At 36.0% G+C, this 72,089-nt stretch overlaps 2 protein-coding genes across 4 annotated transcripts; both read right to left on the bottom strand.

Annotated features, from left to right (window-relative positions):
- Positions 1 to 31,838: 31,838 nt before the first annotated feature.
- On the bottom strand, positions 31,839 to 63,938 carry LOC131164625 (uncharacterized). 3 transcript variants are annotated; one of them, XM_058121952.1, is made up of 7 exons: positions 63,708 to 63,938; positions 48,158 to 48,291; positions 47,846 to 48,090; positions 47,511 to 47,769; positions 39,063 to 39,242; positions 32,245 to 32,400; positions 31,839 to 32,169 (listed from the first exon to the last, which is right to left on the bottom strand). In XM_058121952.1, the coding sequence occupies exons 2-7, from the start codon at positions 48,167 to 48,169 to the stop codon at positions 31,993 to 31,995; spliced, it is 1,029 nt and encodes a 342-aa protein (XP_057977935.1). In that variant the 5' UTR covers positions 48,170 to 48,291; positions 63,708 to 63,938; the 3' UTR covers positions 31,839 to 31,992. The 3 variants fall into 3 exon arrangements, with proteins under 3 accessions (XP_057977935.1, XP_057977936.1, XP_057977937.1); XM_058121953.1 differs by lacking the exon at positions 63,708 to 63,938 and adding an exon at positions 58,105 to 58,204; XM_058121954.1 differs by lacking the exon at positions 48,158 to 48,291 and having other exon boundaries at positions 63,708 to 63,840.
- LOC131164624 (pentatricopeptide repeat-containing protein At5g61370, mitochondrial) lies at positions 59,455 to 63,938 on the bottom strand. The gene is made up of 3 exons (XM_058121951.1): positions 63,708 to 63,938; positions 60,022 to 61,534; positions 59,455 to 59,897 (listed from the first exon to the last, which is right to left on the bottom strand). Exon 2 carries the CDS (start codon positions 61,501 to 61,503, stop codon positions 60,043 to 60,045), a length of 1,461 nt encoding a protein of 486 aa, XP_057977934.1. The 5' UTR covers positions 61,504 to 61,534; positions 63,708 to 63,938; the 3' UTR covers positions 59,455 to 59,897; positions 60,022 to 60,042.
- Positions 63,939 to 72,089: the final 8,151 nt, after the last annotated feature.

Raw genomic sequence — 72,089 nt, 5'->3', positions numbered from 1 at the left:
GTAGTTAGAGTACAAAAGTGATCGGTTGACCGGGAGGTCAAAATGTTGACTCCCAGGTGGTTCGGTCGACCGGGGTCAAATGAACTGTAAGGGCTCGATTGACTGGACTCTGGTCAACATGTTGATCCGGACCGATTTCGGTCGACCAGGAGAAAATGACCTGTGGGTCGGTCGACCTAAAGTACAAGATATGCACATTTTTGTCCTTTTTCAAGCATGCAATCACCTAAGTCAAATATTCAAACATATGTATGCATGAGTGAGTGTCCTAGGGTCATTTTGTGTCCTAATCTAAGACATCGAAAAAATCCGATGTTGGTCGACCGAAGGGTATACCCTAAGTTCTTTCTAAGGTCCGTATTTGGTTTGAGCTTACAGATTAAACCATACATGTGTTGTGTGTGTTTATTACAAACCGAATGCCCTAATTACTATTACAGACAAATTTCACTATAAAAATATTACAATCAAGAGTATGAATTTGTCTTCAAGCTTTGATCTTTCACGTGTTATTAATGATCTGCTAATATGGACCTGCACATGAACTAGATATTCATTAAATGCAAGAGTATTTGTCATTATCAAAACCAGGGCGTGACCTATAAGGTCAACACGGTGTCATCATACTCACCACCGTTATCAGTTCTCAACTTCATGATTTTCAAACCAGTTTCATTTTCAACCATTGCTTTCCAAATTTTAAAAGCATCAAATACATCAGATTTGTGTTTCAGGAAGTGTTAGCTTTGGTGTATTCCCAAGAGGGGGGTGAATTGGAATTTTAAAACTTTCTCCTAGGTTTGACCTAAATCAATAGCAGTATATTCACAACCTAGGGTCTATCTATACAGTTCCAAATGCTCCAATAATATAATGTGCAGAAATTTAAATCAAGCGCATCATTCACACCAAAACATACATGTGCAATAAAAGTAAAGAGCAAAACATAAACATTGCACATGATATGTTATCGAGGTTCGGCTAACTGTGCCTATGTCCCCGCCTCTAGCTCGCAAGCCCGAGAATTTCACTAAAGGCTCATTTAAAGGGTGGAGTGGCACTGATTAGACTTAGGTCAATTCAAGGGGCTGACCTCAATCGACACGCCTTACCAGGATGACGCACCTAGATTTCCTAACCGGGTCTAAGCCAATCCGGCACTATTTCAAAGGGCTAGTCTCCCTCTTCAGGCCCGTGCTTGGAATACAACAAATGTTTATTTTTCTCAATCAAGTTGGTACAGTGATTGTGCTTTCATGTAAAGCGGATATGTACCCAATTATGTGCAAGTAATAATCAATCCACACCAAACATGTAAGAACTATAAGCTCGGTGGTATATATGTGCAATCTACACTTAATATAATGACTTTATCTAATCAAGCACAAGAGTGTTCTAAACAAGTTGTATCTTTGAAACAAGCTAAATGAAATCTCAATAGAAAATCAGGGTTTCAAAGATGTTAATCAAATATTCAAATTGACTCAAAAGATTTCCTTCAATGAAATAGGTACACAAGTAGTTTGAAAAATATTTTAGCTTGTAGAAAATATTTCGCACAACAAAATCAAAGCTAAGGGATACTTGAAATAACAATGTAAATATCCTAAACTTGCTAATTTATCCCAACACAAGATTTATTATATTCAAATATGCGGGATAAACTTTGCTAACTCCCCTAAAAATAAACAAATCAATCAGATAAGAACAATGGGAGTATTAGCAATACCTAATAAGTATTAGCACACAAAGTATACTCACAATGCTAAGATGTATCAAGGGAATGAATATACGTGAATATTTGGAGTGGAATAAGTTAAAATAGGTTTTTAAGATTGAGAGGATTTTTGCTAATTATTTTTGGCTAATCTCACTTAATCCTCACAAATGAACCCATATTTATAAGTTAGGGTAAAATTATAACCGTTTGGAACTTGATGGGAATTATTAGAAAAGATTCAAAATGTTTAAACACACTTAACCCCACTTAACCCAAATTTACCGCAGTTAAAATAATTTTAACCCGCCGAGGTTCAGGTGACTGAACCGTGGTTCGATCGCCCGAAGAGGCACAGTAATAAAAGTATTTTAAATGAGTTCGGTCGCCCGTGGCATGGTTCGGCAGCCCGAATCAAATTCAATAGCATTGCTTCGTGACTTCGGGTGCCCGGTCCTATATTCGGTGGCCCAAAACCCTGTGTCTGGTCGCCCGGGGTTATTTTGAACTATACAGTTCGGTAGCCCGAGTTGGTGAGGAGTCCCTTACAACGGGTTCGGGCGCCTGAGGACAATGCGTGCAATATGATTCGGTCACCTGAGAGCCTAAGTCAACTATTGACTTCTCAATAGTTCGAGCACCCAAGGAGTTTTGAACTCCAGGGGTTCGGTCGCCCGAGCTCTCACAAAACCCCTAATAATATTCATTTTAAGCACAAATTTAACACTTATATTTATTATATGATATGTGTGTGAGTGTTGGGACCTGAGGTCATACTAGGGTCTTACTAAGGCCATTTTGAGATAGTTCCAAAAATCCGGCGTCGGTCGACAGAAGACCAACCGAAGGGTGCCCTAAAGTCATTCGGTATCCTAAGGTCAGTCTATGGTCATGTTGAGCTTACAAACACTTACATGCATAACATGCAGAAATTATAACCTAGTTACTATTACAGACCCATATTACAATCATTGATTTGACAATACAAATTAAAGTCTCCAGGGTCTTCATTTCTCTTTAGGTTGTCGCATGCCATTATGTGAACTTGTCAATGAGAACCTGCACACAATGTAAGAACTCGACATGTGATATTTGGATTCAATAAATAAAAGAAGGGAAAAAGAGTAATTGAGCAGGCTTCGTCGACGAAGCTAGAGATTCATCGACGAAGGCCTTTCCACACCTCATCGACGAAATTCGGAGGTATGTCGATGAGGAGAAGCCGCAAGGTTTTGGGAATTTGAAATATCAGGTTTCGTCGACGAGGCCACCGTCATGTCGACAAAATGTCTGACTGTTTTCGTCAATGAAGGCATCATTTCTTCGACGAATCTGCCCGAGTCAAAGGCTTTATAAAATATATTGGGGTTTCTTAATGGTTAAGAAAACACTTTTTTTTTCTCTCTCTCTCTCTCTCTCTAGAATTCAAAGCTCTCTCTTTCTCTTCAATTTCTTCGCCGTTTGTCACCTGATTCGTTAATCTGACGTAACTGCGTAGATCAGAGGAGGATTCTCTTCAGGAATAGTGGTTCAGAATTCCATTTCGAGCATTTTTGAGTTTCGGTTCAAAATCGAGGAAAGACTCGATTTTCATTTTTGTTGTAGAATATGTGTAGTAGTAGAAATCGTAAGAAAGTATTGTATTATGGTTTGTAGGTTTCAGAGTCTCGGTTCGTAGTTTTGAGGACCATAGAGTTTGAAGTTAGAATTCGGGTTAAGGTAAGGGGATTCTATTCATATCAGTTTATTTTTGAAATCGTGATCAGTAAACCTGTAGGTTACGATCGTATGTATGTTTTGGCTACTTATTTGGGGAAATCTATCGGGTGAAACTACGGAATTTTCGAGTTACAGTTTTTAGGAAAATTGGGAATTTCGAGTATCATCTCTACTTTTGTTTGGAAACTATTGATTATGTTTAAATTGTATTATTGAGATGAACATTTTTCATATTTGTATAAACTGTATACTTGAATTGGAAAAACGATATGATTTGCCGTAAACCAAATGAGTGTGGAATGCATGGTTGTTTGTATTTGTTCCAGGTATTTTGTAAAACAGTTAGGGGTGGCTAATTATCGTACGCTGAGATGCATAGGAACGTGAATTCCAAAATGATTCCAGGTTTTGTGAAATTGGCTAGGGGCAGCTAATTACTGTGGGCGAGAGTGTCCGGCTCTATATTCGAGGGTGTGAAATATCACCAGTCTATTATGGTTGGTCACCGATGGATGTATGCTACATCGTATTGGCAATGTAATCTCTGTGTGGCTTTGGGCTTTATGGGGTAGTTGTGTATTTAGTGTGACAACACGGACCATATGTTTGGGTATCGTATGTACTAGAATGTTTTTGTGAAAATACTGGAATTGTATGGAACTGTATGAAACTGTATGGAAATGTTTCAAAATGTATCGTATTGTATGCTGTTACGTTTTACGTAAAATAACACTAGTATGCCACACACTAATATAACCTGTGTTCTTCCTTACTGAGAGGTGTCTCACCCCAAATGTACGTATAAATGTTTTCAGGCTATTCGGGTAGCCGTAACTAGCATCCTAGCGTCCAAAAGCGAGGGGTGTCGTTTAGCTGCTGTTAGACTTGATTAGGTATGAATTTTGTAATTGGATTGTCGTGATGGTTTTTATAGATACCCGGCGTATGTATTGTAAATTTGGGAATGTATATCCTAGCTTGTATAGACTCTAGTATGGCTTACTGTATGTATAGAATGAAACATTTTCCACTGCGTAGCCAATGTGTATGTGTATAGGGCATTCGTTTACCCCATGGGGTCGGACCCTCTTATGGTGTTGTATCATTTATGTTTAATTGATACAGGGACAGGTTAAGTTACTTTCATTCACCTCTGGATCCATTTCCGGGTTCGGGGCGTAACACACAAACTTGGCAACCATTAAATACCTGAGTATTTGTTATCATCAAAATAGGGTGTGACCATAAGGTCAACAGGAAGTAAACCCATACCTTCCAAGAATGATTGTCAATAAACGTCACAAAGTAATTCCTTCCACCTAGGGATGAGACGGTCGTCGGTCCCCATACACTTGAATGGACTTGTAACGCTCCGAACCCTTAAACCCGAGTCCGGTGCGTTATACCTGAACATATCTTGATAAATCATAATCCATAACATACGCAACAAGCAAAAAAATATAATCATAATCTCCATATAACATAACACCAGAGTTTACTAATTCTAACTATAATCCATATTAAATTATCTATCAACTACATTTCCATAAATACATAACTCCTAAAACAATTCAATATTTTCACAATTATTCCTTACTCAATAGAACATAAATATTTACATTCCCAAAAATTAACATAGAAATATACTATTTTCTTTTTCTATTTCCCAATAATACTATAAAAACCTCGAGCTCTCAAAGCTCGACCTCGAGGATGACCTGAAAAAGAATAAATTCATATTCAGGTGAGACACATTTTAGTAAGGGAAGAAATAATATATTAAAGCAGTGTGTGGTCAACATGAGGTAAAAAGATATCATTTTTATTTCATTTGAAAATCATCATATAACATTGAAATCGTTTTCTAAACCTAAACAATCGCACGCTATTATTTAACCCACGAGATTACCCAAGGATAGGGGTGATTACCCGCCCATACAAGTAGCACCCCTCTGCTCTGATACCTAGGCAACCCAAAGGTCACAATTCAAGCATACCGGGGCACTCACCTTACTTAGTAAGCCCTCAAGTGATAAATTGATCTCGTACTCACACAGTTCATACAAAATTTTACCGGCAAAGGCCCTAAGGATAGGAAAATCTACCCGTCCATACAAGTAGGTTCCCTCTGCCCTAGTACGTTATGCAGCTACTGCCACATTTCTAGCTACTAGTGCACTTGCCTTACTCAACAAGCCCTCAGGCAAAAGGTATGCCTCGCCTAATCGTAACATGTTCTACGTACATACATACTTCTAATATCATAATACATCATTCTTTCTATCATTATTCAATCATACACATCTGTTTATATTCATAGCTTAACATTGCATTGCATTTTACTTTAAGTAACTCTTTCCCATTCGTATCATTCACGTTTCACATTTCATATCATTGCATTGTCATTTCATTACATAACGTTTTCATTTCATTCCTTTGTACTAGAGCCGCTCTTTAGCCGTCATCAATTAGTTCACATAGAAATGCGCTAGAATCTGCTAACAGTTAGTCCACATAGAAATTATCTAGATCTACTAACAGTTAGTCCACATAGAAATGCGTTAGAATCTGCTAACCCGGCTTTCAGCTATCATACATTTATCCAGCATCTTTCAGCTGTTTTACCCAACATCTTTTAGCTGTTTACATAGTTCATTAACACACACAAGCAACATAGTCCATGTCATGTTTTATTCACAATGTATTACTTACTTAACCTGCATCTCATACATTTAACATATATTTCCACACATCATTCTATTTACTCATGCCACACAATTTAGCAATAAAATTCATACACTACCTGTAAAATAAGCCAACCAACATTTAATGTTTATATACTGAAAATACCTTTCATTTCTTACATAATTATCCTAAAAATATTTTTCACTTTCATCAGTTCATTTTCGCATATACATATCTAATAAACAGCCCTAAACTCGAAAAAAATATAATTTAAATAGTTGGCATTTTACCCATACCGAAACATATACACGTACATATAACACAATTTATTTTTTCATTAAATTCATAAAAATTCTGATTTAATATGTATTTTTTCCCTTACCTAGTTTCTTGAACTACGCCAACAGGGACTCCAAAAAATACCTACGGCGCTCACCTGGACCCTAAAATTAAATTCCTAATTCCAATGATTTATTCTTGAATAAAATATTATTTAAATATTTCCTATGGCCATAATTCCTAAATAAATAATAATATCCTTAAATATAGCCAAATTTCTCAAATCCCACTTCGCTTTGGAGTAGGGCCTAAAAAACCCCAATTGAAAAATTATCTACCCCAAAATGACGACGACGACGACTAAGACCTCGTGGTCATGTCCGATCGTCGATTTAACCACATATTAACAGCAAAATTGAGAAAATGGAGAAAAATTATATTTCCCCAGGAGCAGTGCCTAAACCGTTCCCATGAAAGAAAAATTATATTTTTCTTTCTTCTTCCTTCTTCTTTTTTTCTTTTAACTTTAACTTTATATATATATATATATATATATATAATAACTTACTTATATTTATCATTCTAATTAGTTTTTTTTTAAATCCAATGTAAAAATATTTAATTTAATAACTAATAATTTAATTTATCTTAATTTAATTTAATTAATTTTTAAAAAAAATTCTTCTTTTTCCCACGCCATTCCTTTTATTTATTTATCTGTTATTTTATTTATTTTTTTTCTAATTATTTTAATTATTTTAATTTTTCGGGTCTTTACAGGACTAGTTCAAGTCTCTCCTTCTTTGAGGTACTAGTGAATGTCTAGAAACTAACCCTATTCTGTTTCCCGAGTATACAATCCTCGCACATATCAATTTCTACTGACCGTAGGTCACTCAACTTTCCCTTTGAGTGCATCACCTTGAGTCTCTTCTCACTGATGTGACCAAGTCGTTAATGTCAAATGTTGTTATCGACATTTGCTGTAGCAACTGAGATAGACATACATGCATTAGAAATCACATAAACCGTTCCACTTTTCTTACCTCGTGCAATCGTCAATGTATACTTTGAAATCTTCCATTCATCACCAATGAATGTTGTGATGTATCCCTCATATGCCAGTTGACCAACTAAAATCAAGTTCTTTCTCAGGTTTGAAATATATCTGACATCTTTTAGCTTCCATACTGACCCGTTCATCTTGATCTTCACAATTCTCTTGCCAGTTATGTTGTAAGGTTGATCATTGTCAAGGTATACTTTACCGAAGTCACCTGGCATATACCCCCCTAGGAAATCTTTACTGCAAGTGGTATGAAATGAGGCTCTAGAGTCTAAGACCCAAGACTCCTTCTTGCTCTCAAAAGAGCATATCAACATATCACCTTCTTCTGAAATAACATTTGCTTTTGTCTTTGCCTCATATTCCTTTCTTTAACCTTTGCACCGGTTTCTAAAATGACCGAACTTTCCACATTTCCAACACTCAATGTTCTTTGTGCCCTAAGAACCTTTGGGATTTTTGGATTTGGATTGCCTAGACCTAGATCTTCCACGATTGTTTGATCGACCATACCCACTTCCTTTCCATGAATCTCTCCTTCGGTTTTCCACATACAATGCTGAACTTGAAGTAGAAGCAGTATTTGACATCCTGATCTCTTCCGTCAAAATCATGCTGACGACTTCAATCAAAATTCATCTTTGATTTTCCTATGGAACTACTGATCACGGTAACAATACCTTTCCAACTTTCATACAATTGACTAAGAATTAGTAAGATACAAATCTCATTATCAAACTTGATTTCAACTAAGGCGAGTTGATTTAACAGCTCGTTGAAATTATTTAGATGTCTACCAAAGCTTTCACCTTCGGACATGTTCATGGTAAATAACTTCTTCATTACGTGTACCTTATTAGCAGCTGATGGCTGCTCATAGCGCATCCATAAGAGATTTGGTGGTTGTCATGTGCTTGATATTAAAACAACAAACTTTGCTAGCGTCATCCTGATAGCTCCGAGAGCTTTTCGATCAAGCAACTCTCACTCATCCTCCTTCATGGAATCTGGCTTTCCATTCAATGGTAAGTGCAACTCCTTATCAAACAAGTAGTCTTTGATCTGCATCTTCCAAAAATCGAAGTTAGTACCATTAAACATCTTGATCTTTGAGCTATTTTCATTCAACATCTTGATTCATCAATCTTGAGATGGAATCAACTCAAATGGATAGGACAATTGGATTCGAAACGGCTAAAAACCTTAGAAATGGTTCAAGTCGTTCAAAGAAAATCTGGTCAAATCTTCTGGTCAAAATCGGTCAACTTCCCGTTAAACTTAACGGAATATACTTCCACTTAACAGAATATTTTGACGTCATTACTAATGACGTTAATTAACACTGTTAACAAACTGCTAACAAGACAAGCGATGATGACATTGCAAGTGGGGCCAATGATGACGTGGCAGTGGGGCCTAGTGTTGACGTGTCTATTGACGTGGCAGTGGAGCCTAGTGCTGACGTGATAGTGAAGCCTAGTGCTGACATGTCTACTGACATGGCAGTGGACCCCAATGATGATTGTGCTAGATTGCACCAGGTAAATTCCCAGGGAAGTGCGGGATCACAATGTACTGCTTAAGTCCCACTTTCCTAGACAGAATTTTCCTTAGACACATAATTAGTACAATATAGCTCGTGGACCTCCAATCTGCTCTGATCTGGAAATTTTGCTTTGATTTGGAAAATTTGCTCCAACTTGGCTCTGATACCACTTGTTAGGGATTTAGGAACAATAACCACACACACAAGCAAAATAATCACATAAAATAAGAACACTAGATTTACGTGGTTCGATCTAATCTAACCTACGTCCACGGAGCACATCGAATATACTATAATCTGGGAGAAAAACAAGAGGAGGATACACACACTCAACTCAACTCTTCTCACACTTTTCTCTCTCTCAGCTTCAGCACTCTCACACTCCTTGCTCACTCACTTCACTTGCACTCTTCACACAATACAAATGTTCTTATTTATAGATACATAGGATAGGAGTTATTGCATTCTAATGGATAATGAGCACATGATTTTTAATGGATTATTTGAGCACGTGATAATTGTGTTTTTTGATGGAATGAACATGGCACGCTCATTCTCCTCCGCTGTAGCTCATCCTCTTCAAGGCGTTTCCATTTTCTTCGTTTCCATATTTTCTCCGTTTCCATTTCAGCTTAACAATTTGTGCCTCTTTAGCAAATCTTAGGGGAGGTCCCTATAATTCTTGAAATCTCATAAGAGGTGTTTGCAATTTTTGAAATCTCAATAAAGGTCATTGTCTTTTTACCAAATCTTAGAAGAGGTTAGTACCATTGACCCTAGTTTTTATCATTACGTGCTTTTATAATTGAATTGCTCTTCAACATTTACTCTCTATCATACCCTAAATCATTGTAAGTTGCTAAATAAAATTGGAAAATAATAACAATTTTTTATTTTTTTGTGGCTCATATACTTGAATGAGTGCAGAAACAAGGAAGAAAACATAGTTGAAATCACTTGTGTTGATGGAGCAACAGCAATCAGCCGACGAATTGGACCAATTCGTCGGCTGAAAGATACCAAGTTCGAAACAATTAGATTCTATTGGCCCAATTCGTCGACTAATTTGCTTGGGGCAGCGAGGATGATTTCAATATTTGAATTTGAACGTTAATACGGTTGGGTGTTTGGAGGGAAGCCTCCGTGGTGTTTATAAATATACATTCTGAGTATATTATAAGAGAGGAAGATCATTGTATTGTTTTTTCTATTGTATTGTTTACTTTGTGATTCTCATAGTGTAAACCTTTGCCGATTTCTCCCGTGCATGTAGGCTTTACCGAACCATATAAATCTTTGTGTGGATTGTTATTGCTTTCAGATATACTGTGTGTGTGTTCTATTTTGGTTCTTCATTGTTTGTTGCATTTAAATTTCGTTGTGCAATCCCATTTTTCACACCAATTGGTATCAAGACATTGTTGTTATGACATCGGGTACTTCATCTGCAAAGTTTGACATTGTCAAATTTGATGGAACCGAAAACTTTGGTTTGTGGCAAAGGAGAGTTAAAGATTTTCTTGTGCATTAAGGGATGGTGAAGGACTTATATGGTGTTCAACAGGAAGATATGGATGAGGCTAATTTGACAGAATTAGAGGCAAAGGTTATTGCTACAATATGATTGTGTCTAGCTGACGAAGTACTCTATCATGTCATGGACAAAGATTCTCCAGTGGTTGTTTGGAAAAAGTTTGAAAGCTGGTACATGTCCATATCCCTTAATAAGCAACATATTTATTGGCTTAAGATGGTTGATGGTTCGAACTTAAATCAACATATCAGCGTATTTAATCAAATCATAAGTGATTTAATGCTTGTTGATGTAAAATTTGAAGAGGATGATAAGACATTGATGCCACTGAATTCCTTGCCAGCGACTCACACATATGAAAATCTAGTTACCACTCTTACATGGGATGAAAGAGACCCTAAACTTAGAAGAGGTGACAAGTGTCTTGTTGGGATTTTATCAAAGGCTAAAAATCTGTGATGAAAATTCACACAGAGATGGACTTGTGGTGAAATGTAACTATGATCGTGGGAAAGGAAAATTTAGAAATGGATCGAGTCAAAAATCTCGTACTCAATCCAAGAAGAAAAAGGATATCCGGTGTTATAAGTACGGTAAAAGGGGGCACGTTAAACCGGAGTGTCCAGATTGGAAGAAAGAAAATGCTAAAAAGCATGAAGGGACTTCAAAATCAGCAAATGTAGTTTAAGAAGAAAATTTAGTTTACAGTGATGGTGATGTACTTTCAGTTTCGTCGGAGTTGGATCACCTCACAGACTCATGGATTCTAGACTCGGCATGTTCTTACCATATGACTCCAAACAAGGAATGGTTCATAACTTATAGGTTGGTAAATTTAGGTTCGGTTTTTATGGGCAATGATGTCTCTTGTAAAATCATTGGCATTGGAAGTGTTAGAATTAAAATATTCGATGGTGTTGTGAGAACCTTGAGTAATGTAAGACACATACTGGACCTACAGAAGAGTCTCAGCTCACTTGGTACTTTGGATTGTAATGGATTTAATTACAAGTCCAAAAGTGAGATTATGAAAGTGTGGAAAGGTAATCTGATGATGATGAAAGGGTAAAAGTTAGATGGAAATATTTATACGCTGTAGGGAACTATTGTTGTAGGTGGAGCTGCAGTTGTAGATACTAAATTTGAGGAAATTGTTTTGTGGCACATGCGGCTTGAGCATATAGGTGAACATGGTATGAAAGAACTTCACAAGAGGAAACTCTTGAAAGGTATGAAAACATGTAAGCTAATTTTTTGCAAGATTTGTATTCTTAGGAAACAAAATTGGGCAAAATTCAAATCAGCTATTCATAAGACGTAAGGTATTCTTAATTATATACATTCTAATGTTTGGGGTTTGGTTAGTGTAGCATCAAGAGGTGGACATGTTTACTTTGTGAATTTTGTTGACGACTACTCATGGAAATTTTGGGTATACTTCATGCGGCACAAGTCTGATACATTTGTCAGGTTTAAGTTGTGGAAAGCTGAAGTGGAACATGAGAAGGGGAGGAGAATCAAATGTCTCAAGTCAGACAGTGGGACCGAGTACGTTGATTCTAAGTTCATGGAGTTTTGTGAGCAGCAGAGCATTAAGAGACATTTCACTGTTCATCGGATACCTCAACAAAATAGTGTGGCTAAAAGGATGAATCGAACTCTAATTGAAAGAGTTCGGTGTCTCAGGCTTAATGATGGGCTACCGAAGAAATTTTGGACCAAGACAATTAGTATGCCTTGTTTCTTGGTAAACCGATCGCCAAGGGCATCACTAGAGGGGAAAGTGCCAGAAAAGGTATGGACGGGAAATGCAGTAGACTATTCCGGATTGAATGTATTCGGTTGTCCAGCCTATGTTTACGTGTCTAGTGAGGAGAGATCAAATCTTGATGCAAAGTCTAGACGTTACATCTTTTTGGGATATCAAAAGGGTGTGAAGGAGTTCAAGTTGAGGGATCCAATGGCAAACAAGGTGGTGATCAGTAGAGATGTAGTTTTCGATGAGAAAGTTATGGTGAAGCATACTCAAGAATTTGATGAAGAGAAACAGGAGTAGAAACGAACATGTTATGCAGATGGAGTTAAAAGTCAAGGCAATGACAATGATCTTGGTCCTTTGGTTGCAAAGAGTTCTAGCTCGAAAAACCAGCAAGTCGACAATATTCCTATAAGAAGATCCAGACACATTAGCAGACCACTGCCAAGGTATGGGTTTGAAGAGTTAGTATCCTATGTTTTCATTACCAGCTGCAATGATCCAACTACATTTCAAAAGGCAATGCACGACTAGGAGAAAATTAGGTGGATGGGTGCAATGATTGAGGAAATGGAATTGCTACATAATAATCAAAGTTGGGAGTTAGTAGAACTTCCAAATGGGAAGAAAATGATAGGTTGCAAATGGGTATATAGGATGTAATGACCCCGAAAATATATATACGATTAAAACATAATAATAATAAAATAAAAATGATCATTAAGTTAATATCAATACGAATGTGTTTCTCTATTAGGATCCTTGATTCCATGTTTGATGCCTAAGAAAGACCTTATCTTAGCAAGTGCTCATAGACCATTGCAGCTCAGTCGCTCCCTAGAGGTTGACCTAGTCAAAATAAAATTTCATAAGATAAATATGATAGACACTGTTTGTACACGTAAATAAGTACATATACATAAAATAATATTTTGACTGACATAATTTTTAGAAATATATGATAATAATAATAATAATAATAATAATAATAATAATAATAATAATAATAATAATAATATAGGCATCCTATGCAGAGCCCACAAGACCGTGTGAGACTCACATGAGTCCCAAAGCCATGTGGGGGTCCACATGAGTTCCAAAGCTATGTAGGGCCCATAAAATCGTACGAGAATTATTGAAGTTACGTAGGACCCACTTGGGTCTCGAAGTTGTATAGGGGCCCACATGAGTTTTCAAAATTTGAACTTAATTCTTTTTCATAAAAAAAAAAACTAAAACATAGCTTAAAAATAATAACAATGATAATAATGATGATTGCAAAAAAAGTAATAAGATAATTACTTAATTAATTAAGCAAATTAATTAAATGGGAGTGCCGGCAAGCACTCCCATTTCCCCCACATGATCCTCATCCCCATCTCATACCTAGCCCATCTCATGCCCATTCCTTAATTTTAAAAAAAAAAATTATAATTTCACCTCTCTTCCTACACTTTTACAAAATTCATTTCTTCCCAAAAATTTTCCTATAAATAGAAAACTCTCAACCTTCATTTTTCACCAAAAAAAAAAAAAATTCAAAGGAAGAGAAGGATTAGTGAGTGAAAGAATTAGTGGTGGAGGGAGAGTTTTTATTATAATTAAATTTTCACTTACCCACTCTTTCCAATCTCATTTTTTAGAGATATTTGTTGTGTTCGTAGCACAAGGTTAAGTAAGAGGTAAGTAAATTTGATTATGTTAGATTTTTATTTAAAATTTATACTCGATTTTATTTGTAAGTAAATTTGATTATATTAACTTTTTATTTAAAATTTATACCCGAGTTTATTTGTAAGTAAATTTTGATTATGTTAGTTATTTTCATAAAATTCTCCTGAGTTTATTTTTTATGCATATTTAATTATACCAATTTTATCTTTAATATACTTGCGTTTATTTTTTAGTTAAGAAATGTTCTAAACCCTTGAGTATTTTACAGCATTAATATTTTTTCAAGAAAATATCTTTAACACGAAAATTGTGTGACATGAGTTTATTTTTACATTACATATTTCACGAAAATATGAGTAAAGATGATATAAGTTGATTTTTACGTTACATATTTCACGAAAATATGAGTAAAAATGAGATTTTCATGATATTATTTTTATTATATAAATTATATAATAAGATGTTTTCAAAACCGCTTATAACTTAGATGATATAGAAAATTACGAATGCTCGGTACCACAGCTTAAAATTTAAACGGATCAAAGTGCACTCACACTATTTACAAAGTGGTTTTATATGGTAGTGGATTTCTCCTGAATGTACACCTAGGTCGGACCCGTGTTTAATAGGGAATATCTCACTTAATGATGATGTACGTTGATTTAGTTTGGCCGGTTAGCCAGATAAGTCCAGTTTTCGGACCGCACAACCTAATCATGGGAGAAAACATGACTTACAGCTAATAGGTCTAAAGGTAATTTTTACAATATACGTATATACATATTTAATTACGTGTGCAAAGTTATTGATGATTTGAAGGAAAAGTATATGTTTATATGAACATGGTCATTCTTGTACCTAAATGATGATCTAAATGAAACGTATTAGGAAAAGTATATATATGTATATAATTAAATATTATAGTTACAGTTTTAAAGTTAAAAGTTTAATTTAATAGTTACAGTATATGATTATAAAATTTTACTGTTGTAATTGATGGTAAAAGTTTTATGCAAAAAGTATTAAATTTACATTTATTTTAAAAACAGTTTTGAAGTTATAGTATTAAATATTATTTTACGAAATTATAAAAGCTCATTTTGACTACACACTAATAATAATCTTATTTACTTACTGAGCGTCATCTCACCCTAATCATTATTTAACATTTCAAATAATTTTGAAGAGGGTACTTGATATATAGCGTAGCAAGTGCATGGGCGAGAGTAGAAAGAACAGAGTAGACTAAAAAAATTAGCATAGTACAATTTAGAATTATGTTTGTTTATTTTAGAATTTTAGAAATTTTCATTTCTATAGTTGAGACATATATTTGTAATAAAGCTAATTAGTGTTCTGGTAATAAAAATAATTTAGATTTATGTGCATCCGCTGAAAAATTTATATGTAGGAAACCATTCGGGTTCAGGTCCTTATATAGGAAGAAGGAAGCAATTTCAGAAAAGGAATGAGAGAAATTCAAGGCACGACTAGTGGCAAAAGGGTACTCATAGAAAAAATGGAATAGATTATAATGAAATCTTTTCACCTATGGTGACTTAGAGGAACAGATTTATATGGTATAGCCAGAGGGATTCAATGAACCAGGGAAAGAACACTTAGTTTGCAAGTTGAAGAAGTCTATTTATGGGCTAAAACAGTCTCCAAGGCAATGGTTCAAAAGATTTGATTCCTATATGATCAATATAGGTTATAGAAGATGTGAGTATGACTGTTGCAAGTGTGTGAATAAGCTTGATGATGGTTCTCTTATTTTCTTATTATTGTATGTCAATGACATGTTAATAGCTGCTAAAAATTTAACTGAGGTAAATCAGTTAAAGCATCTGTTGCATAAAGAGTTTGACATGAAGGATCTTGGTCCAACCAAAAAGATAGGTATAAAACGGTATGGAGGTTGTGGTTATCTTAGGGCAGTTATGTGGAGAAGGTGTTGGAAAGATTCAGCATGACTGATGCTAAACCAGTATGTACACCTCTAGCGAATAATTTTAAATTGTCTTCTGCTGAATGCCCAAGTACGAATGATGATATCCGAGACATGTCAAAGGTCCCCTATGATAGCGTCGTGGGGAGTTTAATATATGTCATGGTATTTACAAGACCAGACTTAGCACATGCAGTGAGTGTAGTGAGTAAGTTTCTTTCTAATCCGAGTAGACAGCACTGGGAAACCGTCAAATGGATTTTCAGATACTTACGGGGTACTTCTAGTTATGACATCATGTTCGGCAAGCAATAGGAAAGTCTATTAGTTATGGGATTTGTTGATGCTGATTATGCAGAGGGATATGGATGACAGAAGGTCTACAACGAGTTATGCATTTACCTTTGTAAGAGGACCTATATGTTGGAGGTCTATGGCACAATCCTTGGTGGCATTGTCTACAACTGAATCTGAATATATAACAATTGCCGAAGCTGCATAGGAAACCTTATGGCTTACCGGTTTGGTGATCAAAGAATTGGGTATACAGCAAAATGGGGTTGTGCTATGTTGTGACAATCAGAGTGCTATTTACTTAGCAAAGAATCAAGTGTACTATGCTAGAACAAAGCATATTGATGTAAGGTTCCACAGCGTCCGAGAATTGATTACTTCAGGTGAACTTGTATTAGAGAACGTTCACACATCTGAAAAACACAGTGGACATTTTGACAAAGTCGATTACTATTGAAAAGTTCAAGCATTGTTTGGACTTACTTCATGTCTCCAAGTGCTATAAGGAAGACAAACCCAACCTAACGCTCCAAGGTCAAGGTGGAGCAATGAAATATGTTTTCAGGTTCTCCTAAGGGGTGTATATTCGCCAAGGTAGAGTTTGTTATGTTTTTGTAGCTCATATACTTGAATGAGTGCATAAACAAGGAAGAAAACATAGTTGAATTCAGAACAATTACATTATATCTGAATTCGTCGACTAATTGACCTAATTTGTCAACTAATTTGCTCGGGGCAACGAGGATGGTTTCAAAATTTGAATGTGAACGTTAATATGGTTGGGTGTTTGAAGGGAAGCCTTTGTGGTGTTTATAAATATACCATTCTGGGTATATTATGAGAGAGGAAGATCATTGTATTGTATTGTGTACTTTGTGATTCTCATAGTGAAAATCTTTGTTGATTGCTCATGTGGATGTAGGTTTTGCCGAACCATGTAAATCTTTGTGTGGATTGTTATTGCTTTCAGATATACTGTGTGTTGTGTGTGTTCCATTTTGGTTCTTCATTGTTTGTTGTGTTTAAATTCCGCTGTACAATTCTGAAATTTTTAACAACACAATTATTTTTATTGAAATTTAGAAATGATATAGAAATATTTGAAGATTATACAAAAATAAATACCAAAGAAAGAGTCTGCAATTATTTTTAAGTCTTTTATATTCTTCTCTTACTCTTTCATAAGCAAATAGAGGGTTTAGGAGATCAAGCACAATGGTTTTAGGGTTTTTGCTAACCTAGTATAGAACTCCTCTCCTAAAGACTATAAATTATTTCTTCCCCCACACGAATTTGGTAGTAACATTTTTTCAAAGCCAAATTGTGAATTTCCAACCGATTGTGGAAAGGGGACACACACCTCATGCTTGTCCATAGCAAACATTAAATCTTAAAGAAATTGAATAGCAGTGCCATAAATAAAACTATAGTAAAATACTATTTTCCAACTCATCTCTTAGGGTTTTAAAATTACAAGAAAAAAATAAGTGTCTTCTTTGTTTGTTTAGGGTTTTTGGGATCAATGATGTAAAAGGAACCCATTATTTTTATTTTATGTTAATTGTATTTATTTTTTTTATAAATAGAATTCCCTAGGATTGTCTTTTATTTTCATTTTTTAAGGAATATGCTTTGCATCGATAGAATTCCTAAAATTAATCCATTTTCATTTCTAATAAAGAACATGAAATTTAGAATAAATAGAATCTACGTGATTATTATTTTTGTTTAATCCTAAATGTGTGTCCTATGCTTCAATACAATTATCTAGATTGCCTATTTATATTGTTCGGGCATCTGAGATTGTGAGTTAAGATAAATAGTATTCCGTAAGGTTGTCATTGTCTATCTAAGTATTTTTGAAATAAAATTGCATTTAATTTTTTTTTTATTTTAAATTACTTTCATAAATTTATCAAATAAATTTATCAAATAAATTTATCTTTAAATTAAAAGTAATCAAAGCTCAACACGAACTCAGGTTTGACTCAAACTCGCTTTAATACTTTAATCAATAAGTGTGATTAAGTTGGGCTTAGTCCCCAATCTTGTAAAAGATTTAATCAATTAACTTCACAGTAAAGCTCCACTCTTAACTCGATTAATTCTTTTATTAGTAGGTTTGGATAAACATATTCAAGCTCAATCAGGCTCGGTTAAAAGTTTAATAAACAAGTTTAAATACGATAAAACTTGACCCAATTGAATTATGCAAAATACCAAGCTATTTTGGTACTTTTTACTTATTTCATGTTATGGATTTATTATAAAAAAAAAAAAAATTTGAATCGTCAATAGTTATTTTATAGTAATAGCATATTTTCTTTTGTGACCTATTAAAATTTTATGTTATGACAATTTTAGTCATACCAATACTACAAAATCAGTTGCAATAATCTCAACTCTTTAGAAAAATATTTTAGAGTAAAGCTAAATGTATCTTGAAAGTAATTATATCTTTATGCAACAACGGTTCTATTTCTATTTCATTTATTCCACAAACCAAATATGATGCGAGATCATTCCATTACACTTTTTCAAGTGGAGAAACCTTTTCCACTTCCATCATTTGCCAAGACAAACTTTTCTAATGCATCAAACCTCAACGCTAACCCCATTATGCACTTCTATGATCTTCACAACACTTTTGTTGCCATCCAAAGATCCAAAAACACAAAGATCCTTTTTCATCCACATTCTTTTTCCCTTCATTTAGAGAAAGAACAATGAGAAATGCCCCAGCTGTCACCCCCTTTAAGCAAAGCAAAACAAAGCAATGCAAACACACACACGCAAATCGCATAAGCCTTTGATATACACTCAAATCATGTCTGGAAAAGGCCCATTCCCTTGACCAAAAAGGGCTTCTATGATTGAATGATACCAAGCTCCTCTCATTCAACAGCTCCAGTCAAAGATTCAAAAAGCGTGAATCTTTATGCTCAATCAATTGGGGACTCATAAGTTCTTCACTTTGAAGCTGCTTTGTGCTCTTGGCTACACCAAACTGCTATAATAATTCCGGGGAGATGGCAAAGCCAAGAGGAAGTGTGGGCACAGACAAAAGAACAAAGGCTATGCTACACTAAATGGTGCCAATTCTAGTGGCAGCAATCACTGTAAAAGGTGATGAATGTAAAGGTTGATGACAATATTTTAGCAGGTTCAACAAAGTTGGAAAGGACCCTTGGATTGCACAAGTTGATTGGCACACAATGAGCTACTGACTCGTGTGAGAAAAAATCCATCTTATATGGTGAGTGCGCGCACACAATCACACCATTTCAATTCAATTCCACTTTAAAGTCTAAATATCATTTTATTTTAGATTCTATTGCCAGTGTTCACGATCTTGATATATAATTCACCTTCTTTTAGTATAAAAACATAAATTAAGTATCAAGATACAGATAGTGTAATGGTAGTTGTTGATCCTCTCATGTGTCAAAAGCTTTGTATAATATAAGCGTAACAAATTAACATTAATAACTATTCTTAAATACAACAATCCAACCTCAAATTCTACTTATGTATGCTTTTATTTTTTAAATATCATTAATATTAAGTTGGTTTTGGGTTTCAAACGTATTTGGGAATAGAAAACGAACGGTGTTTGTTAATTAATGTAGTGATTAACATGCATGATTAAGGACTTGGGGTGTTAATCAAGTGATAAACATGACACTCTAATCTTTGAGTAACGTTTTGACTACCAGTATACTATATCTTTCTTACAATCTCTCTCAACCCAACTAGTGGTACCAAAGAAAATAACTAGTTAATTTGATTTTAGTGCTGCCAGATGATTACTAAACAAGATGGGACAATAATATGTTTGAGCAACAAAGGCTCGCAATGTTGATCATTATAATTAAAGCATAACACTTGGACTATCGTAAAATAACAAATGAGTTGAGTAGTTCTTACAATTAGTTATGATTTTTGGTACAACAACAATCTACTATTGTGGTCAAGTCATTGTCAAAAATGAAACAATTAGCATGTTGCACAATATAAAAAGATTTGAGTAATATTCACAATATTAGCTTTAACTTTGGGTGTATATGGAAAAGAGCTAATGTTTGGATAAAGTCATCACCAAAATATGATACTTGAACTACCATTTCATGTAGATTTGAGTAACACTCCACCATCACCGATGGCTTTCGATGCTACAATAGGTGTTCAATCTAAGTTTGGCCTTGACTTGATAGTTGTGTTGGCACACCCTAGCTCCTTCAAGCCAATAAGAGCAAATGTAATTGAACTTGTTTAGGAAAGTGTGCATTATTTTAAGTTTTCATAGCTTGATGTTCTATTAAAGCCAAAATGTGACCATCAATCAAGAGTAAAAAGGCAATAAATTATGGTGCAAAAGCCTTTCTACATGCAATATTATTCAAATGGTACCATTTGAGGATTGTCCAACAAGATATCCAACCATATTAACCATAACCTTTGGGCCAATCAGACCAATAATCACAGCATCATAATTGTGAAAAATTTATAAATAAGTCAAGCTCCAACAATATTGAGCTTGACACATTTTCAATCACAAACAACTGTTAGTTTTGAGTGCCACTATTGAACAATGCTTATTAGAAAGAAGTGAAGATATGAAGTGATTTGCACTTGAAGCGAAGAAAGCAAAAAAAGATACTAGGAATAGAGTAATAGCAATTAAGGGTTTATATTATTCTTTCTATTAGTGTTTTCTTATAGAACTTCTACTTAAATCAAGATCATTAGGATTACCTTAGGGATAAGCTAATGTTTAGCATCAAGGGAGATTGATCAGAAGGTCATAGGTTCAAATCATGGAAACGATAGGTAACATCATGACCATTTTACCCTTCTCAGACACTTGATGGCATTAGGTGTTCCAAATATAGACAGATTGAACTCCCCACAAAAACCAGCCATGCTTAACAAATCTAGCTAGTTGAACCTAGGCAAACAATCTCCATTATAAAGGTTATTTGTGTTTCACAAAATTAAGTATGATAGGAATGGAATAGACTTAAAAAAATAGTCATTGTGTGTGTATATCTGTTGTTTTTTTGTCCCACATTGGTAGAATACTTCCACCTTAGTATAAAAGGTGGTTTCGAATTTTTTATATTATTTGTCCCACATTGGAGAGAAGTGTTTTTTAGACTTGAGGTTGAAGCTATATAAAGAGCTCAACTCTTCATTTGTAAAATACACCTCAAAGTTGTACTTTGTCAAGAAGTAGTGGATTGATCATCGGCGCCCAAGGACGTAGGTAATTTTATACCGAACCACGTAAATTTCTTATCTTGTTCTTTTTATTGCTTTATTATTAGTTTCTGCATTACTTTAATTTCTTTTATATTCAATAGCAATAGTTGTAGTATTGGTGTTTGGTACAAGTGGGGTGCCCGGCACAACAATTGGTATCAGAGCTAGGTTGAATAGTGTTGATACGGAGGTGTTCCTCTGTTAGGATGCTTGATTCCGCGTTTGATGCCTAAGAAAGACCTTATCTAAGCGAGTGCTCAGAGACCATTGCGGCTCAGTCGCTCCCTGGAGGTCGGCCTAGTCAAAGTGGAATTTCATAGGATAAAACAGAGTAGACACAGTTGGTACGTACTATTCATCCTAAGCTTTTTGCTTTGTTGGTTGCTATTGAATATATAGAAGATGGCAGAAACTAGTGCAGCAGTAGAAGAAACTCTGTCCACATGAACTCCAACCCTTTCAGCTTCAACATCATCATCGAAGACGATAGCTAATGCTCGGTTTGAGGTGGAGAAATTTGATGGTACCAATAATTTTGGTATGTGGCAATGTGAGGTGATGGACATCTTGTATCAACAAGAACTAGATATTGCTTTGGATGATAAACCGGTAGATATGGGTGATAGAGATTGGGAAAAGATCAATCGTCAGGCATGTGGTACGATTCGTCTATGTCTCGCCAAAAATCAAAAATATTGTGTTATAAGGGAGACATCTGCAAAGAAATTGTGGAAGACATTGGAAGATAAATTTATGACCAAGAGTCTAGAAAATCGGCTCTATTTGAAAAAGAAATTGTTTCGCTTCCAGTATCAACCAGGTATTTCGATTAATGATCACATAAATGCTTTCAATAAAATTTTGGCCGATTTGTTAAATTTGGATGAAAAGGTGAAAGATGAGGATAAAACCATATTGTTACTGAATTCTCTCCCTGATGAGTATGAACATTTGACCACCACTTTATTGTATGGGAAAGATAAAGTTACTTATGATGCTGTTTGTACTGCATTGATTAGTACTGAATGCAGAAAGAAGGATCAGAGGATCCATAAGGAAACAGCAGAAGCACTAACAATAAGGGGACGTTCTCAGAGTCATATGCTTGGAAGGAAGAGTAAATCTCATGGGAGGAGTAAATCTCGTGGGAGACCTGCTAAATATGAATGCGCCTTTTGTCGTGAGAGAGGACATTGGAAGAAAGATTGCCCTAAATTACAGCAGAAGAATAAGGGCAAAGGACATTCTAATGCCAATATAGCCAATGATGATGGAAGTGAGTCAAATTTTTCTCTTGTTGGAACATCTTCGTTACATTATTTTGGTGAGTGGATTTTGGATTCTGGTTGTTCCTATCACATGTGTCCCAATAGGGAATGGTTTTCTAATTTTGAAGAATTAGATGGTGGGGTTGTTTTTATGGGAAATGATAATACTTGTAAAACAACTGGAATAGGATCAATACAGTTGAAATGTCAAGATGGAACAATTAAGACCTTGACTGATGTTAGGTATGTTCCAAGCCTAAAGAAGAATCTGATTTCATTGGGTGCCTTAGAATCTAAGGGTTCATTGTCACTTTGAAAGATAGAACCTTAAAGATTAAATCAGGTGCGCTGGTGGTGATGAAAAGAATAAGGAAAAATAACTTGTATTATTTACAAGGTAGTACAGTTATTGGCTCAGCAGCTGTTGTTTCTGAGAAAGATGTAGGTTCAGATACAACCAAGTTATGGCATATGCGATTAGCACATACAAGAGAAAAATCTTTGCAACAATTAGCTAAGCGAGGTTTGTTAAAAGGTGCAGAGGTGTGCAAACTTGAATTTTGTGAGCATTGAATTCTGGGAAAACAAACTAGAGTGAAATTTGGCACAGCAATCCACCAGACTGAAATTATTTTAGACTACATCCATACAGATGTATGGGGGCCCACAAAAACGGCTTCATTGGGTGGTATGCATTATTTTGTCACTTTTGTTGATGATTTTTCTAGAAGAGTTTGGGTGTATTCTATGAAACATAAAAATGAAGTGTGTGATATTTTCCTTAAGTGGAAAAAATTAGTTGAAACTCAAACTGGCAAAAAGATTCAACGGCTCAAATCAGATAATGGTGGTGAATACATGAGTGACCCGTTTATGAAGGTATGTCAGGATGAAGGTATTGCTCGACACTTCACAGTTCGAAATACACCACAGTAGAGTGGGGTGGCAGAGCATATGAATCGGACTTTGCTGGAGAAAGTTCGATGTATGTTGTCTAATGCTGGGTTAGAAAAAAGGTTTTGGGCTGAGGCTGTTAAATATGCATGTCATCTCATCAATCATCTACCATCATCTGCAATCGGAGGAAAAACACCTTATGAGATATGGTCTGGAAAGCCTGCTAGTGATTATGATTCTTTACATGTATTTGGTACTATGGCTTATTATCATGTTAAAGAATCTAAGTTGGACCCAAGAGCTAAGAAAGCAATATTCTTGGGGCTAAGTGCAAGAGTCAAAGGATACCGTCTTTAGTGTCTAGAGACAAAAAAAATGATTTTAAGTAAAGATGTAACTTTTGATGAACTTGCGATGATGAAGAAAACAATACACAAGGAGTCACGAGTTGAAGAGAAGACCAGTGGTACTCAACAACGGGTGGAGGTTGAGACAATTTTGGGAAACCCAGTGAGAAATGAGACTACACAAGGTAACTCTCCAGTTACGGTGGGGAATAGTGTACAAGAAGAGGAGATTTCAATTCGAGTATCTTCACAGCAACAAAAATCAATTGTTTCTCAAAGGCCAAGACGAGAAATTCGAAAACCTACTCGGTATACTGATATGGTAGCCTATGTACTTCCAGTTGTGGATGATAATGTTCCTTACACTTTTAAAGAAGCAATGAGGAACTCTAAATCAGACAAGTGGAAAAAAGCAATGGATGAAGAAATGTAGTCTCTTCATCAGAATCAGACTTGGGAGCTAGCCCAGCTACCTAAGGGTAAGAAAGAAATTGGTTGTAAATGGGTTTATGTAAAAAAAAAAAAAGGATTTCCAGATGCAAATAATGTTTGCTTCAAAGTTAGATTGGTAGCTAATGGCTACGCACAGAAGGAAGGCATTGATTATAATGAGGTATTTTCTCCAGTTGTTAAACATTCTTCCATTCGAATTTTGTTGGCTTTGGTAGCACAATTTGATCTTGAACTAGTTCAACTCGATGTAAAAACTGCATTTTTACATGGTGATTCGGAAAAGGAAATCTATATGACTCAGTCAGATGGATTTCAAGTTGCTGGAAAAGAAAATTGGGTATGTAAATTGCTTAAATCGTTGTATGGTTTAAAACAGTCTCCAAAACAGTGGTACAAACGATTTCATCAGTTTATGACGGGTCAGAAGTACATAAGAAATAAACATGATCATTGTGTTTATTTTCGCAGACTACAAAATGGATCTTTTATATATTTACTCTTGTATATTGATGATATGTTGATAGCTTCAAAGAATAGGGAAGAAATCAACAAGTTGAAAAGTCAGTTAAATCAAGAGTTTGAGATAAAAGATCTTGGTGAAGCAAAGAAGATACTTGGCATGGAGATTCGCAGAGACAGAATGAGAGGAAGAGTTAGTTTGTCTCAGAAACAGTATTTGAAGAAGGTAGTACAGAGTTTTGGCATGTCTAAGCAATTAAAACCAGTATGCACTCCTCTTGCTCCTCATTTCAAACTTGCTGCTTTATCTCCTAAATCAGATGAGGAACGTAAGTATATGTCACAGGTTCCTTATGCAAGTTCTGTTGGTAGTCTGATGTATGCAATGGTTTGTACTAGACTTGATATTTCACAAGCTGTTAGTATGGTGAGCAGGTATATGCATGATCCGGGTTAATGACATTGGCAAGCTGTGAAATGGATTTTGAGATATATTATGAATACGATTGATATTGGTATAGTATTTGAGAAAAATAATACTATTGAATAACGTGTTGTTGGATATGTAGATTCGGATTTTGTAGGTGATTTGGATAAACGTCGATCAACGACTGGATATATTTTTACATTTGCTAATGGTCCAGTGAGTTGGAGGTCTACCTTACAGTCTACCATTGCCTTGTCTACAACAGAAGCAGAGTACATGACAGCTTCAGAGGCTGTTAAGGAAGCTATTTGGTTGCAGGGTTTACTTGAAAATTTGGGAGTTGTACGGAAGCACATTGTTGTGTTCTGTGATAGTCAAAGTGCTATTCATTTGGCAAAGAACCAAGTCTACCATGCATGAACGAAGCATATCGACGTTCGGTTTTATTTTATGCGGGATATTATTAATGGAGGCAAGATACTTGTTCAGAAGATTGCTACAACTGAAAATCCCGCAGATATGTTGACCAAGATTGTGACAACAATCAAGTTCAAACATTGTTTGGACTTGATCAATATCCTACAAATCTGAGTATTTTTGGAAGGCGCCGATGATGTGGAACTCCAGAAAATGTTGGTGACTGAAAATTTTGTTGAATTTATCGTCAAGGTGGAGATTTGTTGTTTTTTTGTCCCACATTGGTAGAATACTTCCACCTTAGTATAAAAGGTGGTTTTGAATTTTTTATATTATTTATCCCACATTAGAGAGAAGTATTTTTTAGACTTGAGGTTGAAGTTATATAAAGAACTCAACTCTTCATTTGTAAAACACACCTCAAAGTTGTACTTTGTCAAGAAGTAGTGGATTGATCATCGGCGCCCAAGGACGTAGGTAATTCTATATCGAACCTCATAAATTTCTTATCTTGTTCTTTTTATTGCTTTATTATTAGTTTCTACATTACTTTAATTTTTTTTATATTCAATAGCAATAGTTGTAGTATTAGTGTTTGGCACAAGTGGGGTGCCTGGCACAACAATATCCGCACGCATGCATATAAAAGATGTTACTTTAAGACAAATAAACATGTAAAAGTTTGTGTTAGCATAAGGTGCATCCATCATTTGTCTTGGAAAATCACACTATGAAAAATATTTATTCCACCTTATTACACATTGATTAGAATTACTATAACTTTTGCATCATCATTTACCTTGCATGGCAGGTTTTTACGATAAATTATTATACACATGCACAACAGCTATTTAGATTTATGTTGAGTTATGTTTAGAAGGGTAGCCACTTGAAGTCAATAAATAAGTTGTAAGAATAGGATAAGGAAAATGCGCACTGAAAATTCGCTTTAAAGCACGTTATAATGAAGTTTTCCTTGAAACGTTATTTGTCACCACTAGATTAATGTGTATTAAGTCAGCAAATATGTTTTCAGGATACAATGAAGCTCAAATTATGATCTGATATCAGTTTGCGTTATACACAAATGAAAACTGGGAATTCTATCTCTACAAAAAATAGAATCCAAATTTGATATAATTTGAGGAAGCTTTTTGTAAGAAAGAGAAGGAGAGAATGATTAATTTTCTATATATTTCGTAGAGCTAACTTTGTCTTTATATAGACAAAATCATGTCTTTTCCGATAGGTTGCATCTGTTCAGAAAGGTTGCATCCGTTCAGCGTTGTTTGACGCATCAATCGCCTGACCTCAAGAGGTCAGTCGCTTGTGCTCTTTTAAAGCATATTCTGAAAGTCAGAATGGGGTCAGGCGACTGAGCCTGATAGGGTCAGTCTTTTGTTCCTATTCTGTTTGAATATTTTCAAATACAGAAGCACCACAGTCGCCTGATGACTTATCATCAGTCGCCTGTCCTTTAATATATATATAAAAATATAAGATTAATTTTTAACCATCCGATCATGATCAACGGTCATGATCTCGCAACGATACAAGCATGTTAAGTGTTAGATTGTGCGCCAACTAAATGTGCCACTAGCGCCTTATAGCCCACGCCACGCATGCGCATGTGCGGACGGTGCACATTAGAGTATACACTAGCACTTTCTCTTAACCAATTTTAAAAGATTACTCTACTTTGTCATTTATTAATGACCTTTCCTTTTCCACTTTTTTTCAATGTGGGACAAACTCACATAACTTTAAATGTTTTAGAAAATTCATCAAAGGAAGATTTTGAAAACCCACCCATGAAGTCATATATTTTAAAAAATATTTCAACATAAGTGGAAGGTTTCACATGGCCTAAACCCTTAATGCGTGAAGTCTCCCCCATAAAAAATATCCAATGTGCCTTGGGAGGCATGTATGTACATATATAAAATTTAAAGCAATCTTCAGTGTTTTATTTTTTTTCAATTTTCTTTTGATCCATTATGTGTGCGCTTAACCTTCAACAAGTTTCACAAAAATTTCCAGCCTATTCCCTATCACAAAAAAAAATCTGACATAAGAGCTTAGCAGGAAAGCAAAATTAGTCTCCATTCAATTTTGTCTACCAAGAGTGTTTACAACCACATAACCAAACAAACAAACACACACCCCCCCCCCCCCCCCAACACAACATCCTAAACCCTAAACCCTAAACATTTCTTAAGAAAGCTCAACAATAAATAAATAAATAAATTATCATAAATGGATTAGATTGGTTTTATCTCAATCTACTTTGCTGAAAAAAAAAGAAGTTATTATTATATGAAAATGCCTTTTTTCCTTTTTCAAATTAATACTGTATAACCATAATGTCAGTCTAATTAGTTTGACAGAGTACTGCTTATATTGACAAATCCTTCAAATAATTTAAACAACGTTTCTTGTCCCCCACCCCCCAAAAAAGTTTCATCTTTTTGTTCACAATTTTTTTTTTTTTTTTGTTTGTGGTATTGCAACTTTGGTTAACTCAACATGATTAAACTACAGAGCTAATTATCAGATTCTAAAGCATATATGCTGCAACATAAATCAAAATTTTCAAGGGGCTGAATCATACAAATGCATGTAAGCTATATGAAAAAATATACACTCAAATAGTAAACTGCAATATGGGTGAAGTGGTAGAACATAACGCATTGAATCCATAGATTAGATTATATACATGCTCACAAATACCATCATACACTCGGTACGACTGAAAACAAAAAGTCTAAATGTAAGTTAATTAGCTTCCAAAACTTCATTTTTCCCCTTACCAGTATTCAACAATATATACAGAAAACTACATACGCTGCTCCTGCAGCAAAATGTTAGTCAGATTTCAGGGGCCTCGGGCAGATCTGTTCTTACTCTTCACTTCACACAATAATACAAAACAAGTTTATTTTCACCTCTGGTTGCAATACTTTCATGCATGGGAAAATTTTGAAATGAAACTTTGAATTGTTAGATTTAGTGTTCTGACAAGAAAATTATACCATGTTTCGACAGGTACAAATTCAGAGTTGGCTAGGGTGTGAGACTCAGATTTATGAGTGAGGTGGTAGTGGAGCTAATAGTCCATGCCCAGGGTTTGTTAACCCAAAAGAAGAGGCAGAAAAGGCAAAGCAAAGAAAATAACTTCCAAGTCTAAAAACCTCATTCCAGAAGAAAAATGTGGCTATCCATGTATCTCTAGGACAAAACTTAATCTTTAAGGTGCTGTTTGGCATCACTTAAAGTAGTGCCCTTTTGGCATAGGTTCCTCTTAAAGAAGGGGAACCAACCAAAGAACAACCAGTCTTAAATTTCCAGTCTCCACCACCCTCAAAATCGAAATGGCAGTCGATTTCCATCTTGTATAATTTCTGTGAAAATCTCAATGAATCATCCCGAAATTTTAGCAAAACTTATCGTAATTTTAACTATACAATGAAATTTTCTCATAATTCAAATAAAAGATTTAGGAGTGAAGTAAAATTTCTCTCTTAATTTATTTTATTTACAACAACAACAAAACCAAGCCTTAGAGGGTCGGCTATATGAATCATTTTCCGTCAATTTATGCGATCATCCACCATTTTTTTTTATAGATTCAAGGATATTAAATCCTTACTCACTATTTCCTTCCAAGTTATTTTAGGTCTACTGCTACCCCTTCTACTGCCCCCCCCCCCCCACAATAACTAAGTTACTTTTCCTCATAGGTACACTATGTGGCCTACATTGCAAATGTCCATACCATCTGAGTCATCTCTCTCTTATCTTATTTTCTACATGAACTACACCTAACTTACCACGAATATGTTCATTCCTTAATTTATCTTTTAATGTTAAATCACTCATTCATCTAAGCGTTCTCATCTTAGCAACTTTTACTTTTTAAATATTATGTTTCTTCGTCATCCAACATTCCGATCCATATAGCATAACTGGTCTTATAGTTGTCCTATAAAATTTTCCTTTCAATTTTAAGGATATTCTACGATCACATAGCACACTTGAAACACTTCTCCATTTTACCTAATCTGCTTTAACTCTATGCATTACATCATCTTCAATTTCTCCTTCAACTTCCATAATAGATCCAAAGTATCGAAATTTACAAATGCTATTTATTTCTTCACAAGTTTTAACGATTTCTCCAATATTCCTCCTATCATTACTAAAATTACATTTCATATATTCTGTTTTATTTCTACTTATCCTAAAGCCTCTAAATTCCAAAGCTTCTCTCCATAATTCTAACTCAGTCTCTACTCCGTCCCTCGTTTCGTCAATTAATACAATATCATCTGCAAACAACATATACCATGTAATCTCCTTTTGAATACTCTTAGTCAATTAGTCCATCACTAAAGCAAAAAGATAAGGACTCAAAGCAGATCCTTGATTTACACCTATGGTAATTGGAAATTCTCTACTTTCTCAATCTATAGTCTTTACACTAGTCATTACTCCATTGTACATATCTTTAATGACATCGGTATACCTACAACATACACCCTTTTTTTTTCTAAAACCTACCATAAAACTTCCCTAGGTATCCTATCGTTACTCTTAATTTATTTTATTTATTTTTTTAAAATAAAATATTATTAGAAATACTTTTGAAATTATATGAAAAAATAAACTTACAGTAACATTTTATTTAACCATTTATGTCTAAATTATCGTTATTTGTATAATAAATAATATTTAAATAATTTATTAATTTCATTTGCATTAGCTGAATATGAAACTATACATTATTTTACACATATATTTGATACACATTATATTACAACTTTTCCACCTTATACACAACATAGATGTATTTAACTTGTAATATATTAGTACTAAAACCTAAATTATTATGTTTTTAAACCAATTCTAAAGTTTCACAAAGAATTTCATGCTTTCCTACGGATTTCCATTGTTTTTTCAAATCAAAATCGATATTTTCGTACTTTTGGAGTTCCAAAATTTGAGCCAAATCGAAATTTAAGACCTTCAGAACAACTTTACCTAAGGAAGACTGTAACCATACCTTAAATGGAAACCTAACAACTACGCCTCCTCCCCACTTAAGAGAAAAGCAAATAGGTAGCTCAAAGCTTGTACAAACCCAAACTGAAACCTCAAGCACCATTGGTAGTTTTTCCTCCAGTGTAAAATCTTCGTTTCAAAATGCCATAATTGTTCTAACACAAATATTCATAGATTTATATATTAAAAGCAGTCTATATTTCAAAACTACTCAAATTTTACAATGAACACAGTACTTCCTTGCGCCACAAATAATGGAAAACTGAAAAGGAATTGTACGTGCAAAAGTGCAATGAATTTCATAATGCAAGTGGAATACACATAGCTAGCATATCTTTCACCAAGCATGGAACTTTAAGATAAAGAAAGGTTCTCCTATAGTGGCATGAATGATCAGCCCATTAAAAGCTGCTTCTACTGGAAGATTAATTAAACTTCACAGATGGAAGAGACATATGGAAAAGACACCTACTATGATAAGTGGCAACTAAACATTTAGCTCAGCTTCTAACAGTGCCTTTCAAGTTAATAATGTCACAACTCAAACAGACCCTCATGGTTCTTCCTCCACAGGACTGTCAAAGCCCTATCAAATGAGTAACAGAAGCTCAGCAATGTCTTGGCAACAATTACAAAGCATTCTTAAATTAGAATCAGAATAAGGTACCATGCCATATACAATTTTTCATTTGTTTCTTCAAATGTTCTAAATTATAGTGCATCAATCATAATCATAGGGAGCTCTTCCTGTATGCATATTCGCACACATATATAAATATAGTTTTTCTTATTAGAAAAAAGATATATTAAGAGAGAGACATTACATAAACTTTCTTTACTAACAAGAAACTATTGCACGTGGTTTATTTACAGCCTTGAATCTTAAAACAAAGATGATTATGCAATCAAACACCTTGCGAAGGACTTGGTCCTACTAAATTTTTATTTGGAATATATGGGATCTTCTTCACTTCATTGTATCAGTGTATCTTGATTACGAGTTCAAATAATTAGGGAGAATGGGAAGTTATGCCAGAATATCCCTCCTTTTAAATCTCTTCAAAAACATTGCAGAACACTAAGATGGCAACTGCTTAACAAGAAAATCCTCAAATACAGAGTAGGATTAATAAGAAATATATCATGCTGTACACTGTAGATGAAATTCATAATTTGAACAAAACTAGGAAATGTAGTCTGGATTGTATAGAAAATGCTCATACTGTGATCCTTTCAGTGTCTTGTAAACATCATCCCAATTGTTGACTTGTTCAGAAAGGGGTCTGATGTGAATCTTCACCTGGCGGCTCACTAGTTTTCTAACTGGAACTCCAAGAAACTTTTGAACATCTGATAATGCCTGTGAACAGCATAATGGATGTCAAAATGCATATGTTTATGAAAATTAAAAGGTAATCAATTCTCTTGCTGATACCTTGGTATTTTTTATGATGTCTTCATAAAATAAAATCATATGGCGACTGCTCTTGAAGTACTCCAAAGAATCTGCAATAAGGCGTTCGGCCCTAGTAAGGTCTGGTATTAGGCCACTGACATCAAGTGTAGGCTTGAATTGTGCCAGTAGGTCAGCCTGCAATGATCCACAATCGCATAAAAGGTGCATACAAATGATGAAACACTGACGATAATAATAAGGAAAATGACAATTGAAATAAATAAATTAGATATTGCTCTAGATTATTTTCTCTGTCAATCATGATAACTTCATACAGCCTCCGAAACTAGTGCTACACATGCGTGCACCCACATGATCTAGGATCAAATTAGAGATGGCATAAGAACTGTAACTCTGAGAACACCAGCAACTCCTGGATGATTACAAGTTGCTCAACTTGCCAAGCATGCCAACATTAAATTGGTCAAAGAAATTTTTATTTTTTATAAAATAATTCTTTATCAACCACAGTTCCCTATACCCTGGTGTTTGGTGGCGTTTGGCAATCAAGAATTGCCTCTTAAGGATTGGAATTGGATTGGTCGATTCGGATTCCTAATGCTTGATTTGTGGAATCCCATTCCAACTCCTATTTTTATACCAATTTTGGATTCACTCTTAAGCACATGTCTTGATTCCAGCCTCCTAGCTCAGATCAAATTCTGATACTGTTCAATCATAAGAAATGTTAAAACCCAATCCTGCCCTTAACATACATGCATATACACTTATATCCAATGTTTTAAAAGGCGAAGGCGTAAGGCGAGGCGCTCTAACCCTTCAGAGGCAAGGCGTAAGCATTAAGGCGTTGGGGCATAAGCCTTTTGAGAATTTTATTTTTAGATAAAAATATGTAAATAAATTACATACTTTAAAAATAAAGAAAATGTTAAGAAAATCACAAATATAAAGTTAAAAAAAAATCAAATACAATTTGCAAACTACTTGTTGGCCATTCAAAAAAATTGCTAACTTAAATTCATTATATAAATCATGACGAGATAGCTATAACATTACAAAGTTCAAATTATTTTTCAAGATCTAAGATACAAATCAATTTTTTTGGAAAGGTTGAGGTTCAAGAGTTTTAGAAATCAATTCATATTATAACATTCCTTTTATATAAACATGAATTTAATATTTTCTAGCCAAATCTTACTTGAGAATCACACACCCAAAATGCAGAAGCCTCAAGTAAAAAGGTGCAAAAGGCATGCCTTTGTACAAATGCGTAGGCCTCAGTGTGTAATGTGTTAGCCTTTTTGGGATTTGGTATTTTAGATTGAGTCTCAAACCGTTTTAGACATGCGTAGCCTTGAGGCGAGTCTCGATTAAGCCTTTTAAAACATTGCTTATATCAAGCCTCCAACCGGTTATTGGCTTAGTTTTGCAACTTCACAAGGCTGTCAACCTCTCATTTGGATCAATAAATCTTTCTTGTACTATCAAGGACTATGATATAACACAAACAATCATCCATGCAATGGATCACTACATACATGCATATGTATGCATAACATATCAATATGCATACATATACCCATACACATGTATAAGAGTATGCACACACATAAATATTCACATAAGTGCGCAAGATATTTTACAAGAATATAATAATAATAATAATAATAATAATCATGATCTCAATCATAACTGGCGTTAAAAAATCACATCCAATCTATGTGCCCATAATTTGTGACAATCATCTACAACCGAGAATAAAAGATTGCTTAGGAGACCCCCAGTTTACTTCAGGGGCCTTCTCCTATGCTCAAGTTGGTAGCAGATAATATATATATAATGTAATTATAATTTTTCAATAAAATCTAGATCGTGTCCTCTACCTTCTCCTAGTATGTGCCTTTTATAAACACTCCCAAAGCCCAAAGTGTTAAATGCCCCATCAAAGTTATATGCTCCATCAATAAGAGGATATACGTTATCATGGGAGGTATATAAATTGCACTTTTTAATAATCCTCTTTAATACAAGGAAAACCAGTGGTCTCCCTCCATCAATAACTTTCAAACCATGTGGACCATAGTGTATTTTCACCCATGTAGATCATAAAAATCCAAATGCATGCACTATAACTCAGCATGTAATATTGTGTCGCATAGATTATGCTCAATTGTATAATCACTAGGTAATAAATTTTCCGGGTCAATCTTCATATGCAATAGCAATTCTCTGAAATTACTACACATTCACACATCCTAATACATATAACATTGGGATAGAGATTTTATTTTTTGTCAAATAACTCATCAGGTGGATCCAGGTATTTTATTTTGTTTCAAAATTTTTATTTTATTTTATTTTTTGAAAGAATTAAACTCCAAATAGATTAATAGCTGGAAAAGGCTGAAAGCTAATACAAGAAGAAATGAAATCCTAAACATAAGAAATGAAAAAACAGCTTATAGAACAAGAAATAATCAAATGCATGAAGAACTCCAAAATAGTAAGCGCAGCAGCAGCACTGGTAAAAAATAAAGGCTTCAAAAGTCAATTCAAGATCATTCTAATATAATTTAATATGCAATGCAATAATTTCTGGTTTGGTATCTTTCCTTCGAAGATCATCTAATTTTTGGCTATTTCATAAGATTTCTATTATGACCAAATGGCCTACTTGGCAGAATGGCCAAGCACAAATAGAGTTTTGCTCATAATTGACAGATGAGCTCTGCTCATTAATGACAAATGAGCTCTCCTCGTAAATGAAAGATGAGCTCTCCTCACAAATTGACAGATGAGCTCCGTTCATAATTGAGTGATGAACTTTGCTCATTACTCATATTCAACAAATGAGTTATGCTCATAATTGACAAATGACTACTCTAAAATCGCATATGAGCTATGCTCATAAATTGAGATATAAGTTCTGCTTATAAAATAAAAATGAGCTATGCTCATAAACTGATGTATGAGCTCTGGTTATAAATGACAGTGAGCTCATATTCAATAAATGAGGTCTACTCATAATTGACAAATGAGTTCTACCATAATCAGTAGGCAAGCAGGAGAAAATGTGATTTTTGAAATACTCCCAAGCCCAAAAGGGCCTTCCAAGGTTCAGGAGTGGGGGGCACCTGATATGGGTGAAAATACCCTATGGTCTACATGGCTTGAGAGTCATTAATGGAGGAAGACCATTAACTTTCCTTATATTAAAGAGGAATATTAAGAGGCATAATATATACCTCCCATAATAACAAATAACCCCTTACTGATGGAGCATTTAACCCTTTGGACAATGGGGGAGCTTATAAAAGGCACATACCAGAAGAAGGTAGGAGACATGCTTTAGATTCTATAGAAAAATTATAACTATGTTACCTATACATATGCTGACTTGAGCATCAAAGAAGGCCCCCGACGGCCACGTAGGATCTCCCAAGCTTTCTTTTTCTTCTTGCTCACAGATGATCATCATGAATTGTGGAAGCAGAGATCGAGTTCAATTTTTAGCATCAACAATAATCATAATCGTGATCATAATATTTTTATTAAAATATATTATTATATATTGTAATGTTCAAGAATATAATAGAATATCATTACTCCCACAATGGGTTACATAGGTTCTCTCTCCCGAAATCTCCCATTTGCTCTCTCTAAGATTTGCGCCTTGGGTTTAATAGAATAAATTAAGAGAGATGCACAAAAGCAAACTTTCAATCTATGTTTGGTATAAGATTTGCGCCTTGGGTTCAATAGAATAAATTAAGAGAGATGCACAAAAGCAAACTTTCAATCTATGTTTGGACAAAGTACGGCTCGTCGAACTCAATGATTCATGCAGTAGGTGAGTGATATTTCCTAAAGGTGCTGTTGAGTGGTTCTCTAATGGCTTATCAAGCTTTGGCTGGTTGGGATGGGTTTTTCAAAGTGTTCGAATCGGTACTGTTCAGTATTGGATGCTGATTCATATAACAACAACAGGAAGTTTTTGGAGTTGGGCTGTGGTGGAAACGGAAGAGATTCTTGATGTTCATATCAAGTGGCTCAAAAGGTGATGGGTGACAGCTTTGTGAAAGGGTTCTGCAAGGTGACAAGGGAGCTCCATCCTAATCGTCGTGGCATAGATGAGGTAAGTCCTTCTATTGTGGAATCAGATGATGTCAATAGAGAAGATTGCCAACGATGTAGTAATTAGTATGTAATCGAGATGATCAAACATGAAGGCATGGTGTGATGACTGGGAAGTATCACACATGCACTCAGTGTGGTGGTGAGATCAATCAAACAAATTGGGGCATTCACTGCCAGAATGCACAAGTCATTCAAAGAAGACTCCGATAGTCAAAGTGCGTAGGGTTACAAACACGGTTGCAAGATTGGTAGGGACAGCTAGAGTTTCTCATGGGGAGGAGCAAGTGATGAAGCTTAGGCCAGGGAGTTTTCTGTTCATATTGGAGCTCAGCTACGAACTTAAAAAAGCGAGAGGTTCTTTGTCATTTAAATTTAAAGTTGAACCAGTCATGCGAAGAAGCCCATATTCAGGATTAAAATGGGTTGGTATGAAGCTTTCTTTGGAAATTAAAGAGAACTCCTTTTCTTCCCAGTTGGGCCAACCTATTGAAAGGGTAAATTATATAAATAGTGCTGACAGAGACCAGAAGGTAGGCATATTAGTCTATGGAGTAGATAAATTTTCTAATAAGGGTCAAGAGGTTTCCTTTTGTGGGGTTCTTAGCAGAAAAGAGGCCCAAAAGAGTTCTTATTGCAGTAAGGAGTAGGGTTGTTCATCTGGGGGTGGAGTAACGTTGGAGGCTTGAATGGAAAAATTTGGTAATTTTTCGTATGCTTAAGAGATGAGTATTTCTCGTAAAAGCAAGGATGGAAAAGAGTGCAATAAGGCTGTGGATATAAAGGTGTATAAGTGTCGATCAGCAGGGAAGGGAAAAGTAAAAAAGGCTTGCTTGTTATTAGTTGTATGAGCTCAAACATGCAAGGAGGTAAATTTTGTAAAATAAATTATTTGAGAAAGTTTTTTATGTTGAGGAATCTCAAAATTGTTCAAATTCTGATTTTTGATAAAGGAAGAATCATTTTCAGAAGGAAAGAAAGGTGGGGTTGGGGGATATTTCGAACGAGGACAGTATGGTAGAGATTTTGCATGTGGTAAGTGGATTATTGTTGGGTAATATTCATGAAAAAAATGGATCATGTCTCTAACTCTTTTGACGCACTTGGGGGTCTATCCTAGGCGTCTCCTTCTCTGTTAGAAAGTCTGGAGGATATAGCTATTCTGCAGGGGTTTTGGGAGCAGACTTAGCAGTGACTAATCAATGTAGGGATAGGTGATCACTGATTATCTACTCCTGTGGAAAAGGTCGGTCTGCAAAATGTGGGATCTCAAAAACTTCTCGATGGCACAGGTTTATTGTTGGGGGATCATTGAGGAAATGAATTCAATTGGATGGGGCACAAAAGAAAAGCCACAAAAGGTCAACAGCATATTACAGAGTTCTATCAATTATGAAGGGAAAGGATTAAATAGGGGTTTTCATAATTAGGGTTCGTTACATTTTGTTTTTTGTTTCTTTTTTTTTCTCTCCTGTTTTTTGTTCTTTTGGTTTTCCTACAATGAAGATCTCTTGTGCTCTCCTTGGTTGTAGTTCTATCTGTCTCTATATTAATATATTCCTTTTGGATAAAAAAAGATATAATACTATTTTATAATAAAATTATCATTATTATTGTCATATGATCATTAATTTATTATATAACAGTTATTTTATATCAAAACATATAGGCAATCTAATACAATACATACTATGTTATGTCACATTATGCCATTATATACCATAAGAAAATGTAATAACTAAAGAATATATAGTAAAAAATAAAATTAGTAAACATCGTAAAAGCAAATGAAATATTGTAAGATATAATAAAATACAGGATGATGATGATGACACTAATATATTAAAGTATATAATGGTGATGAATATATTAATATAATAGAAAATAGTTATTATATAATTAAAAATTGTAATAGTATAATATAATTGCTGCATATACCAAATATTAACAATAAAAATTCTGATTCTAATTAAATGTTGAACAAAGTGCAAGGGGAGAATTGTCATTCCAACTTATTCCAAGGTATTTCGGTTCCAATTCCAATTGCCAGCCAAATGCCACCTGATGCAACATGTAAAATGCACAGCAAGCATGGGAGAAACACGTGATGAAAAGCAGCAGTTTACAAGGAGAAATATGGTTCTTCACAAAAATCTAGAAAAATGATCAAGAATAGATATCTTATACTGGATGTGTTTCCCACAAGCTGAATCCACTTTTTCACGGTCACCTTTTTATCCATGTTAACCATCCATAAGAAGCTCCTTACTGGTGGTGCACATAACCATCTTCGACAATTTTCCCTTATTACCACTATTTGGTGAGACCTTCAATATCTCATGAAGCACTAATTCTTTAATTCTGATTTATCCATCTCAACAGCTTATTTTGCTAACCCCTCTTGTTAAATATCTTGTTTCAAGAAGGAGCAATATTCCAAACTACAAACCATACTAATACATCCACAAGTGCATGTGTGCACGCACATTGTGATATTTGATAGATAAAATAAAATACAACTTCCTTTTTCCAATAGAACCAATTGTACAGAAAATATAAGGGAAGCTAATGGAAAATAAGTAGAATGGATGATGTTGAACAATCTAATTAATTATTCTATTTATAAGTAAGAAGCTGAGTATCAGTTGGCTAAGATCACTGGAAGGACTTTCAAACACAAACACGCACACAGAGTCTTATACCTCTTCCCTTGTATGCACGTGAGACTTGTGAGTGCCATTGATCTGCTTTGCATCTTTATCATAAGCATTGGCCACGAGAGAGAGGAGCCTCCGCAAATGATTTCGCCGAAATAAGAATATCACAGAAACACCCTTCCAGTTAAAATAATTGACTATTTGTTTCTGATAATCCATTGCCGCCTGAAAAGGTAGAAAAGAACCAATATAACTACTTAACAACCTCTTAAGAAACTACTTGCACATGAACAAAGATTATGCAATCATGTAAAGAAGATGAGCAAAGGAAAACATAACAACTTCATTGTTGAACATTCAGTTCATAGATAGATGCTACATCCTTTACCCCATTAACATGGTATGGGCACACTCATGATTGCTAAATTTTCTTGCCTCTTTTAAGTGTAATAAGAACCTCAATTCTTCTACTCTTATGAGTGGATTGTTTACTTTTCCGGTCATCTATCTGCAAGATACTCCAAAATTACTAATTTTCTCTACATGAGTGCAACGAAAAAAAGAAATTATTCTTCCTGTTCTCTGCTTGAGAGGCCTAAAGCATCTCATTAAGAAAGACAAGAAAGTCCCTTAGAACTAAAATTAGTTCTATTTAAGGGAGAGCATCGTTCATTAGATAAGGTCAACAAGTAATCTCATTCATGCAAAGGAATCGAAGGCAATTTTATTGTAATTTTTTTCTTCATATAGGCAAGCATCCTGTTCTTCCACTATTGTACTTATTTGTTCTCAATAATTTTTTTTAACATTATTAATATTTTCTAATTAACAATTTAGTTAATTTTATATTAATTGGCATTTTTAATATTCTATAAAATAAACTATAATTTAACTAATATTTTTAATTAACATTATTAACTTTTCTAAGTAACAAATCATTTTCCTGATCTGCTTCTCATCCCAAATCCAAGAGGTTAGTAAGATGGAGTAGGAGGAGGCAGGAGAAGGAGGGGGCAGTGGGTAACGATGGAGGAGGCTGGCAGAGGAGGAGTAGGAGGTGGGAGAGGAGTAGGAGGCAGCAGTGCAATGAGGAGGAAGCTCGTAAGGGCAAAATAGAAGGGCAAAGCAGTGATGGGGCAAGAGTTGAGGGGGCAGCTACAGCTGCAGAGGGAGACATGCATGCAACAGCCACTCAGGAGAGAGAGAGATGTACAATTTGCAAAATTGCCATTATATCTGAAGAAAATTACATGTGTGCTACTGCCTCTCTACAGTGTCATTTTTAAGTGGCCAAAAGCCATTCCAGAGTTCTTAAATAAGTGCATATGTAGTTCTAAAGTACTACTTTTTGCAATTTTTTTTATTTTTTTTTATAAGTAAAAAGTTTATTGATAACAAAAATGAACACCAATTACACAAGAAGTGTACATGGGGTAAACAAATCAAAAACAGAAAGAATCTAGTAAATCAAAAACAGAAGCAAATGATTGGTTTCGCAAAGCAGCCAACCAATACATCAAAGTGGTAAAGAAAAATAGCTTCAGGTCCGAAATGGATCTTTCCTTATCTTCAAAACACCTACTATTTATTGCTGCACAAGCCAATATTTAAAGTTATAAGAGCTATAAGGACTTTTTTTTAACTGCTCCCAAGCAGTGCTAACATTACTCTCCCCTCCTTTTACAAGAACCCCAAAATTTTGCCTAAAAAAAAAAAAAGACACCCACACCTCACCTACAAATGAAAAAAGCTTGCAGCAAAGTTGCCTTGTCACATAAGAAACTAAGCACATCACACCATGGTTATTAGAATCGTACAATCCGCGATTTGATTTGTACAATTTAAATCTATCTTACACCAAGTTGATCTGAATTTCATTAAATTGAAGACGGGTGAAAAAAAAAAACACACACACACACACAATTACATTTTCACTAAATCAACTGATTCACCCCTTGAATCCAACAAAATAATATGAATCAATAGATTCACATGATTCGGAACCTAACAGATCCAGTTATGCCTAACTTATTTTAAAAAAAAACTTTGTTCCTGTTTCAAACAATTGCCTTCAATTTTTTTTCTACATCAATTCTACCCCAAAAAGAGAAGAGAATAGAACTTTGGGCCTTCTGTTGAATTTATAGAACCATTATTCACTCTTGGAGTGTAATGTTTCGCCCTTTGAGAAGAGGGGGCTGGTAGGCAACAGTGATATTAATGCTTTGTTGTGCTCTCAAGAATCAAAGGTTTTTTCTTTATCAGTTTTTTGAATTATTTATCAGTTTCATTTAAATTTTTTCTTTATTTTAGTTAGAGAAACTATATGATGCCTGAATTATTACTATTTGTCATTAAACACTAAAACTTCAACTTTTTATAATTTTTTCTTGATTCCTTCCCTTACACACCATAAAATTTGGGTTTATATTAATTTTTCTTGACTCCTGTCCTTAATTACAGAAAGCATACACGACAGGATTTTTTGTTGTTAACTCTCTATCTATTTTACTATTTAGTTTGTTGAACATACATGCATGTCATTTGGAATCCATTTTGGAAACGTGTGCTAATTTTAAAATTTAAATCAATTCATTCTCAACCTTCAAAATTGGAATTTCAAGCCACAAAGTCTTCCAAGTTTTATGGTTTTACCCCCTATTTGACTGTCTTCAAGATTTCTTGAAGTTACTACCTCTTAACAACTCACATTTCCTGCACCTTAAACTAGTCTTCGATCAAAATAATAATGTACATCTTTGCACATTCCATATTCTCAAGAGCGTGCAAAGAGGGGGGCAGCTAATCTATTTTGAACGGTGCATTTGAGGCATGGCATGCCTGTTTGATACAATTTTCAAGGAATTAGGAAAAATTGCAATTCAGCAGAAAAATGCAAGAAAATTAGTGACAACAATCCATAAAATCTCAATTCTGCAATTCCAAGAGAAAATTCAAAAATTTCATAATAAATTCCTTTGGGGCCACAATTTTCAGGATTTCGCATGCATCTATGGATCTGTGTTGAATTTACCCAACTTGTCCCCAGCATGAATATGGTAACAAAACATTAGGGCACCAATTGGGGGAATTAGTTAGGCAAGTAATATTGCAATGAAATCAGGTTTTTATTTTAGGAAATTTGGGCAAGAAGAATTAAAATAAATTTATTTTCATATCCCTCAACACTAGCACTATATAGTGCATAAGAGCACAAAAGAGGAAGAGGCACAGAGTGCTGAAGGAAAACAAAAAACCTTAAAGAGGGGCTAGAAGCCTAGAATCGAAGTGAGAGGAGTGACGGATCCAAGGAGCAGCAAAGTAAAAACCATGAAGAAAGAAAAGAGGGGGTACAGCATACAGCAAATTAGAGAAGAACCTGAGAGTAGTCCCCTCCTCTTCCTTCTCCATCCATCATTAGGATCTTCTAACCTCCATCACCCCAAAACTATGCACATAGACATGCATCCATCCCCATCATCACCTTGATCACCATACCATCATCATATTCCTCTTTTCTTCGTGTCTCATCTGAACGAGACTAATATTATAGTACCCGTTGTATATGCCAAACACCATCCCCCATGTGAAACATTGTAGCAACACCAGTTTAGAGAGAGAGAGAGAGAGCTGGAGTTTCAGCAATGCGAGGCTTGCCAGCCGTAATTGTGGCGATAACAAGCAAATGTGGCACCTCCACAGCTCCCATGGACAATGCCCCTGGGATGAGGTAGTGGAGGTGTTTACAACCCTAGGAGGACGAAAGGATACCCCCTTCCTCCCTTCCTTGTAAGGATTGCATGCAACCAAACCAGATTACCTAAATCGACTCAATTGGGTTGATGTAGCATTTTTAAAGATAGAAAATAAAATATAAGGATCTTTTTGGTATTGTTGTTGTCTTTTGTTTTTTGTTTTCATTTATGTATAGTGAGGAAATAGATTATAACAATGCGTTTGTTTATATTGTCAGATTTATGTTCCTATTGTTGGCTTTCAGTTGTTTGCGAAAAAAACTCAAAACTATAATTTATGGTTTCAAATTTTCAATTGTTTTTGCAATATGTTGCCAAAATATTTTAATATCCACAATTTTTTTTTTGTGCACCGGGCTGCTCTTTTTTTTTTTATACTTTTAATTAAAATAAAAATAAAATGATCATATGAAATCAAAATATAATTAAAATTATAATGTCCTTGAATGTTAAAAAAAATTAAAAATAATAAGTCATTTGCAAATTATTTTTACTATTTTTCAATTGTCATGTACAATAAGATTTTTCTTGTAAAGTGGATTTTGAAATATAATTAACAATTAAGTAATTGTAATAATTTTATTTTCAATATAATATTTTTAATTTCTATTATTTTGTACTTTTATCATTTTAATCATATTTTTCAATTACTACTTGATTCAAGGACAAAAATAAGCATTTATTTGATGAATATTTTAATTTTATTTATTTTTAGAAATATTAACCAAACAGGTTGTTGGTTTTTGGATTTTAGTTTATATTTCTAGTTTTTAATTTTCATTTTTAGTTTTTGTTTTCATGATTTTTTACAGTGATACCAAACATCCCCTAAGATTTTACAGGTTCATTATTATATTAGTAATTGTATGTTTTCTATTTCTGCTATTATTATTGCTATTATTGTTTCCTTTTTTGTATTGGTTCCATTTGTGAAAGCTTCTAAAAAAATCCAACAACAAAATTCATGAAAATCCCCAAAAAATTCAGACAATTCTGAGAAAAAATCCTAAAAATCATAAAACTTCTAAAAATTGCAAAAAAATCCACAAAAATGTAAAACGCCAAAACAAATGACAAAAGAAGTGATTGCTTTGAGGAGTTTGTTCCTTTTACAGCCTCATAATTTGTCTGATTAATTTAGTTCTTCAAGAAATCTTGTTTCTTTTTAGGAGATTTAGAACCTAATTTCCATATTTACACTGCTAGGGTATATCATGTTTCCTTCTTTAGATGTACTCTTGCACGATTCTTTTCTATCTTGTCTTAATGTGAATGCATCTGACAACAAAACTAAAAAAGGACTGAGGAACTTTCAATATTTCCTAAGGTGAAAGAACCCCATATGCCTGAGATAGATACCAAATGAGAGAGATGACTCAGTATTTAAAAGGAAAGGTAAGTTGCCCAAGATGGGAAATAGTTTAAACAAGTTCGACGATAAAGCTTAAAAGCCGGATGATAGAGTTTTTTTGAGAAATTTTGAAGTAAGATATATCATAATCAACATAAAGGTAAACCTAATGTCTTAAATTTTTAATAAGTAAACTGAAGACCATGCTTAGTTAAAACTAGAGATAAATCTGAAGCTAACAAGGTACCATTTGTGGAACATGCGTGTTAGAGGTAGGGTTATCAGAATCTACATTCATCCTATGATCCTACAATCTGGACATGCCTAATCAATCACCTAGTTGTCTATCATTAACCTAGTATTGTTACTTGTTCCAGTGGCAGACCAGCTGAGAGTTTTGAGAGAGATGCAATATCTTTGTGCTTATTACTTTCCTCAACTTCTTTTCTCCTATTATTGACAAGCTCTTTTCTCTTCTTATAAGCTCCCTTCTCTTTTCTTCTTCTTTGAATTAAGATTAGCCATTTCTTCTTCCTCTTTTCTTCTCTATTTAATTACATTATTGAATAAACAAGCTAGCAACATTCTGCCCTCTGCAGTGTGATTTGCAATTCAGACTATTTTTTTTTAGGGCTCAAATTGTTGAAGGAAAAACTTGCTAGCTAGCTAGCAACTATATTCTTGAAACTTAATAGTAAGTAGCTAGCAACTATATTCTTGACATTTATTTTAATTTCTTAAAACTTACTATTAAGTTTTTAGGCTTATTTTATTCAGGGTTGTCATAAATGTCAAATACAACAATTTTTTTAATTTCCTTTACATTGTAAAAGATCCTTGCTGCAATCCTAGAATTCCATCTTGTGGATCTCCCACCCCCCCCCCCCCAAAAAAAAAAAGGGGGGGGGGGGGGGGGGAACCTTCCTTTCACATAATTGTACTCCTAAACTCAGCTTTGTCTCACAGAATAAAAAATTATTTTTATTGATTGGGATTAGGCTATGCTTAGTCTCTTTAAAATGGTAGTAATTAGGTAACTTATTAGTAGCAACTCCATTGAACCATTCAAAAGAAAAACAAACATCATTTCCGCATTAAATCTCTAAACTCGCACATGTTGATGGGATTATTTTTTGACCAAATTCATTAATGCAACAGAACTCCAAAATTTTTAGAGCTGGCATTGGATGGTCTCCTACTTGAAACATACCTTTCTAGGTAAAAAAAATTTCTTTATAGTATTACGTTATTAGAATTTTTAGTACTTTTGTTTTTCACTCATTAGTTTGAGTTCTATGATTCTCTCTTCATTTAAATACGGCTAATTATTTGTTTTATGTTCAGTAATCCTTCAACTATTCAACTACTAAGTTTCACGCTATTCAACTGCTAAGTAATCCTTGGAATTTTGTTCCCCAGGTAACTTGTTTGCTCTTTCCTCTCACCCGTTTGAGAGTGGGTAGCGGCAGTAGGGTTCAGTTTTGGGAGGATGTTGGGGTTGGTCAAAGTTCATTGACATTGTTGGGACACTGTCTTTTTAATATTTCCCCTCCTCACAGTGCACCTACAAGATCTTTCTCTTTGAAGGAGGGCACGCTTGCATAGTATTTCCATTTTTTTAGGAATCTCAATGAAAGACAGCTTAATGTTTTGGAGCCTTTTGTTACTTCAATAGGGAAGAAGAAAGAGCCTGGGAGGGGACTTCTTTTAGGCCTTTTTCCATCAAATCCTTTTCCAAACCCCTTCCTCCAATCTTTTGCCTAGTCAGCTCCCTTGGAGTCATCATAGGGAGGCTAGGGTTCTTTTTAAGATTAGGACATTCATCTGGACTCTCAATAAGCTTAATACACATGACAGAGCAAAAGACCCTATAAAACCATGAGTCCTAATGGATGCTCCATGTGCCATGAGTAGTGAAACAAATGTACCCATCTTCCTTCATTGCCAAGTGACTATCTTTGGGGTTGCTCTCTTCTCATGTATAAGAAAACCTTGGGCGGTTTTACAGGTTGTGGGGGATTTCCTTCAAGTGAGCTTTTGGGGTTTTTGGCAAATCCAAAAAAGGGTAGGGCTTTATGGAGATGTGCATTTTTTCCTACTTTATGGGCCAATGGATTGAGAGGAAATCGAGAATCTTCAAGGACTGAACAACTTCTCTTAGTTGTGATGTCAGAGTCATGTTTTAGCCTCAGCTCATTCTTTTGGGTTTTTATGGGGGATGTCACTGCCTGACCAGCAAAGGGATTGGAGGACAGCTCTTTTGTAAATATTTGTAACTGTTTATATCTTTTCTTTTGTTCCTTCGAGGACATGTTGTTCTCCTCTCTTTGAACTTCATTATTCAGTATAATATATTTTTTCTATGTAAAAGAATTTGGGAGAGATTAGGAAACTCATCCTCCCACTCAATACAGACAAGAACCTATTGGGCCTGCCGGCTGCCGCCCTAGCTCCAGCCATAGACCAAAAAAATAGCATCCACAAAGGAAGATGTCTCAAACCACACTCTCTAATATGCATGTCAAAATTCTGCATAACAGACAGTTTTTTTTTCATTCATTGCTTGTTCCCTTCTTGTTGCTTAGTTTAATTGGTTTGCTACAAGTAATTGATTACTAGCCCACTTTGATTGATAGGCTTTTGTTCACAACTTAGTGAGAAGATGTTTTTCCTAATTTCACACAATAGGTGCCTTTTTAGGACTGTTTCTGATCATTGTTGTGTAATTTCAAAGTCAAGACAGGTTAATGAAATCCCACTGTTTAGATTTGAGACTATGCGTCATTATAATTTTCTAAATTTGGTCAACAGCTTCTGGCAAGAGTGGTTAAAGGGTGATCAGGTTTTTGTTTTATGAAATTGAAACTTATGAAGAAATGTTGAAAACTTGGAATAGAGAGGCGTTTGGGGATGTGGGGCTTAAGAAGAATAAGAAACAAAAAAAATTGGCGATCAAAGGAAGAGGGCTGTCTTTTCTGAGGAGCAAATGGCTAGGAGAGTCCAATAATTTTGATTCTAGTGTGATTCTTTCAAGGAAACTAGTTGGAGGCAAACAACTAGGTTAAGATGTACAAGGTCTCACCACCATGCTCAGGGAGACTGCTTTCTTGATTTGAGCCTCTGACCATGATTCAGGTGTGACAAACTTACGATCAAATCAAGCTTCACCCTCAAATCACTTTTTTCTCACTAAAGCACTATCAGGCCAACATTGCAAGAGATAACACCACTATAATCGCCCATCCCTTCTCTTCTACAAGTGTTATGCATAAACTTATCTTGGATGTGATCATTCATCAATTAATTTTTTGACAGTTTTTACCGAATGTTTTTACTCCTTAATAGGAGACATAATCAAGGTAATAGATGAATAGAAATTTGTCATACCTGGTTTAGCATCCACTTAAATCCAACTGCAGCCACACACTCATTTTTAGCAGCACTACTGATCCACTCTAATCTATATACAGAATCTAAGGTTTTCTGTATGGTTGACATATTGCTTCTTCTTTGCTTCACAGAAAAAATTTCCCCGTTTGAACTAATATTGGGGTGACTGTTTAACAAAGTTTCAAACCACCCACTTCCAGATCTCTGTGTAGACAAAATAGCAAAGAACCGGACTGGAGTGCATAAACATTCCTCCCTGTAAAAGTCAATTTGATTAAATAGGAGTAGCAACCAGATGTGGGAATTCAAAATTACAGGGATGAAAATATGACCTGCTATAGGTTCTGGGTTGTGGGAAATGCACATAAAGGATCTCTTCTGGACGAATATCATGACTATGACAAGATACCTTAGCCATTCCCATGATGCGTATTTCCTTTGAGTTTGGTTTTAAAGACATAGGAATCTGCTTGAGGCATAGAAAGCAAATATATACTCCAGATGCCAAGACAAAGAAAAATAGAAACAACCAAAGAACATATGGCGATTTCTTTAACGGTTTGGATGAAAATATAATCTGCAATGAACCAATTATGGTCAGTAAACATACTCTGATCAACAATAAAGATTTTTGTTGGGATTACCTTCTTGTCCATTATTACAGTTCTCAAGCAAACATAAAGAGAGATAGAACATCATTTCATTGAACTAGCTGTGCTGCACTACCCAGAAGAACAGCCACTTTAATGCTGCTCCTTGGAGATATCATCAGAAATTCCTGAAATATGGATCCAATTAAGCAACCCATTCAAAGGAATTCCTTCAAAAGCTACAAGAATAGTTCATTACAAGGAAACAAAGTTAAAATGAAAATAAGAGAGAAAAAACCACCATGCTTTATCAATTCCTGTACTTCTCAGTAAAACCCATTTTAATCCCAATAGTTTCAATTTCAATTGACTTAATTAGAACCTTCTTTTTGTTGACTAGACATCACATCACTTGAGGCATCAAGGGGATGCCAACTTGTGGTACAAAACATCAAACACCCTGTAGAGTGTCGCAAACATCAAGGATTACAAAATGATCATTAACAATGTTCCCATTAAGCCAGCAGGAGATAGCAGTAATCCATTGGGCTTTGCAGGTCTGACGCGGAGTAGATGAATCTTTGAAGGCCCTCTTATTTCTTTCTTTCCAAGCCCACCAAAAGATAGCGAGATGTATGAGGTTCAAAGCCTTTTGCTTCTCCTTCGTGGCTCTGATGCCTTTCCAAGCCTTCTCCCCTCCAACTGAATTTTCCGTAACCCACTGCTGCCCAGTCAAGGAGAGAGCCAAATTCCACATGTTCCTTGTCCAGGGGCAGTAGAGAAGACTCTGGTTGACTGAGTCTGCATCAGCCATACAGAGAAAACACCGATTCGTGACTGTAAGCCTTCTTTTCTGCAGATTGTTGAGGGTTAAAATATTTCCATGTATGGACTCCCAAGCAAAAAAGGCAACCTTTAAAAAGGCTGCTGTCCTCCAAATGTGAATCCAAGGGGAGTTATTGCAATTTGTTCCCAACGGTGAGAGCTTCTTGTAAAAAGATTTAACAGAGAACACCATTTTTGTCCAAAGCTCATTTTGGCTCGTTGGGATGTTTTGATGACAGAAATTGTATAGAAATCTGCAGAATTCTGGGAGCGTGTGAAGTTCCCAATCTGCCAAGTTCCTTGTAAAAGGAATGTCCCAGAAAATTCCCTGATCAGTGATTTGGAGATGATGTATAACGGCATAAATGTCACAAACCAAGTTGTAGATGGAAGGAAATGCAGCTTTAAGATTATGGTTCCCGCACCACACATCATGCCAAAAATAAACATTGGCCCCATTCCCCACTTGAAAAGTCACAAATTGGAAAAAAAAAAAAATTCATCCCATCATTTCTTGATGAATTTCCAGGCTCCCTCTCCATCCATAGGGACCTCTTCCATTGTGTGTTGTCCAATCAAAGTGTTTTTAATAAGAGTGAGTCTGCCTCCTTTTGATCAGAAATTTCTTTTCCATCCTGCCAATCTCCTTTCAAACTTTTCATTAATAGGGTCCCAGACTCCTTTATCTTTGAATTTGACTCTGAGTGGGAGACTGAGGTAATTAATGGGAAAGGTTCCCATCTTGCAACCCAAGATACCAGCAAGTAAAGTCCCCCATGTGTTCTATCCAATTGGAATAAGCTCACTTTTGCCAAGGTTCACTTTTTTAGGCCTGCGACTGCCTCAAACCCTAATAAAATGCATTGGAGGTTGAGGATATGGAGGGGATCATCATCACAAAAAATAATAGTATCGTCTGCGAAAAATAAGATGAGAAACTTCTATAATCCTTCCATTTCTGCCCACCTTGAGACCTCAAAAGATCCCTCCTACAATAGCTTTCATCAACATGAGGCAAAGCACCTCCATGACCAAAATAAATAGAAAAGGTTACAAAGATCTCCTTGTCTCAAGCCTCCTAAGGCGCGAAAGAAATCAAAAGGCAACCATTAATGAGCACTAAGAAGCTTGGGGTTTTAATACATTGAACAATCCAACTACACCAAAGCTCACCACAGCCCATTTTGCTGAGGAGATAAAGAAGAAAATTCCAATTGACATGATTGAATGCTTTCTCCATATCCAGTTTGCACACTATTCCCTCTTTTCCTTCCTTCAGATAGGCATCCACCATTGCATTAGCAATAAAGGCAGCATCCATAATCAGTCTTCCAGCCACAAAAAGCATGCGATGTTGACCAATGACTTCCAGTGTTGATTTTTTGAACCTTTCAACAAGTACTTTGGCAATGATTTTGTAAATGCTTCCTACCAAGCTAATGGGGTGGAAATCTTTGATGCTAGCAGCCCCAACTTTCCTGGAAACAAGAGTTACAAGGCGTTATTTATGCAACTGATGAATTTTGCTGATCTATGGAACTCCTCAAACATGTTTAACAAGTCATGTTTGAGGAGGCCCCAGTAGCCTAAAAGAAAGCCAAGGAGAAACCATTAGGCCCAGGCGCTTTATCCCCATTGCAATTTTTAATAGCTTGGAGTACTTCTATTTCTTCAAAAGGTCTCTCAAACCACTCTGCTATGGAAGAACTAAGGGATCTAAAATTGATGCTATCCACTATAGGTCTCCAAGACTCGCATTCAGTGTAGAGGTATTTATAAAAATCACAAATACCTTTTCTAAAGTCCTCTTCTCTAATTAAGGTGACTTCCCCAATTTCAATGCAAGAAAGGGTGTTACTTCTACGGTGAGCATTTGTTGTCCGATAAAAGAATTTTGTAGTACAGTCCCCCTCTTTGACCCATAGAGCTCTAGATTTCTACCTCCAAGATATCTCTTCAAGATTAATAACTTCGTACAATTCCTTCATAAGCATAGCTCTTTTGGCTCTCTAATCATCATTAAGACCTTGAATTAATTCTTGCTCATCAATCTCTTAGATGCCATTAAGGATAACAATCTTCTTCGCTTGGACATTCCCAAAGACGTTTCTATTCCAAATCCTAATATTTTCAATTATTCCTTTCAACTTTGAGGCAAGCACAAAACTAGCCTTCCCGTGATCAGAATAGAAAACCACCAAGTTTTCACTAACTCCGTGAAACCATCATGCTTTAACGATATATTCTCAAAGAGAAAGGGGGTTGGCCCCCATTTAACTCCCCTCGTGTCAAGTGATATGGGAAATGATCTAAGATGGGCCTAGGAAGAATACTCTGAATCACTAAGGAAAATAAAGTTCCAATTCAACCGAAATTAGGAACCCATCGATCCTTGAAAAGGAAGGAGGCTCCCTGCAGTTGGACCAAGTGAAGTTGTCACTGGTGAAAGGGAGATCAATAAGGGCAATCACATTAATAAAGTTGAGGAATTCTCCCATCCTACTAGTTTCAAGCTACCCCCACTTCTTTCATGTGGATAAGTAACCATATTGGAATCGGCTCCAGTAATGCAACGAGCATCCCATCTACTCCTTATCCCAAAGAACTCATCCCAAAAAGGAAATCTAGGGGGTCCTTCACTTGGGCCATACACCCCTGTGAAAATCCACTAAAAGTTGTTGTTCGTGCTTTTGAACAAACAAGAGACTAAGCAGAAGTTTATGGAGTGGTCCAACAATTCCACAAGACTAGGCTTCCACAAGATTAAAGTACTCCTTGGTACTCCTTGAGCTACCAATTGCTCCAAGTGATATCCAATCACAGGCTTCTCGGCCCCAAAGTTTATTGATCAAGAGTTGCATTATCATCTCCACCTTAGTTTCTTGCAAGCGTACCACATCACCCCTTCAATCCTTAAGAAAGGACTTGATTACACTCCTCTTAACTTTGTCATTAAGACCCCTCATGTTCCACGAAATATTTTTCTTAACATGATTTAACACAAAGGCTCTGGCTGCTGCATGCCTTTTCCATTTCTAGCATCCTCCTATTTTTCCATAATTCACTATGCATCCCAAGCGCTTTAATTCCTTATTGGTATCCAACTTTCTAATACTTCCCACAGGCTTTTTGTGATTGCCTCCCATTTCCCTCTCTTCTCTTTCTTTCAATATCCTCAAACAACAATAACGCTAACTTCAAACCCTTGGCATGCCTATGGTTTTGCTTACTCATTTCAGCTTCTAAAGGACCCAAACAGATGCCTCTTTCTGAGTGTTTTCTGAGTTCAAGTCATTCAAAGTTTTAAAATTGGGCTTATCAACCAAATCCTCAAAATTGGGACGGGCACCCAAAGTGTCAAAGCCTACTTAAGGGCTGGGAAGAGGGCAATCTTCTAATATCATTTGGAGAATAAGGAGGCTTCCTTTCCAAAATCATCACCTCCTCAGTTGCAACTCGTGTAGAGGGAAAGTCCTATAAGGGGCAGCCTTCCCAAAGTGGACTAGCTTTTTGGCAACTTCCAAAGGACCATCATGAAGCTTAAAGGGAGAAAAATAGTTGGGATTAGACTTTGAGCAGTCAAGTAGGATCGCAAGGCCGAAAAGGTTCACCTTATCTATAGCTCCAAGGCCCAAGTTACAGGCCACACCGACATCCTCAAATGAAACAAAGGTTTTGGGACTGTCTTTATTAAACTTAAGGAAATCCAAAGAGTCATCAACAGCACTGATATTCTTCCCCACAACACTTTCAAAGGATTGTAAGCGCTTACTTGCCTTCCCCTCCACCTATGGATTAGGTGTCAAGCCACCACTCAGTAAAAGACTCAAAGCCTTGCCACAATGAGGACAAGGGCACACAGGAGTTGTACTATCGAGAAACTCGTTCAAATCCATAAGAGAGATCGTAAGCTTCTCCTCCTGCAGAAAGACTGGAGCTGTGCCTTTCTTTGTGGAAGGAAAAACATAACATCCGAACTCAGCTACCAAGGAGGAGATCTTCATCCATCCCTTGGATTCAAACCCCTCCAAAAATTTCAGGGTTCTCCAATCAGCGCTGTTGGCCTCCAGGAGGGCTAGGTAGTTCCTAAAATTATTTGAGTTCAGCTTCAAAGTGAGGGTTCTATCCTTGTTCCTTGTTTGACAAAACCAATAATTAGCCTGGGGTATAGATTTTTTCAAAGCCCAAAATTCTTCCCAAGATTCAAGAAACCATTTGAAATCTGCCAAGTCTAGGAAGAAGGAGATCCTTCTTCCCCTTTGGTATTCAGCGATTCTAAGCAGATCAGAACTTTCCCCTTCTAAGACCATGTCGAAAGACTTCCTTTCGACCACCACAGTACGCTTCCCATCCCTTGGCAACACAACAAGAAGGCAGCAAGCAGATACCAAGCCAGAGAAGCAAGCAGACCAGGAAAGAGCTAGCAAGATTGAGGAGTGAGGAGAAGCGCAGAGTTGAGCAGTGGGAAGCAAGCGAGTACCAAAAAAGCAAAAAAGAAAGGTTGAAGAGGAGGACTCAAGATGAGAGAACAGAGGTGAGAATGTTTGAAAACCACCGCACTTGTGGGTGGTAAGGATTGTGTATTTATATCAATTAATAAATTACATGGGGTACTTACATGGGAGAGTAAATACTACAAATTACATAGAATAATTACATGGAAAGGTAAATACATAATAATCCTCATAAAGAATCCTCAAGAAGAGGATTGTTTGGCTAGGGCTTGCGGGAGGAAGAAGCCTGCTCGAGCGCAAGGGAAGTCGTGGCTGAACGAGGATGAGGTGAGGACAAGGCTTGCCACGAGAGAAGAGAGAAGTCAAGGTTGAAAAGGATCTGCAGTTCAGGCAGAAGCAAGAGCAAAGAAGCTCCATTGCTGACAACAAAGGAAAACAACTGATGGAAGCCAAAAGGATAGTGGGTGAGGGAGCTCGACTTCAAGCATCATCATGACTCACAAATCAGAATTAAAGAAAGAGCTCAAAGAGGCCTCCACAACTGAGTGATGTTGGGTTTTGCAAGGTTTCGAAGAAGCTTAGATTGTCTTTGAATGTCGATGACGCTGAAATGTCCAGTGGCTGGAGGTGCAGCTCAAAGAGTCAAAGCCTTAATAACCATTGTCTCTCAGCATTTTGCCCCAATTTCCTAAATCCCCAATTCAATAGCCATTCCCATAAAAATCTAGGCGATCAGAAGTGCGACCAAATGACCTCTTCCAGCTCTAGAAAAGGTAGTTCCAAAAGAGTTTTGATTTGCTACCATGATGAACAAGTGATTTTGACATTGCTAGTGACCCATCGCCAGGTTTTTCTGTTAACATCATTCTTGGCTAATTTGGATAACAAACTCAATCAGAACAACAATTACAAACAAGTATGAGATCCCACTAGGTGGGAAAAGCTACATGAATTATGAATCCTCTTCCGCCATTGCACAATCTAGGGTAATAACCTTGTAAATTTGTTATTATTTATTCCAGGTCTATCCCTCTCCCTCCTACTACCACTAACAACTAAATCACCCTTCCTCAATGGAGCTTGCTTTACATTGCAAGTGCCCAAACCATCTTTCACTACCCTTCTTTTATTCCATATTCTTCACGTACTATACTTCATTGCCTATTTTACCACAAACATGTTTGTTCATGAATTCATCTCAAAGTTATACTGATAATCCATTTATGCAATACTGATAATCCAATTAAGCATTCTCATTTTCTGCATTATTTTGGATATGTAGTTCCTTATTTGTCAAACATTTTGTTGACTATGCTATGGCTCGTCTTATAGTTGTCCTACCCAAAAAAAAATCCTTCTAATTTTAAGTTATTACACAACATGTTTTAACTCCACGAACCAAGTCTTTCAATTTCTCTTTCAGATGCATAATAGATCCAAGATGCTAAAATTAACCGGGACTAAAAATTTTTTGGCAATTAAGTTTAATATTTCTCCATCATTTCTCTCAAAATGACTAAAATTCATTTTTCAAGTTTTTTCTTTATTATCTTGGTGTTATTCATTTTAAAACATCTAGATTCTATAGCTTCTTTTTGTAATTCCAACTTAAATCTGCTCCACCTCCTATTCAATCAATCAAGATAATATCATTGACAAACAACAAACACCATGGAATCTCATTTTAATGTCTAGTAAGTTGATCCATAGCAAAAATGATTCAAGGTAGACCTTTGATGCACACCTATTATGATTAGAAATTCACTAGAATCTTCCGAGTTATCCTCTTACTAGTTATTACAGCATTATACATATCCTTAATGATATCTATGTACCTACTACCCACTCCATATTCTTCCACAACATACAAGAGGATTATGCAGTACATGCAACAAATTATTACCAAAACAAATTTTCACCATCAAATTGAAGGTATAGAGACCAAAAAAAAAAAAAGACTTTACTCAAAAATACAGGGATTATCTTATGATTTACCCAATCCTAATCAGTGGCAAAACAACATACTAGATTATGAAATTAAAGTGACCAGTTCATTAAACTGAAACTGCTGCCATATCAATGTGGGATATGTGTTTCCATGCCTAGTCTGGCATTACTTTTTTATACATCTAGTTGGGTATCATCAAACTACGAAAAACAGTCTGATTCATTTCAAGCTGCAGGAAACAAGATACACTTAAATGGATACTTATGGGTATATGGCTTGATAAAAGTGTGCATGCACCTGTTCCAAAAAACTTCTATGAACAAGATTAAGCAAGCTAAGGTCAAATTATATCAGGGTTTGTTTGGTATCTTTGCTGTTTCCTTTTTTTTTTTTTTATCTGTTTTTGTACAGTGAAAAATGCGTTTGTTTCTATTGTCAGTTTTCTGTTTCTATTGCTGGTTTTCAGCTGTTTGCCAAAAAACTAAAATCCAGATTTTATTGTTTTTCAGTTGTTTTGGCAACTTGTTGCCAGAAATTTTAATATCCATAAATAGTTTTCTGGATTAAAATATTCATTTTATACACTTTTAAATTAAAATCAAAATTAAATGATCATATAAATTTAAATATAATTAAAAGAAAAATATACATAATTTTTTAAAAAATAATAATAAATACAATTACAAAATACTTTTACTAGGTTTCAATTGTCATGTCTAATAAAATTTTCATTGTAAGGTAAATTTTGAAAATACAACAACTAAGTAAAATAATTATAACAAATTTTATTTTTATTATATTAATTTTTTTAATGTGTATTATTTGTAATTTTATTATTTTAATTATATTTTCATAATATTTTGATTTAAAGATGAAATGAGCATTTTTTTTAATTAAGTTTTTAATTTGTATAAGTTTTATAAATTTTAACCAAGCAGGTTGCTAGTTTCTACTTTTTAGTTTCTGTTTTTGGTTTTTGGTTTTCATTACTGGTTTTTCATTTCTCTAATTTTGGACAATGATATCAAGCAGCCACTTAGTTTATCTATCGAGTAAAATTAGATAATCTGCAATCATAGTTTTATAAGCCGAACTGATGACCAACCCAACAAAGTTTATAGGTTGATGAGAAAGGTGGGTTAAATAGTGGTAAAAAAAAAGTGGTGATATATATTAAATAACCTATTAACAAATCAAAATTAAAAAATAATAATAACAATAATTAAGATAAATTTTATGAAAACTTTTCCTATTGTTTTTCAAATATTCTTCAAACTTATAATAATAAAATAATAATTATAACCAACTATTATTATTGGTATTTAGAGAGGTGAGATCTTGGTTCATTTAAAAAACGATTTAAGAGTAAAAGAGTTAAGTGCACTATTAATTTATAGGCATAATATATATATATATAGATGGAAAATATGCTATCTATACAAATTTTCTCTTTGGTTCCATGACAAATGTGGAAAGCTAGGTAAAGTGGTAAGACTCTCTCTAGCTTTGGAAGAGAACTCAAGCTCGAAAGTCCTCCCTTCCACTTGTGCCATCAATTTTTTTTTTTTTTTATAGTACAAGCAAGGCTGAGACAACCTACCTAGTCCACCAAGTCCGGCCAAGCAAGGTTGAATGCCTGGTTTTGGCCAAGTTTACCTCAGTTTGTAATATTTCTAGTTTTAGACCATAACCTAGACCATTAAGTGGAACAATTTGGGTCCTAGTCAGACTTAAAACTATGGGTGCAGTCCATTTGTTCAAGGAAGTTTGGCAAGTTGGGTTTTTTTCAACCTAAACTCCAAACAAGTCAGGCAACACTTAACAATCAAGATTAAGGCCTTACGTAATTCAAATTATTGCTAGTTCTAATATTTAGAATATAGGCCTCAATTGATGCAAGTGCATTGTTAAATGACATTGAACATGACATTATGTAACGAGGAGAAAATTGTAAGTAAAAGAAATGAAAGAAATAAAACTTAATAATTCCTCAATAGAGTAAATATTTTAACATTTAGTATGTGAGTCAAGGACATGCTTCAAAGTGGAGCATATTTCACATGACTTCATTCCAAGAAGGCACTTCACCTTTTGTAGAAGAAATAATGTGGAAAGATTTCTTGATGGTCCCAGTCCAATTTTATCAAGCCCGAATGCACCAGCATTTATGTTGCAAAGCATATATAAAACTGAATGTGCATTCTTATACATGTCAATGTGCGTGAATGCTAGTGAAGCGGCGAGAAATTGTTTAAAGAATTCTCTCCAAACTGAATCATCAAAACTTCCTCCTCTCGCTTGTTTAAGGAAGTATACCAAACATCCTTAAACAAGTGGTTGCAGCCATATAGGCCTCAATTAATGCATGTGGATTGTTAAATGACATTGAACATGATATTATGCAGAGTAGAAAATTGTGAATAAAAGAAATGATAGAAATAAGTTCTAATATTTCCTCAGTGACGTAAATGGTTAGCATTTTTACTAGAATGTGAATCAAGGATATGCTTCAATATGAAGCCATATTTCACATAACTTCATTCCAAGGAGGTATATCACCTTTTGTAGAAGAAATAATGTGCAACTATTTCTTGATTGCCCTAGTCCGATTTTACCAAGCCTTAATGCACCAATATTTATGTTGCAGAGCACAAATAAAACTGAATGTGTATTCTAAAACATGTCGATGCATATTAATGCTAGTCAAACTGTGAAAAATGGGGCATATTCAACACATCATTCCGAACTGAATCATCAAAAGCCCCTCCTCTCACCTTGCCCAAGCAACTCCTGGTTCCATTGGGAACAATATGATCATGAGACAAGCCACACCCCACCTGAGCTATCACACTACAATCTAATCTAGTCATTGACCTGTATAATGGAAAGAAAAGACGATAAATCATGTTTCAAGATAAATTTGAAAAAACATGGGAATTTTAGGGGCAGTTTAGTTGTGGACTTTCAGTTCTTTTTTATTTTTTTAATAATTACAAGAATAGCACATTGCTTTCTAGTTTTCCAGCATGTATAGAGAAATTGGAAAGCATCATTTTATTGTTTTCCAAATTTCATATATAAATGTTGGAGAACTGGAAATCAAAGTATCCTTTCTTGCAATATGTTTGGGAAACTGGTAATGAAAAATGAAAGACATTCCACAGCTGAACTGACTCAGAGCTTTGCCAAAAGATTTGAAACAAGTTGACAAGATCATCGCAAACTATTAAAAGCTTTATCATCCAATGCATTAGACTCCTATGCCACTTTGAGAACCTAGAGACTAGAGGGCATGGTCTTAAACTTTCAATAAATTTTAGAAATTTTCATAGAAATTTCTGATTTTCACCACCATGGAAATCAAACCAGCATTATGGATACTAAGATAAGGAGGAAATTTTGTAACGGGTAATCAAGCCCAATACTTCTAACTATTTTTCAACTACAATATGGGTATCTAATCAATCCAACTATGAGGAGCATTTTGCAAAACAAAATGCTGAGAAAACAGTGCACCGCAGAAGGTTAGCAGAAAATCACTGTCTTTAATCGAACATTGCAAACATGGATCCTAGGTTTATGATACCAATGTCCACACAGTTTAGGATAACCAATTGGCTCTAGCTGAAGGAACTGCAAAAAATAAGGCCAGACAGAAGACAAGCGGACTGTAATAAAAGACAAAATAACAGAGGATGTGAGTCTAGCTAAAATTGCACAAAGTGAACATGAAATCGTGTACCCAACTTCAAGTAGCTGTGATGACTGATGTGACATGGCTCCATTTGGATTCTACATACTCCTTCATTTCCAATGCATATTCATTCTCTTAAAGATCTCCAGAGTCTTTTCAGCCATGTCAAACCAGTTGAGAATAGTTTATGCCTTTACATATTCAAAGATTACCCATAGCAACCAAGAAGGAAGAAAGCAAGAAGTTGCCCCAAAAAAATTTTCCTCCCATGGGACCCATTGATTCTGCCTATACTTTTTCATTATGCACTGATCGGCTTCCAATTTTTAAATTTTTAAAAAATGGGTTTTTTAAGAGGGGATCTTCCGCCATTTTTGCAGCATCCAAGAACATACATACCACATACAATGAGACAGTTCAGGATTTTAAATACAGTAAAAGTCTGCAAATTCAAGATAACAAGGCCACAATCTTGATGAATTGCTCACGGAAACGGTAATCACTTGAGTTTTGGACTGTGAAGTACAATTCAGCCATTTATTCTTCAGGGCAACTTCGTAATGGACAGACTAGTGGGAAGTGACATTGAAGCTAAAACCAAAGAATATAACTTGAGTTGTGGACTGAATGGTCTACACTACACTTTAGGCATTCATTCTTCACGGCATTTACGCAATGGACGGACCAGTGGGAAGAGACAATCAAGCGAAAAGCAAAGAAGATAACAGGAGGAAGGAGAAATTAACGGGGAGACAGCGAGTCACCATTCTGAAACCCTAGGCAATTCGTAAATACACCATTTGGAGCGCCGCTCCAAATCCCACTCGCTGAACATCAGAAGTTGTAATTACAGCGGCAAATACTGTGAAAAATCTGAATTTCAAGCACGCAGAGAGAGAGAGAGAGAATAAGTAAATTTTATCACACTTTCTTGCAACGTCAAGAAATAGTGGCAAGTGAAACAATACAGAAGAACTACAATGAAGCTATAACTCACCATTAGATTGAAGCAGCATTTTTATTTCTTCTTTCTCTTATTCTTCTTATACTTCTTGTTCTTCTTTATCTTCTTTTCCATTCTCATCTTCATAACTCTTTCTTGATATTTTGAAGTGGTACATTCCACAAGGCTAAGATCTTCAATCTTTCTAGTTGGCTTAAACACCTCAGTGATTGAAGGGTCCAATAAATCTCTCGAGCAGGAAAGAGTCACCCCCATCCTCACTGCCTCGTCCCATAGCTCTCTACCCTTCTCAAAATCTCCACTCCTACAAAGCTTTGGTATAAGCAAATCATAAACTGGTCCATAATGACCAAATGAGCTCTTCTTCATTTGCTCAAACAGATCAAGAGCATAATTCACCCTCTCAACTCCACATAGAACACCAATCAAATCATAGTAAAACTTTGGTTCTGGGGTCAACCCTTCTGCAATCATCTCTTCTATTATCTGCCTACCTTTACCAAATCTCTTTGACAAAAATAAAACTCTCACAACAAGATAGTAGCTGAACCAATCTCGCGAACATCCTGAATTTTTCATCGAGATAAGAATTCGATTAGATTCCTTGACTCTTCTTGTCCTACCAAGGCAAGAGAGCAATATATTGTAACTAATTGAGGTTGGGGTAATCCCATTAGTCCTCATTTCCATCATCACATTTAAAGTTTCAGGAACAAGACCCGAAGGATTAAATTTAACATTTCGCTCACAAAGGCATTTGAGGAACATATTATAGCAAAAAAGATCAGGATTTACTCCAATTGATTTCATCTGTTGGAGTATTCTCCTAGCTTCCTTCACATTCTTCTGCACAGACCATCCATATAGTAAATTCCTATAAATGCAGGCCTCTGCCCCAGACACTTTATCATTATGGTGTGAAAGAACCCCTTCAGCTCTTCTAGCATGCCCTCTCATGCAAAGAGCATTAACAATGGCAACAACCGTGGTTGTATCATGGGGACACTTGAACTTGTCCAACTTCTTAAAAATCCCCAGAGCTTGATCTTCTTTTCCTAGTTTAACCAATGCCTCAGCCACAATACTAAAAGTCCGGCTCTCCATTGTCCGACTTTCCTTACCAAGATCTGAAATCAATACATCCATTGCTGTAAAATCCTTTTTTTCAGCAAACACACGAATCACATGATTGAAATCCACATCTTCCAATTTAGAATTTAAATTTTTACAGGACCACAAAAAGAATCTAAGTAGCCTTCTTGTGGGTGCTTCACCTTTGCAAGAACATGTTATCTGGGTAACAAGCGGTGAAGTTAAAGGTATTGCAAACCGATTAAGACTCACTTCCAAGTCATCCAAGCTGCCAATACTACTTGAAACAACATTACAGATCTCCTGCAATTTGGATGATATTGGGGTAGGCGCAGCTGTGGAGTAGAGAGTAACGGAAACATGTCTTGATATCTGGGTATTCACAGCTTGTGTTTGCCATTTTGGTTTTAGTAAGCAAAGCATCCTTTCAGAGGCAATTCATCAAACAAATGACCTGCATTACATAAACGTAGATTATATATATGAAATAGCATTTGGATGATAAAATTGACCAGACTCAAATGCGGCCTTTGCCCAAATCTTGTTCAGAGATTTCCAAAATGCTTAAAAAAAATTTCAAAAAAAAAAAAGTCCACGTGAAAAATTGATGTGATGACGAAAGCTTTGAGTGTTCGCTAGTTTATAGACATTGTATAGACATGAATTTTAATTGGAATCTCTCTGACAATTTCAAACGATCCTTTTTGTTCAACTTCCAAACATACTTTGAACATCAATATATATATTTCCAATGCATATTCATTCTCTTAAATGTCTCCACAGTCTTTTCAGCCACGTTGAACCAATTGAGAATGGTTTATGCCTTTCCATATTCAAAAATTACCCATACCAATCAATAAGAGAGAAACCAAGAAGCCGTCCCGAAGAAAATTTTTTCCTACGGGATGCATTGTTTCTGCCTAAAATATTTCATTATTCACTCACTGGCTTCCAAATTTTTTATTTAAAAAAACGGGTTTTCTAAAAGGCAGTTTTCTACCATCTTTGCAGCAACCAAGAACATACACAGCACAAACAAACAGGTAGTTCAGGATTTTTAATACAGTAAAAATCCGCAAATTCAAGATAGTAAGGCCACAATCTTGATCAATTGCTCACGGGAACAGTAATCACTAGAGTTGTGGACTGAATAGTCTACACTACACTTTAGGCATTAATTCTTCACGGCATTTACGCAATGGACGGACCAGTGGGAAGAGACAATCAAGCGAAAAGCAAAGAATATAACAGGAGGAAGGAGAGATTAACGGGGAGACAGCGAGTGACCATTCTGAAACCCTAGGCAATTCATAAATACACCATTTGGAGCGCCACTCCAAATCCCACGCGCTGAACTTCAGAAGTTGTAATTGCAGCGGCAAATACCGAGAAAAATCCGAATTTTATCGCAATTTTTTTGGGAAACTGGTAATGAAAAATGAAAGACATTCCACAGCTGAACTGACTCAGAGCTTTGCCAAAAGATTTGAAACAAGTTGACAAGATCATCGCAAACTATTAAAAGCTTTATCATCCAATGCATTAGACTCCTATGCCACTTTGAGAACCTAGAGACTAGAGGGCATGGTCTTAAACTTTCAATAAATTTTAGAAATTTTCATAGAAATTTCCGATTTTCACCACCATGGATGGAAATCAAACCAGCATTATGGATACTAAGATAAGGAGGAAATTTTGTAACGGGTAATCAAGCCCAATACTTCTAACTATTTTCAACTACAATATGGGTATCTAATCAATCCAACTATGAGGAGCATTTTGCAAAACAAAATGCTGAGAAAACAGTGCACTGCAGAAGGTTAGCAGAAAATCACTGTCTTTAATCGAACATTGCAAACATGGATCCTAGGTTTATGATACCAATGTCCACACAGTTTAGGATAACCAATTGGCTGTAGCTGAAGGAACTGCAAAAAATAAGGCCAGACAGAAGACAAGCGGACTGTAATAAAAGACAAAATAACAGAGGATGTGAGTCTAGCTAAAATTGCACAAAGTGAACATGAAATCGTGTACCCAACTTCAAGTAGCTGTGATGACTGATGTGACATGGCTCCATTTGGATTCTACATACTCCTTCATTTCCAATGCATATTCATTCTCTTAAAGATCTCCAGAGTCTTTTCAGCCATGTCAAACCAGTTGAGAATAGTTTATGCCTTTACATATTCAAAGATTACCCATAGCAACCAAGAAGGAAGAAAGCAAGAAGTTGCCCCAAAAAAATTTTCCTCCCATGGGACCCATTGTTTCTGCCTATACTTTTTCATTATGCACTGATCGGCTTCCAATTTTTAAATTTTTAAAAAATGGGTTTTTAAAGAGGCGATCTTCCGCCATTTTTGCAGCATCCAAGAACATACATACCACATACAATGAGACAGTTCAGGATTTTTAATAGAGTAAAAGTCTGCAAATTCAAGATAACAAGGCCACAATCTTGATGAATTGCTCACGGAAAAGGTAATCACTTGAGTTTTGGACTGTGAAGTACAATTCAGCCATTTATTCTTCAGGGCATCTTCGTAATGGACAGACTAGTGGGAAGAGACATTGAAGCTAAACCAAAGAATATAACAGGAGGAAGAAGAGATTAAAGGGCTCACCAAGGAGAGAGCGAGTGATCAGTAGCTGCTTCTAAAACCCTAGGCATTCCGTAACTAAAGCATTTGGAGCCCCGCTCCAAATCCCACCTGCCAAACTTCAAAAGTTGTATTGCAGCGGAAAATTCCGAGACAGAAGGGATCTACAAACGCGCAGAGAGAGAGAGAGAGAGAGAGAGAGAGAGCACGCTCTAGTGCTCTACAATGAGTGCGGACTTCGAGGCTCATAGTTGCAGACTTGATTTTTATTTTTACTTTTAAATCGTTTAGAAAAGAAATTTTTTAAAAGGTGAAAAAATATATATAAATTTTTTGGCTAAATGGTAAAGTTGGAAGTTACAAAAGGAAAGAAATAAGTACTAAAATTATTATTTCATTGCAACAATGTGGCAAAAAACTTAAATAGTTTTCAAAATTTTTAAATTTTTTACGTTAAAATTATTATGAACTACAAACTAAAATAGTAACTTTTTTTCTCTTCCAAAGAATATTTTTTTTTCCTTTTCCAAAGCTTAAGTTAAAGAAAGATTATAATATTATAATTAAGTTGATAAACAGTAAAAAATAGTGAACGGACATTGCTAAAAATCGAAGTGTTTTTTTCTTCATTTCATATATCATCTAGTGGCTTTTATATGTTTATTTTAAATAATTCCTTTTTTGGTGAAGCCAAAAAAAATAAGGTTTAAAATAAATAAATAATGCCCCAAAGGAAAATTTACTTGGAAATAAATTTTGTAATTATATGATTTAGAATAAACACCCGAATCACATGATTGACATCCACATCTTCCAATTTAGAATTTAAATTTTTACAGGACCACAAAAAGAATCTAAGTAGCCTTCTCGTGGGTGCTTCACTTTTGCAAGAACATATTATCTGGCTAACGAGCGGTGAAGTTAAAAGTATTGCAAACCGATTAAGACTCACTTCCAAGTCATCCAAGCTACCAATACTACTTGAAACAACATTACAGATCTCCTAAAATTTGGATGATACAGGGGTAGGCGCAGCTGTGGAGTAGGGAGTAACGGAAACACGTCTTGATGTCTGGGTATTGATAGCTTGTGTTTGCCATTTTGGTTTTAGTAAGCAAAGCATCCTTTCAGAGGCAATTCATCAAACAAATGACCTGCATTACATGAACGTAGATTATATATATGAAATAACATTTGGATGATAAAATTGACCAGACTCAAATGCGGCCTTTCCCCAAATCTTGTTCAGAGATTTCCCAAATGCTTAAAAAAATTTCAAATATTAAAAAAAAAAAGTCCACGTGAAAAATTGATGTGATGAAGAAAGCCTCTAGTGTTCGCTAGTTTATAGATATTGAACAAACATGAATTTTAATTGGAAACTCTCTGACAATTTTAAAAGATACTTTTGTTCAACTTCCAAATATACTTTGAACATCAATATATATATATATATATATATATATATATATATATATAAAAGCATATTCATTCTTTTAAAGGTCTCCACAGTCTTTTCAGCCACGTTGAAACAATTGAGAATGGTTTTTGCCTTTCCATATTCAAAAATTACCCATACCAATCAATAAAAGAGAAAGCAAGAAGTCGTCCCAAAGAAAACTTTCTCATACGGGATGCATTGTTTCTGCCTAGAATATTTCATTATGCATGTTGAATTTGCAGGTGTGGAGCCGCCGACAGCCGCACCAACCCAGCCACCACCTTTGACACTGAAGACTAGCAGCCACCTACGCTGTAGATTTTGTTGAAATCTGCAGCCACCCTCTTTGAACTCTCCGCTCCCTCTTGTATATATATATATGTGCTAGTGTAGTGCAGTTGAGTAGTAGTGTAGCTGTGAGTGCAGCGAGGGGTGTATGTGTTGTGAGCAAAGCTGTGTGTGTGTGCAGCAGTGAATTGTGAGAGGTGTGAAGTGTGCAGAGAGTGCTGCGTAAAGTGTTGTGCAGTGCAGAGAGTTGAGCAATGGCTCCTCGTTGTATTATTTCTCCCAGTTTATAGTGCAATGGTGTGTGCTCCCGTGGACGTAGGTCAGTTTGGATCGAACCACGTAAATCCAGTGTTCCATTGTGATTGTGTGTACTTGTATTTTTCTTTGTGTGTGATTGTTGCTCCAGGTTTATAATTCCCAACAATTGGTATCAGAGCTTGGTTGGAGTAAAATCACCAGATCGAGAAAAATTTCGGATTTTGACCCTCTGTCCAGTAGCTCAAAATTTAATTTTGAGGCTACCATCGAACTCCTCTTGGTAAGACGAAGCCAACAGCTATAATCGGAGCTCAAACAGAGCCCGGACGCCTTTACACGCGCTAGCATGCGCCACCTACGTAAAGGACGTGTTTCCACGCGCCACCACGTGCCGACAGAGGAACGGCAGGTTCACGTACGCACGCCCACATGTCTTCCTCACCCCGGACAGAGTCAACCCGACCCGTTGAGAACCCGACCCGATCCGGATACACACTTAAAACGGGCTAACTTGTGACCCAGTCCGCCAGAGCCAGATCCGACCCGCAGGAGAAACCCGCCACGTCAGCCGCACTGTGTCAACGCCCTGTCAGCGCCATGTGGCGCCAAGTAAGCGGCCGAGTTAGCGCTCTCTCAGCTGCACAGTCAGTGCCACGTCAGTGGGGCCCAAAGACACGTCAGCGGCAGAGTTAACCGCCACGTCAGCTTCGGGTCCCATGCCACGTTAGCATTGGACCCCACAGTAGGCCTCGCAGGGCAACGTCATCATTGGGCCCGTAGTGCCACGTCAGCAGTGGACCCACGTGCCACGTCAGCAGATTGTCCTACTGCCACGTCAGCAGGGTTGACGAAATTTGACCAGGGTTTTTAGCCGTTCCGGATCCAACCGTGCTGTCCAATTGAGCTAATTCCATCTCTAGATCATCAAATTGAGATGTCAAACGAAAAGAGCTCTCATATCAAGTTGTTTGACGGCACGAACTTCGGTTTCTGAAAAATGCAAATCGAGGACTTCTTGTTTGGTAAGGAGTTGCACTTACCATTGATGGAGAAGTCAGAATCCATGAAGGAGAGTGAGTGGGAGTTGCTTGACTGAAAAGCCCCCGGAGCCGTGAAGATGGCGTTGGCAAAGTCTGTTGCCTTTGACATTAAGCACTTGACAACCACCAAGGCCCTTATGGATGCGCTATGTAACATGTATGAACAGCCATCAGCCGCGAACAAGGTACATCTCATGAAAAGACTGTTTACAATGAGCATGTCTGCAGGTGAGAGTTTCAGAAGGCATTTGATAATTTCAACGAGTTGTCGGATCAACTCGCCTCGGTCGGGATTACCTTTGACAGTGAGATCCATGCCCTACTAATTCTCAGTCAGCTGCCTGAGAGTTGGAAAGGTATTGTCACTGCGATCAGTAGCTCTGCAGGAAAATCTAAGCTGAAATACGACGAGGTTATCAACATGATTTTGACAGAGGAGATCAGAATGCAATCGAACAATGACTCCACTTCAAGTTTAGCTTTGAATGTGAAAAGCCGAGGAAAGGGAAGCGGGCATGGACGATCTAACAATCGTGGCAGATCCAGGACTAGGCGGTCCAAATCTAGAAATCCCAGAGGCACTCAGGACACAGGTTCCCAGAGCACAAAAGTTATTGAGTGCTGGAGTTGTGGAAAAACTGGTCATTACAAGAACTAGTGCAGAAGTCAGAAGAAAGATACGAGGGCAAAGACGAAGCAAATATTGCTTCCGAGAACGATGATTTGTTGATCTGCCTTTGGAGAGCAAAAGGAAGTCTTCGGTGTTAGACTCTAGAGCTTCATTCCATGCCACTTGCAGTAGAAATTGCCTGGAGGAGTATACGTCAGGTAATTTCGGTAAAGTATATCTGGACAATGATCAACCTTGCGACATTGTTGGTAAGGGGACAGTGAAGATCAAAATAAATGAGTCAGTATGGAAATTGAGAGGTGTTAGGTATATTCTAGACCTAAGGAAGAATTTGATCTCAGTCGGACAATTGGCAAATGAAGGTTATAACACATCTTCCATTGGTGATGAATGGAAGATTTCGAAGGGTGCATTGACAATTGCTCGAGGTAAGAAAAGTGGTACTATTTTTGTAACTCCTGATACATGTATGTCTATTACAGTTGTTACAAGAAATGATGATAGCAACTTATGGCATCAACGACTCGGACACCTGAGTGAGAAGGGACTCAGGGTGATGCACTCAAAGGGTAAGTTAAGTGATTTACAGTTAGTGGAGATTGACACATGTGAGGATTGCATATTTTGGAAACAGAAGAGAGTTGGTTTCCAGACAAATATCAGTACCCTAAAGAAGGAGAGACTTGAGCTAGTCCATTCAGATGTATGGGGACCAACAACCATTTCGTCTACAGGAGGAAAGCATTACTTCATCATGTTTATCGATGATCATTCACAGAAGGTATGGGTTTACTTCCTGAAGTATAAATCTGATGTTTTCAATGCTTTTAAAAATTGGAAAGCGATGGTAGAAAACGAAACCGATTTGAAAATCACAAGGCTAAGAACTAATAACGGTGGAGAGTATGTCGACACCGAGTTCAAGAAATTCTGCTATGAGCACGGCATCAGAATGGAAAGGACTGTGCCAGGTACGCCTCAACACAACGGCGTAGCCGAGCGGATGAACAAAACGTTGACAGAAAAAGCCAGAAGCATGCGTATGCAGTCAGGCTTGCCAAAGATGTTTTGGGCACATGCAGTCAACACAGCAGCTTATTTGATTAATAGAAGTCCTTCAGTACCATTGGACTATAGCCTACCAGAAGAAGTTTGGAGTAACAAAGAGGTAAGACTTTCACATTTGAAAGTTTTTGGTTGTGTTGCGTATGTACATATCAATGATCATGTCAGGGATAAGTTGGATCCGAAATCCCAGAAATACACTTTCATCGGTTATGGTGGAGATGAATTTGGATACCACATTTGGGATGATGAAAACAAGAAGGTTATCAGAAGCAGAGATGTGATTTTTGATGAAAAGGTGATGTACAAAGATAGGCACACAACTGAATCCATCGAACCAGTTCAGAGAGAATCAACCTGTGTAGATATGGATGATGTCCCAGAGTGTGTCGGGACACAACAGCAAAATGTCGAGAATCCTCAGGTGGAGGAACCAGTGGAGCAAATCGTCGCACCACCGTCTCCTACTCCAGCTCTGGAGCTTAGGAGATCTACTCGACCCCATGTACCAAATAAAAGGTATATAGATTATTTACTTCTTATATATGGAGAAGAGCCCGAATGCTATGATGAAGCATGTCAGGCAGGAGATGCGAGCAAATGGGAGCTTGCAATGAAGGATGACATGAAGTCCCTCACCTCCAACAGAACGTGGGAACTAGCTGAGTTGCCCAAAGGTAAGAAGGCCCTTCACAACAAGTGGGTGTACAGAATCAAAGAGGAGCATGACGGCTCCAGGAGATACAAGGCTCGGTTAGTAGTTAAAAGCTTCGAGCAGAAGGAAGGAATTGACTACACCGACATTTTTGCACCAGTTGTGAAGTTAACAACCATCAGATCTGTTCTGAGTATTGTTGCCTTAAAGGGTTTACATCTTGAGCAGTTAGCTGTGAAGACGGCGTTTCTTCACGGTGATTTTGATGAGGAAATCTACATGCATCAACTAGAAGGATTCTCAGAGAAAGGTAAAGAGAATTTGGTGTGTAGGTTAAAGAAGAGCTTGTACAGTCTCAAACAAGCTCCCAGACAATGGTACCGAAAATTTGACGGCTTTATGCACAGGAATGATTTTCTAAAGTGTAATGCCGACCACTGTTACTACTTCAAGAGGTATCGATATAGCTATATCATTTTGTTGTTATATGTGGATGACATGTTGATCGCAGGACCAGATATAGAAGAGATTAGGAAATTGAAGCAGCAATTGTCAATGGAATTTGACATGAAAGACTTAGGCTCAGCGAAGCAGATACTTGGGATGCGAATCTCTAGAGATAAGCGATAGGGAACATTGCAGCTATCTCAGTCGGAGTACATTGGCCGTGTTCTACAGAGGTTTAACATGAGCAACGCCAAAGTAGTAAATACACCTTTGGCAGGACACTTTCACCTCTCCAAGGATCAAGCTCCCCAGACTGATGAAGAGAAGGACTTCATGGCTAAGGTACCTTACGCCTCAGCCATTGGAAGTCTCATGTACGCTATGGTTTGCACCAAACCGGATATTGGCCAAGCAGTGGGAGCAGTCAATAGATTCATGTCTAATCCAGGAAAGACTCACTAGGAAGCAGTGAAGTGGATCTTCAGGTACCTCAGAGGCACTACTGATAAGTGCTTATGTTTCGGTAAAGGAGAATTGAAAGTCAAAGGGTATGTAGATTCCGATTTTGCTGGTGAAATTGATCACCGCAGGAACACCACCGGATACGTATTCACTGTTGGCACAACAGCTGTTAGTTGGATGTCGTAGATACAAAAGATTGTTGCCCTATCAACTACAGAAGCTGAGTACATAGCAGTGACAGAAGCCAGCAAAGAGATGATTTGGTTTCAGGGTTTGTTGACAAAGCTTGGGTTAAAGTAGGAGAGGAATGTTTTGTATAATGACAATCAGAATGCGATACATCTGGCAAAGAACTTCGCATTTCATTCCAGAACCAAATATATCGGATTGCGTTATCACTTCATCAGATCTCTATTAGAGGATGGAGTACTAACACTTGAAAAGATTCAAGGTAGCAGAAATCTAGCTGACATGTTGACAAAGGTGGTAACTACAGAGAAACTGAAGTTATGCTCAACTTCAGTTGGTCTTCATGATTGAAGACAGACATGAGCACAACATTTGCATATACACTAGTTGAGATGCTGTCTCCGCCTCCAAGTGGGAGATTGTTGAATTTGCAGGTGTGGAGCCGCCGACAGCCGCACCAACCCAGCCACCACCTTTGACACTGAAGACTAGCAGCCACCTACGCTGTAGATTTTGTTGAAATCTGCAGCCACCCTCTTTGAACTCTCCGCTCCCTCTTGTATATATATATGTGCTAGTGTAGTGCAGTTGAGTAGTAGTGTAGCTGTGAGTGCAGCGAGGGGTGTATGTGTTGTGAGCAAAGCTGTGTGTGTGTGCAGCAGTGAATTGTGAGAGGTGTGAAGTGTGCAGAGAGTGCTGTGCAGAGTGTTGTGCAGTGCAGAGAGTTGAGCAGTGGCTCCTCGTTGTATTATTTCTCCCAGTTTATAGTGCAGTGGTGTGTGCTCCCGTGGACGTAGGTCAGTTTGGACCGAACCACGTAAATCCGGTGTTCCATTGTGATTGTGTGTGCTTGTATTTTTCTTTGTGTATGATTGTTGCTTCAAGTTTATAATTCCCAACAATGCACTGACTGGCTTCCAAATATTTTATTTTAAAAAAATGGGTTTTCTAAAAGGCAGTTTTCTACCATCTTTGCAGCAACCAAGAACATACACAGCACAAACAAACAGGTAGTTCAGGATTTTTAATACAGTAAAAATACGCAAATTCAAGATAATAAGGCCACAATCTTGATCAATTGCTCACGGGAACAGTAATCACTTGAGTTGTGGACTGAATGGTCTACACTACACTTCACAGCATTTACGCAATGGACGGACCAGTGGGAAGAGACAATCAAGCGAAAAGCAAAGAATATAACAGGAGGAAGGAGGATTAACGGGGAGACAGCGAGTGACCATTCTGAAACCCTAGGCAATTCGTAAATACAGCATTTGGAGCCCCACTCCAAATCCCACTCGCTGAACTTCAGAAGTAGTAATTGCAGCGGCAAATACCGAGAAAAATCCGAATTTACAAGCGCGCACAGAGAGAGAGAGAGAGAGAGAATAAGTTCTTTTTTTTTTTAAGTGATAATTATAATAAAATTAATTTTAAAAAATGATAATTAAATATATTATAAAATTATTATTTTAGGAAAGTTATGAATAATTATGTTACACCAGCTATTTTTAAAAAAAATAAAAAATAAAAAATAAAAATAAACTAATGCAAATTTATGTATGCACAAGTTTTAAAATTATGAGCATAAATCTTACATTTTAAATTTTAAATTATATGAATTTGAGTATAATTTAATACAATTTACGATTACGCTTTTTCTATATTCATCTAATTTAAGGTTCTCATTCCAAATCTCCAAACATAAAATTAACATTATTGGAATATTTAAGATAGCAAGCCACCCATTTTTATTTCAAATTTTTACTGACTAATATGTGAAACAAAAATTTGGCTACCAAATTTTGTAACAAAAATTCAGGTTCCTAAGTGCCATATTAAATTTGCAAGAAAAGTTTGAGATTGTGTATTGAATAAATATGTTTTTAAAAAAGCTATCAATTTAATTATAGAACTCAATTTAGTGCTA

This window comes from Malania oleifera, chromosome 9 (genome assembly GCF_029873635.1).
Source record: "Malania oleifera isolate guangnan ecotype guangnan chromosome 9, ASM2987363v1, whole genome shotgun sequence".
Lineage (NCBI taxonomy): Eukaryota > Viridiplantae > Streptophyta > Magnoliopsida > Santalales > Ximeniaceae > Malania > Malania oleifera.
The sequence above is the reverse complement of the archived record's forward strand: the minus strand, read 5'-3'. Positions and strand labels throughout refer to the sequence as shown.

What these genes read in the sequence shown, in the direction of transcription:
- LOC131164624 (XM_058121951.1), bottom strand. Translation starts at nt 61,503, where the DNA reads ATGCTTTGCTTACTAAAACCAAAATGGCAAACACAAGCTGTGAATACC.
- LOC131164625 (XM_058121952.1), bottom strand. An exon ending in CAACCCAGAACCTATAGCAG is followed by an intron (nt 47,770 to 47,845) that starts GTCATATTTTCA and finishes TGACTTTTACAG; the next exon opens with GGAGGAATGTTTATGCACTC. An exon ending in TTAAGTGGATGCTAAACCAG is followed by an intron (nt 39,243 to 47,510) that starts GTATGACAAATT and finishes CTACCTTTTCAG; the next exon opens with GCGGCAATGGATTATCAGAA.